Source organism: Protopterus annectens, chromosome 10.part0, assembly GCF_019279795.1.
Source record: "Protopterus annectens isolate FY-2018-M chromosome 10.part0, PAN1.0, whole genome shotgun sequence".
Classification (NCBI taxonomy): domain Eukaryota; kingdom Metazoa; phylum Chordata; order Ceratodontiformes; family Protopteridae; genus Protopterus; species Protopterus annectens.
Genome location: NC_056744.1, coordinates 738219732 through 738291820, shown reverse-complemented (window position 1 = coordinate 738291820; position 72089 = coordinate 738219732).

Genomic DNA, 72089 nt, shown 5'->3' with positions numbered 1-72089 from the left:
CAAATAATATAGTATACTGAAACATGAGTGGATGCCCCACCTACCAGTTAGGTTAGGTACGGCGTGTTCACAGGATTGTATGAAGTTGTATGCAGGAGGGCGTCTACAGATTGTTTATATGAGTGGGTGATGTTGTTAGTGGGCTCACAGTATTAAGCATCCCATGGTCTGTAACAAAAGCAACAAGATAAGCTGTTATCAGTTTATCAACTTAGCACAGATATTTGGACCATTGACATGCTGTTATACAATACTTCTAAAATGGCCCCCAAAATGGATGATTTGATTGGCTGGACAGATTCTTTTTAGAGGTGGCAAGCTGCATATACAATTGTAAAATGATTTATTCAGCCAAAACAAAAAATAAATAAATAGAAACTTACTGCCATTTCAATTTGAGTGACAGGGTCTAAATACTATATGAGAATATTTTTAGTGCCTCTACTTTTGGTTATCAGAGTGGCCACATCCAGTATTTTTGCCATGATTCTGCCCTTTAAAAATAATTTAAAAAGCGTGCATGTCCTCAGCAGTAACCTAATCCATCTCTATAGCTGTAGTGAATATGGTGAATATGTATGTAAACACATTTCAAAAAGTGCTCACATGCAATGCATGGGCCAGGATTTTCTGCTGAATCATTTCTACACAAGATGACTATTGCAAAAAAAAAATACTGTCATACAACAAATTTGCTTAAAATTGTTAGAAATATCTTTTAAACACATTTTAAACACATTCATTGCAGAATATCAATAGGATCTGTAGGTCGTGATGGTTCATCAATGCTTTCCTGTAAACTTTTGCTCATTTGGACTTTGCGGTCATGAGAAGCCCCCACCACTTTTGGATAAAAGTCACCAGTCATGAGTAAACCAGTTGGACCTAACAGTGATTATTAGTAAAGTTACTATTAAAGCACACACGCACACACACACACGCACACGCACACACACACACACACACACACACACACACACACACACACACACACACGTGCACACACACACACACACACACACACACACACACACACGCACACACACACACACACACACACACACACACACACACACACACACACACACACACACACACACACACACACACACACACACACACACACACACATCAATGAACACCAAAGAAAAGTCAATAGAATTGTACTTCTAACCTCCCTAAGACCAATTATTTTTAGGTTCAAAGGTAGATGATAGGCATTAGGTCCAGGGGACCACTGAGGTGTCTATCCGTTTCCCCAGAGCAATTTCTGGTTAAATGAGTTGCTCAGGTTCACAGAGTAGGTAAATGGATGCTAAAGGAATCAAACCTTGGACTACAGAAAAAACAGCTTGTTAACAGCTTATTGTTGTAATCCACTGTGCGAACAGTTATTCATCCATCCCAAACCCAGGGAAGATTGTAATTAATTGTATTACTTTCTTCCCAACAGCAAAGCTGAACCTAAGTTTTAAACTTTATTAAATATTATTTACAGCCTTGCAGTTCCTCATCTTATGTGAATTCACTTTAGCTAAAAAAAAAAAAAACAACAAAAAGATAATGAAATCAACAGACATGTCCCCAAAGATCTAAAGATATATAAATTCTGTGTATGATTTGCCTTAAAATACACAAAAGATCTTTAGTTTGTTGTAGATAATGGCTTATTCAGTTCAGTACATATATTTTTTAAGCAGGGGTTAAGAATGAGCAGTTTGAGCTATTCCTCATGGGTTTAACAATAATCTCCACTAATATTTGATTTGCTGTAGTTTTGTAAATATCATGTTGGACTGACCCTCCGCAGAGACAAAAAGATAAACTGTTAAAACAGTATGTGTGAAACTGCTGTCAGCAGGGACATTTTAAACAGTGGCATTTTCACAGTATGCTGCAATACAAATTAGTAACTCTGCACTTTCATTTGTTGAACTAAGATGGCAGCAGACTATATTTTGCTTAAGAAATCCAATATCTGGAACTTAAAAACATGTTTACTGGTAGATAAATCCTCGTATTTATTTATTTGCCTGAAAAAAAAAATGTTATAAACTGATGACATTCTGAAGCTTGTTATTGAAGGGTGAAAGTGCTAAAGAAAAAGAAATAGCAAAAAAAAAGTAGGGTACAAAATTACTGATAGATATATTCAAATAAATAATAACAATTAATTATTTATGTGTTCAAATAAAACTGGAAGTAGGTTGGAATATTGCAGTTTCAGTAGGTGTCCCTATTGTCTACTGTGAAATGGAAAAGATAGAACTATGCTGTTGAATGCCAGTAGGAGGCATAACCTTCGTAATGTAGACATATCCCAGACAAAAGTTCTCTCCTCAAGTTTACTTTGCATCTGAAATTCTCCTAAAGAGAGATCTTAAGGCTTGGGGTTTTGCACGGAGTATTAAGTCTATTGCTAATGAGGTTCCTCCTGTGTTTGATTTCCTCGGGTTTCATTTGCCTGTTTTGTGAATTTGAGCAAGGCACTTAACTAAACAGTACTTCATTGCTATTATCATTGAAATGACACATTTATGCTTAGTGAGTTTCTTTGGTTGATATAAATTAAAAAATAATCTTCATACTTTGTATACTATATGAATAAATGTGGAAAAAAGATGCATCGTTTTAACAGAGCCATAGAAATCAACAGATAGTGAGTATTTGTGTTAAATAATTAGTGCAAATCTACAGAAAAAATATAGGCAGCACACTAAGGTTACAAGAAAAAGCATTATTGAATAATTTATAAATAAAGAAACACTTCAAATTATTAGTCAGAAATTAAGAATATTTATCGGGAAACAAACAAATGCATGAGAGGGAACTGGAAACAAATGCAAGGAATAATAACAAAATGTTTATTAAAAACTTTAATCAGTGTCATGCTTCTAGATCAGGGAATATTGGATTGCACATTGACAATTCTGTTATGAATGATTCCCAAAGGTATTTATGCCATTTTTTTCAACTCCTTTTTTGGAAACTCTAGTACATTCAACCAACCATGGCATAGATTCTTGTTTTGAAAATGTCCATGCATCATTATGGTAGACATAAAATGCTGTAATCAGCAAGTTAAGAAATAATGCAGCAGTTGGTCATGATGGCCTGTTATTACCATAATTAGTTTAATGTCTGGCGTTTGTGTTTCAGTACACATTAAGCACTGGCTATGTACCTGGTATATGGAAGGAGCCTATTGTTGTTCCATTTTCCAATAGTGGTTATTTTATAGCAATGTCGGGCAGCCACGGTGGTGCAGCGGTTCGCGTTGTTGTCTCACAGCAAGAAGTTCTCTGGTTCGATCCTCGACTGGGGTGTCTTCTGTGCAGAGTCTTCATGTCCTCCCTGTGGTCATGTGGGTTTCCTCTGGGTGCTCCGGTTTTGTCCCACATCCCAAAGACATACTGTAGGTGGATTGGACATTCTAAATTGGCCCTAGGCATGACTGTGTGTGTGTGTGTGTGTGTGTGTGTGCTTTCCATGGAAGGTTAGGCACCGGGCTGGCAACTCGACACTGTAAAACTCTACGGCTAATCATGAGCTGACAGGTGATCTGCTGTGGTGACCCCTAACTGGGAAAAGAAGAAGAAGAAGAAGAGGTTATTACAGCAATGTCATGAATTATTGCTCCATTAGTTTAACAAGCTTGATTAAGAAAGTTTTAAAATTAACCTTACTATCTTTTTTTTTCAAATCCAACAAAACAGTTATTTGACATTAATTTATTTTGAGATGTTCTTGTTTAAGTGATCTACTGGAGTTTTATTCTAATGTGGTAGATTCAACAGAGCTATGGTTACCAATGGAATGTCATCTATTAGGAGCTATTGAAAGTTTTTCATACAGTTCTCTACAGCAAATTTTTGGAATTAATGAACTCATTAAGCAATAACGTATACAGTACAATTTGGGTTGAATGGTAACTTTCCAACAGAAAGTTTAGTGAAATGATTAAGGGCAAATATTCTCAAGAGAAGATTGTTAATGGTGAGGCTCCTCAGGGATCAGTGTTGGAACTGTTTTTGTTTACATTTCCCATAGTAGTGATGACTGGGTTAGTAAATAGCTGACAATAGAAAATTTGCATGGCTTTGAGAAACTTACCTGATCAAGGGACTTGAATTTCATCACTGGTTAAAATGCAATAAGGTATTTTTCAATACCAATAATAATAATAGTAGTAATGAAAGAAACACAAATGTAATGTCTTGCATTTTGGTCAGGAGAGCAAAAAGCACCCTTATGCCATTAATCAAGAAATTGTTTCTGAAACAACACCAGTTTAAAGATCTTGCTATGACAGTAAAATGTCACCTTCATTTTGTGGAAATACTTTGGGGTAATGAAGCATATTCTTCATTCAATTAGTAATAGTTATGAGAAGGTGTCAAATTATTTTATAAACTGCCAATATTAGGCCAGATATCAGCTTTATAGGACCTGCATGAATTACAATTTTACAGCTATTAAAATGTCAGAAAAGATGCAGAAAAACACACCAGGGAGACCATTTCAGTTCACCACTTTAGTTTAGATTAGTCAGGAGTGGTATCATCATGATTTATAAATGTTTAAAAAATGAAGTTGTGGTCTCTGCAAATTTGGAGGTTATATTTATTTCTAACTGTAGAAATATCAGGAATATGTATTAATTTGTGGCTTTGACATTTGCTTCCTACCAACTGTAGAACAGAAGTTTTGTACACAGACCTGGCAAATTGTGAAACTCTTTGCCAGTTTCAGTTAAACATGCACAACTACTTGTTTTGCTGAGGTATCACTTGGACAACTGGTTTGGGAAATCTGTGCACAAGATAGTCATTTGGATTGCAAACTATGTCATCCTTTTTACAGCTTTGAATTTCAGTTTTCTTCTCATGTTGAACTTTTCTCGGATGCTATTTAAAAATATCCTCCCACTCAGTTTCTGGCATGCATTTAATGTTAATCCTTATTTTTCACCTATACAGCATTCTTTTTAATGAACTCATAACTAAATATGAGTATTGTAGGAGATGATCTCTGACATAACTCAGCTCATTGCCAATTGTGTGACATTTTAACTGATATGGAGCACATCCAAGCTGATCCTTAACTTATTACTACATATAGGTCAATTGAGCAATTTTCTACCTTCATTTATATGCCATGGATAAAGAAAGGCAAGCCTCAATGTAAAAAAATGCATTGCAGTGCATTTGTTATTTTAACCTGTATCCAGTAACTGAAGGTCTTGCAAGTTATTGATACAAATAAAATATGTACTCTTGAATTCAATAGAATTTCACTAAGATATCAAGTTAATTTATTTTTAGATCTCAGTCAAAATATCTTAATGTTTATTGTAACTGGTTACTCATCAGCAATAGAAGCATTTGATCATGGAGATGATCTTTCTGTTTATTTAAAGATCCTTTTAAATTCATCATAGACTTTCTCATTCTACACCCTCACCATGGCCACCTGTGATATATATTCTTGGCACAATCTGGTGTACTTTGTTATCCACCCCCACCTTTGTCAGTGTTGCATTTTGATAACAAAACATAGTGGGTCTAGATTTCCATTTTTTTAAGTTTATTTCTTACAATTCCCAAGGTATTTAAAGATATTTCACTTAGATGTGACCTTATCTCAATTGATCTCCAACAATGTCACACATAAAGAAAATATGACATGTCTTTCTCCTTCTGTCTCCAACGTGTACCTGTTGCAACAGTTACACATATGCCCTTTTGAATTTCTATGAAGTTTTGAGGTATTTTTTGTCACCATATCTACTTCATCATACGGGCAGTTTTGATTGAGTTTGGAGGAGGGGCAGCTATACCTGAGACACAAACTTTAGAAAACAAATATTATGGATTCTAGCCACAAATGACTAGTAAACATCCTTACAAATGTGAATTGAAAGTCCCACGTAAATTGCTTTCCATCCATCCATCCATCCTCAACCCCTTTTTCCCATTTTTCACATGGGCTGAGGGTGTCACTTCAATAGTGACAGTCATCTGAAGCCAAGGTTTACACCACCAGGTGGCCAGCTTTGCCACAGTAGTTCATCTATACCACTCACTTGCACACACATACTGATACCTATGGTCATTTTAGAGGTCAATTTAAAATGTCCAGTCCACCTACTGCATGTCTTTGGAATGTGGGAGGAAACCAGAGCACCCAGAGGAAACCCACGCGACCACAGGGAGGACATGTAGACTCTGCACAGAAGGCACCCCAGCCTAGAATCAAACTGGAGAACCTCTTGTTGTGAGGTAACAATGCTACCTGTTGCACCACCGTGGTTACCCAATCCACATCAGCTAGGAAATGTGGTTTTAAAACTTCAGTTCTTAGGTTCAACAGAAAAAACACTTAAACATTATCAACTTTTTTACTTATACCATTCAATGTACCAGAAAAATATTGTAAAGAGAAGGATATGAGTGCAATCAAAAATCATAAATGAAACAAACTGAATGAGAATCTTTCCAAAAGCAGTCAGAATAGAAGGCCTGTATACCTCATACCGTAGAAAATGCTTTGCCATCCTGATGTAATATTATGGATACACAGAGTATTGAAATCATGTCAGTGTAACATCTCCCACTGGGTCATTTTAAGATATATCAAATTAGAAAACATACATTTGTCAATGCTGATTAATGATTGCCATGAATACTGATCTGTAGTACTGAAGTTTAAAGAAACATGGTCAGCCAAAGTAGGACATGTGGTATAATGCATTGAAGAAGTAGACATAAAAACTGCCATTGTTTGCTACATTTCAAATATATTGTTAGACTGTGTACGTGTGTGTGTGTGCGTGTGTGCACGTGTGTGTGTGTGTGTGTGTGTGTGTGTGTGTGTGTTTACCTGTATTTCAGTTTTATTTTCTTTATATGTACTAAAACCTTCTATTTTCCTATTAGAGCTAATGCTATTAGCCAACAGTTCAATAGCTAACGAAAGCAGGAGAGTAAATAATGAGCAACATTGTCTAGTGCCGTTATTAATATAAAATAATTATGAAATAAACACACCTACTTTAATGAATGCTTTAGAACCAAAATATAACTGTTTAATTAAATCAATGAAATTTTACAGAAAACTAAACACACAGAGTGTTTTGAATAAATATTCCCAATCTGCAGAATTTAATGCTTTCTCTATTTCTAAACTAATTAACACTAATTTTTTGTTTTTATTTTTGGCTGAGTCCAACACTGTTAATATTTTTCTAATATTGTCATATGCATATCTATTAATTAAGGAATCCTTTCTGGTCTTTATCAACAACACAATCAACAATTTCTCTAAGTCTTAAGGATAAAATAGCCATAAACGGTTTATAGCCTAAGTTTAATAATGGTATTTGTCTATAATATGATACTAGATTATTATTCAGTCTTAAAGTGTATAACTTTTTTGCAGTAACACTAACTTAACAGCTTACAAAGTCTCAAAAACCTCTAAACAAAGTACACTGGTAAAAGGAACAAGATAAAATAAAGCATAGGACTAGTCCCCATTTAAACTGCAAATAAAGAATTCATGATGCTGCCAAGAAAAGTGAACATAACAGAATTTAAAGATTTCATCTACAAATAAATGTGCCATAAACTGGCAGCAAAGGCAAAGATGAAAGTGCAGCACACCACAATCTGCATGAAAAAACATTGATGTGTGATACAACTTGATAATGGCATAGTCATCTGACTGAAGTCCATACACCAATATCCTTAGCATCCAGCCTGCTCTTTAGCCCTTCTCCTTCATACTCACTAATCAGAAATTGATGAGTGATGGAGCTAAAATGGTAAAAGTGAATTAATCAGTGTGCTCACACAAGATCTCTCTCAAAGTATTAAAGATTAGTAACTGATGGAACTGGAACAGTATTAAAGATAGAAAGTGGGGACTTAACTGATTATTATGAGATCAACAACATGCAACCATGAAATTAGCAATACATTTCCATCTACTATGTTCTAGAACCATACTAGTCACAAGAATAGTTCCTCTGAGAATGACTTCATAAACCAGCTTTATATTTACTACATTATCAACTTAATAAATATTACAAGTATACTTGTATGTTTCTTCTCTTACATATACGACTACTTCAAATCTCCTATGTGCAATCTCAGTTAAAATATATCATTTTATATCTATAACCATTTTAATAAGAAGAAAGATGTGATAAGCTATGAAAAATTTAACATGCTGTATGAGTTTTACTCTGAATAACAGTTCCAACATCTCAGTCAGTATGATACAGACTATAGATTTTACAGAACTGAGCAAAGGGCATCTCTACCATGCTGTACAATGACATGCACTGTCTAGATTTATTTTGTGAAATTCCAGTTTCTATTTCTTCTGTTTAGACTTACTACTATAAGCCACTATAATTTCTATTCTTTACTTATTTAACTGTTAATGAAGTTAATCTGTTATATATTTAGGCAACTTGTACACTGTCTACCTAGACACCCTGCTCAGAACAACACAGTGAACAAACAAGAGACTGCACAATCAGACTCAGCACCAGTTAATTATGATCTCTATTTGTATCTTATGATGTTTAACCTTCTACACCTGTTTGAAATATAATGCTTCTGCATAAGACTCTTACCCCTTCTTCTCCGTTTTTTTTTAAGAAATGGATAACATTTGTAGAAACACACTTTAAACTGGATTATTTTACCAACATTTGAAACTAGTATATTTAAATTATAAACATTTTAAAAGGAAAGTCTGTATATACATAATACTTCCTAAAGCAATTCCATTTGTTTACTTTGAGCATCCTTTATGATATCATAGTGTTTGAGATGTCTGAAGCTGTTTTCCTTTCTCCTCATTCTTAAAAGCCGCTTGTGTTGGTGGTAACAAAATACAAGTAAACTTCAATCTAGGTTTAAAAACAAGTGATTAAAGGTCTCAAGCTCAGTTTCAGTTGCTGAGCTTCAGACAGAAGATTTTACAAAAAAAGAATGAGTAAAGAATTACATCACTGACTACTGACTATCACACAGTATTCGTTGCACTTTAGAAACAACATAAATCAGATTAATCAGTGCTGTTAAAAAACAAATTAAAAACAGTATTAATTATATACCATCCTACTAACGCAAACATGGTGAGAGAGAAAAAATGAAGGGGGTACATAATAAAAACACACTTAAATTTGGTTTACTAATTATGATTGTTTCAGTTACTTAGAAATGAGACTTATGTTACACAACTATAATGCATATTACTAGTTCGGTAGACATATATTAAAAATTCAGTATTCATTACCAGATTCCATAAAGTTTGTGGAAGCTATTTGTGGACAGCGCAGCACGCCAAAGGAATACTTCAGCGCACCTACTACAGATGTGATTTCAGAAGACACACTGAAGGCAGCCCAAGTACTTAAGTATTCAGAGTACGATAATTAGGGACTTGCACATCAATATGATTCCAAAACACATTGTGCTCACACATTGCAACTTAAATGCAACAAACAGCCATGCTGAAGCTGTTTCTGAAATCCTCTACCTATGCTTTACAGACCCCAAGGAATTCAAGAGAATACTATAAAACAATATATAAAAATGCAACCTTCTGTTAATGAACTGCAACAGGCTATAATGATATAAGTCATAAATAAGGCTGTGCTAGAGTCAGAGCAAGGCTGCAACTAAACCAATTGTCAGTCCAGCAAATAAATGACAAATATCAACAAGACAGACAAATGGTTCCGTCTGTCTGCAACACGTTTGCTCCACACATGTCTGTGCAGACCCTGTGAGTAAATCTCATCCCCTTCATGAAACCAAAGTGTGACTCGACCTGTGTGTACTTTCATTTGGGACATTCCAGAGCCACATGGTGGGTGCTGTGGGAATATGATAGACAGCTGCCAGATGTAGCCTAGCAAAATTCCTGGAAGCAATGTGCAGCAAGGTTGATGACTACATGCACTTTCCATCCACCCCTTGGAGAGGAGAACTAAATTCACCAGTTTTACAGTATCATAAACTTCCCACCTGTACTCAATAGAATAGTTTGCACAGACACACATAACTATCAAGACACCAATACAGCCTGAAGCAGATCAATATATAAACTGAAAGGGCTGGCCATCCATCAACTGCCAAGTTATGTGCGCAGCAGATGGTAGCATAACAAATGCCATTGCAACATACCCTCAAAGTGTCCATGATGCTGCAATTTGGAGGTAAAGTGGACTGAGGGCTGCATTCCAGCAAGGTGAAATACTGAGAGACTGCTTCTGGGTAAGTACAGGAACACAACTAGGATAGAGATTAAGGCTATTCCTGACAATAATAAACATTCTGACTACATATGTTTCCATTCCCCACAACAGGTGACTGAGGTTATCCACTTGAGCAATGGCTAATGACCACGTACTGTGAACCATCCAACCCTGCACAGGAGGCCTACAACAGAGCACATGCAACACCCAGAAACACCATAGAGCATGTGTTTGGTGTATTGAAAGTTAGGCTCAGATTTCTGGACACATCTGGGGATGCACTGCAGTACACACCTGAAAAAGTAGCAAAGATGATAATGGTGTGGGCCATGCTGCACAACATGGTAACTAGAGCATATGTTGGTCTTCCACCTGCAGGTGTGGGTGAACTACCGCAAGAAACCCCAGATATTTCAAGAGAAAATCTCGCAGGTATTGGAGGAGGAGCAGGAGGACATACCGACAGAAGACACAAGCGTAGACAACATAGGGTACTACCACAAGTGAAGGCCCAGGTAACATGGCAGTTTCTGGCCCACAACTATGAGTCATGACAAGGCACACGTAAATAAGTACACAGACTGTACATTGATGTTCATGTGCTGCCTCACCACAGCAACACAGATTGCATCTAATGGCAAGTACTCACTAGATGTACACAATAAGGATCTGATATAACTCCTTAATCATAACATATTACAGTGTGAACATATGCAAATGTGTCACAATAGGGTTTATCAACTCAGGGACAACTGACACAGGTATGCATACACACTCAGATTGTTTTATCACTGTATGGAAAACAGTAAGGGGCACACATCAGTGCTACACATTCCTGTCTCTACAATATAATAACATGAAAAAAGAGAAACCACATAGGACATAATGCAGAAATGTTAATATCAAAAGACACATATCACAGTAAAGTGGTATTTCAATAATATGAGCCAGCTATGTGTAGTAGACTGTTGGACATACTCTAACACAGTCTAGAGCAACCTCACTGATGTCTCACACCATTCTCTGCTCTGCCCCAACCATGTACAGACACCTGTTGCACTGGTTGCTCCACAGAGGAGATGGATGGGCTGCCAACACCATGTTGAGATGAAGGAACATGACTGCAAGTTGAAGGCCTTGTGACTGATGGGACCACAGCAGATGGACCAGCAATTGAAGTCTGTGCATGATGGATCATAGACAGTGATTCTCAATGGCCAATCATGGTTTTGTGAACATGTGACCTGCCTTTCACAGGTTGCAATCTGCTGAGCACAGTGCTGCAGCTAGCAGACTCACATTCTGAGAGGCCAATGCAACCATAATCTCACTGTGTCTGTGTTCTTGTCCTTTATGTATGGCATGTAACTGATGTACCACACAATCTGTGGACCAGGCAAGTGGATGAACATCTGACCAATGCTGTTGCTGTGACCATTCATCTGCTTGCAGCAGCAGGCAGACACCCTTTGACATCTGGCCATGCACAACATCTGCTTACCTATGTCTACTGTGATGCTCTGTTTCTGGGTCAAACTGCCATGAGCAGATGTCTCAACTGGGGTCTGTTAGTCAATGGCCTCATTCTGTTCAACATCCACTGTACCAGCATCCTCCGAATGGCTAGACAAGTTGACCTCCACATCTGAGGCTACAGCTGCAGTAACATCACTGTCAACCTCATGGATGGACTCTCCAAACACCTCACGGTCCTGTGTGCCAGGGGCCATACTACCATGCTGAGACACATCTTGAACCCCATCAGAATCACTGGATGGGCTGCTGGATGATACAGACAGTTGATGCGCTACAAGATACAAACAAAGACACAGATCAGGACAATGTGCTTACATGATGGATATCATCAAAGACATATGATACACACACACACACACACACACACATATATATATATATATATATATATATATATATATATATATATATATATATGTATATATCACTTCAATATTATAAATAATAATGACTTTACATGAAGTCTACAGTATGAATGTTTCACAGAATCTATATACATGAAGTATATAATTTGGTTACAATGCCAACATACATGACCTATGTCAGGTGTCAGGAATACAAAAAAAAAAACACACCTGACAACAACTTATGGGAAGATGGCGCTGTTGAAGAGGGATGAACTTCAATTATTGTAGGAAGAAAAACAGCATAAGTGATCGCATCATTGACACCATTAACCAGGAGAACACAGTTAAAACATACAGAAGGTGTGACATGCACATACCACTCACATGTGCACTCAGTGATGTTGATGCACACTGGCCTAGGAATGGGTAGAAGGACACAGTATTAGTGGAGGACAACAACAGGAGTAACAGCAATGACATGCATGAAACATAGTTAATAGCACACCACTGACAGATTCCTGCTGTGGAGAGGTTGTGGGTTGTACTGCAGATCCTGCAGTGGGAAAGTAAAGAGAAAGACAACACAGTCATGTATTTAGCAAAAAGAATACTGACAGAATCACATATACAACACAGTAACATGTACTGCAAATACAACATGGACATTGCAACTGTACACCAGATGGGCCTGTGTTAACAAACATTGACATAAATGTTATGTATCACATGTGAGCCACACATTGGTACAAGCTATGACAATTTTGCTGTACCATATCTAGTCTGTCTGCACTTGAACCTGCATGGCTTGGGCCTCCCACTGGATGTACTTGTAGTGTACAATGTTAAGTAAGTAACAATATGACAGTAAACAGCAGTGCCATGAAGTGAGGCTGAGGCAATAACAAGGTAATGGTCACAGTAACAGTATGGAGACACTCACCTGATGATCCCTGGTTTAGTTCTGAAGTAGATGGATCTGTGAATATTAATGCAAACAGCATTACACATGTTGGTTAGACTGCTCTGTCTGCACTTCAGTTGTATCAATACATGTCTTTAGACTTATGTTCATCCTCACCATATGTGGATGTGTGTGCATGACTCAACTCTGCTGCTGTAAATCAAAAACTACAATACATGAATATGCATGTCACATCAATATGCTATGATTGTCTTAATACACGGCCATGTAATGGAAAGAAAGACATACATGTCCAGCCTGGAACTCTGGCTTCAATTCCAGCACAAGGGATGCCTCATTCCCCTCTTGCCATATGAAGTGAGGCCAGGAAATATTGTGATGTCATTGGGGGGTCAGTTGTGTCCCACCACTGATAGCATCCCTCAGTCTCACTATGTTGGCTGCACAAAGGATCATGTCTAAGCAGTGTCATCTACAGGCTTTACGGGATCAGTTTTGGCCTCTAACTGCATTGATCATATTGGTTGGATCGATCCAGATTTCATTTCTCCAAACCATATCACTTGAACAGCCTTGGAGTCTCTGCCCATGTTGCTGGACAGCATCAATTATGATGTCATTTTCCTGGGGGGAGAAGTTTCCACCACTGAGATGGCTGGCTATCTGAAAGACAGTGATATACACATGGAATATTCCTGTGTGAGTCCATTTATGGATTTGATTCTGTGAACAGTATAGGTCAACATAAACAGTATGCATTCCTGTGCAGTGCAAAGGTCTATATAACTCTGTTATAAATGCTGACATGACATATAAAAAGCAACAACAATGCCTTCATACATAACATTTATAAAATTAACATAACTTTCAATATCTTTACAGGCCATGAGTGGGATTAGAACCCCTGACACTACATATGTGTTTAATGGAGCTTGTATTTCATATTTAAATACTACAGCAAGTAACAATTGAACAGCCTTACAGAAAGCCTAAGAATACTTCAGGATCTGTAGGCAGGGGGCAGACAGTACAGATCCTTAGTATATTGAGCCAGTAGTGATAACACCTTTGTTAAGAAGCAGCATTGAGGAAACATCCATAACAGAAACAGCACATGTTTTTAATAGTTTTGTTAAGAAACATAAATTAAGGACTATCCATAATATCAACATCACATACTACATATGGATAATGTTGGAATCCATAGGTTTCCGTAGTGATACCACAGAGTGCAAGAAATAACCAGTATGAAGTGAGCATGATTCATAATTGGTCTTTATATACTGTTAACATTTGTAATATAAATCTGTCTATTCAACTGCATATAGGACTGAAATCACTTAGTTAAAATGGTAACACCTGTATTCATAAAGTTCAAAATAACATCACTACAGTAACTTATAACAACTTCTGTTAAAGATAACATTTTGAGTAACAATTTAAACAGGTACCTTTGCAAATGACTGACTTGAAGAGATTTACTAATCACCAAAACAGAAATGTTACCAGTCGCGAATGTACCTCACTCTGAATCACAGAATCAAAGTGCACCTAATGTGCACCCACTTTTAAGTACCACTTACGCCATACATAATTAATGAGGTACATTAAAATTCAAGTTTTTGGAATCCCATTCATGAAACTCCATGTAAATTGGCTTTATGCTCCATAGTACCCAGGTGTACTGGGTAAATACCCAGTAGCTATTGATAAATGGTACCATATGTGGCACGTGCCCATTATCTTCCAATGATTTCATAACATGACATCAGTGCCAGTTTCAAATAATGATTTGATACATTTAATGATCAGACCATTGTTAAGTGCAAACTGAGTGATACATCAGTGAGCATTTCTCTGTGTTTGTATTTTCCAGAGTTCTTCAACTTGAGGATCATGATGGCTACTTTAAGGAGGCTGAGACATGTCCATGTGCCCAACTGGACTGACAAGTAGATAACCCAGATGGTGACTGTGTACACCAGATTGGAGTAGAGAATGAGAGCCAGACCCAGGAACTTTGCATGATAGATGTATGGAACCAGACTGTGAGGGAGCACTGAAGGAGGACAGGGATCTACTGCAGTGGAGTGGTGGTTCATCACTGCTATGATGACCTGCATCAGAAGGATGTGGTGAAGCTTCAAAGAAAGGTGGCTGAGGTGTGGAGGCAGCCCATAGATCCCTACAGTAAGTGTCAATACTCTACACATAACTGAGCATTCCTATGGATTTTACAAATATTTCTCTGTCCCATATATATCATATAGATGTTTATCAAACCCTTTAGTAACTGCTGTGACAATCAGGTCATGGGAATAATTAAGTAGACTATATAATATCCATAATTATGACCTTTGTAGATGTACATATGTTTTACAACATATAATGACATAATTAAGTTATCCACCATACTTGTGCATCACTGACATATATAATGCCCAGGCCACGGATGACTGTGCACTTTGTAGTTTTCCATAATGGTGCCATCAGTATCGCCTACTGCACTGTTACGTGTTGGAATAAAAACACATACATAAGTTGATTAATGGGAATGCCTTCGTTGAAGGTTGGGCGTCAGGCTGGCACCTCGGCACCGTAAAAACCTACTGCCAATCATTAGCGGACTGGAGTTCCGCTGTGGCGTCCACTAACTGGGAAAAGCCGAAAGAAAACAACAACAACAACAACATAAGTTCATTAATTCATTCCTTCTAAGAAGGTATACAGACACATTTATTTAAGTTAAAAAGGAATGCCTGTCCAACTCTTTACATGTATGTTTTCAGTTGTGTGTTGATAGCTGCTATTTTTTTACAATAAAATGTCCAATAATTATTTGCAGTTTCCATATTCATCCATTCTGCACAAGACTTCTAATAAGCAACTGCAGTACCTGTATTCTAAAAAAGACCCCCCTGCTGATTGTTAGCTTGTCTTTTAAGGCAAATGGCCAGCACATCTAAATTTTAGTGTGCTTTGGGTTACAATCCACATAGGGGAAACATATATTTGTAACTGTTATCTTGGTTTAATTCACCTAAAGCATTTCTTTGGAGAAGCATACTACAAACCTTGATATTAATGTTTCTGTTGTGCATGTTTATGAATAAATGCATTAATTCTTGACGTCCTACGAATATACCTGTAATCCGTAATGCTCTGATAACATAATCTTTTTAACAACAGGGTTTGTAGAGCAGTACCTTTTGTTTAAGGACAATATGTGCTGGCTGTAAGCTTGGCCTGTAAGGAAACAGGCCAGCATGTCTACATTTTGGTATGCTGTGTGCTCAAATCCAAAGAGGGGACACATATCTGAAATGATTATCTTGCTTTAATCTACCTATAGCATTTATTTAGAGAAGCATATTCCACATATTGATATTAATTTTATATATTTTACATTTGTTGACTGGGCTAGTCTAGCTGGATATATGTCCATTTTCAGTAGAGGCCCGGGAAGATAAGCTTCAAACAGTTCAAAATAATTTCTTATCAAAAGTAATACATGTTTATAATGCAAATACATTCACTGTAAAGGAAATAAACAAACTTTAACTGGTCACATATTAATAATGTTTAAAAATGCAGAGTATTAGACTTGACTTAGTACAAATACAGTTACAAATAAGCATTCAGAAAGAATAATAGCATAATGTACAGTAAGTGTAGATAAAAAGAAAGTTAAGAGAAGTAGCAGTTATGTAATACATCTAGTAGTAAAACATGCCCAATAATTTTTTTTTTTTTTTTATGATACAGTAGTAAGTAATACTATGATGGAGAAGTGGATCAGTAGATGTTAAGATGAAGTAAAAGCAGGGTTGAGAAGGTAGGGTTGAATCAAGTATCAAGAGCTAGTTGGTCTGTCAGGGTTCGTACATGGGCACATCCAATGTGTTTTGAGGAAGAACTTTAGGTTCTTTTTAAAAAGAGTTATAGAGCGAAGTGTAGAAAGTTTGGAGGGAAGCAGGTTCCAAGTTTTTCTGACAGTATTAGAGAAAAGAGAGTCTCCGGCCTTATTGTTTGCTTTGTCGATATTTACAAGAAGATTTTGTGAGGATCTAAGAGACTTCAGGTTATGGTAGGGGTGAATAAGAGTAGATAGTATGGGTGTTTTGGCAGGTTGATAAAGTATCTTATAGGTAATGGCTAGTTGATTAAATTTCAGCTGCTGCTGTAATTCAAGCCACCCTAGTTGCTTTAGATTAATACAGTGATGGGTTCTGAAAGGGTTACCTGTGGTAAACCTGGCTATATTATTGTAGGAGAGTTCTATTTTCTTAAGGTTGTGAATATGGGTGAGGCATAGAGAAGGGTAGAGATTAGGTGGGAGTGGACAATAGTTATTCTAGTTGCAGGAGTGAGGAAGGGTTTGATTCTGTAAAGAGAGCCTATTTTTTTATTAATCGTTTTCAAAGTGTTGCTGATATGGGTTTTGAAGTTAAGGTTGTTGTCTATGGTGATACCTAGCAGTTTGGTAGTAAGATCTTGGGATATAGGCGTACCATTTTTAGATGATACAGTGAAGTCTATTTGGGGGGATTTACTAGTAGGTGTGAAAAGGAGGAGTTTAGTTTTTTTTGGGTTAAGTAAGAGACAGCATTGTGTAAACCATTGTTTTACAGAGTTAAATGTGTGATGTGTCAGGGAGTGAAGTTCAGACACAGATGTGGCTGAGCAAATAAGTGTGGAGTCATCTGCGTATTGTATGCATGTAGCTTGGGGAACTACTTGGTGAAGGTCATTGATGAATAAAGTAAACAGGGGGGGGCCCAGTATAGACCCTTGAGAGACACCAATGTTAACAGGTAGATGGGTAGAGAGAGTGGAGTTCCAGAGTACAGCTTGATGTCTGTTATTTAAGTAGGACTGGAACCATTTTATAGTTAGTGTGTCAAGTGACAGAGATTTAAGAATATGTATGAGTATTTGGTGATTAACCATGTCGAAAGCCTTGGATAGGTCTAAGAAAAGTGCAGAGGAAAGCATGTTAAGGTTACGGTTTTTGTTGATGGTGTCCGTAAAGGAAAGGAGGGCAGTGATAGTGCTATGGGAAGGTCTGAAACCAAGTTGGGTGTTGGTAAGCAAGTTATTATGGAGAAGGTAGTCAAGCAGTTGCTTGTGGATACACCTTTCCATAATCTTAGATAAGGGAAAGAGTAGGGCTATGGGACGATAGTTGGAGAGTTCAGTGGAATTTCCACCCTTATGAAGGGGAATAATATGGGAAACTTTCCAAAGTTTAGGGACATATCCTTCAGTGATGGTTCTATTGATTAGTATGGAGATAGGGTAAGCTATGGATTTGGCTGCTAGCTGTAAGTATTCTGGGGTAGTAAGTCAGCAGAGGGAGTGCATGGTTTGAGTTTTTGGATAAGGGAGAGAATATAAGCTGTTGAGACAGGTTGGAAGAGAAATGGAGGTGGTGGGTTTGAATTAGAATTGGATATAGTTGTGTTATGACTAGAGAGCTGACTGGCAAGAGTTTGAATTGCTTCGGTGAAAAAGGTATTAAAGGTATTTGCTGTTTGCTTGGGATTCTCCTAGTCAGTGCCTTGAGGGTTGGGTGTGATAGATTGACGGGGCTGTAGTAATTGCTTAATACTTGCCCAGAACATTTGTGGATTATTATGATGGGTTTGCTGAGATTGTAGGTAATAGTTTTGTTTATCGGACAATATTGCTTTTTTAGTCACATTTCTCAGTTGCTTGTAGTGTTGGTGATCAATATGGTTTTTAGGTAAGCGTGATTTATTCCAGATTTTGTTTCTGAGACTGATTTTTTGCTTAGTTTCTTTAGAGAGCGAAGGAGCAGATTTAGTTCTAATCCTAATAGAGTGGGTAGGAACATGGTGGTTGAGTATGGCTAGAAACTTAGCATTAAAGTAATCAACAGCTTCATCAAGAGAAAGGTGTTTTAAGGGGAACCAATTACATGCTTTCAGTTCACTCTGGAATAGATCCAATTTGAAGTTTTTCTTGGTTCTAATTGTTCTAGTAATGGGTTGAAAGGGTGGATTGGCTTGAGCCTGATAATGTAGGTTAGTGAGTGGTCACTTACATCATCAGGGAGGGTTCCAGCTTCATAAGTGTGGGGTTGGTAATTAATGAGTATCCAATCTAAGGTGCTTTCTTTTTTATTTGTCTTGTTTATTCTAGTAGGGGAGGTAATAGTTTGAGTAAACCCATAGAGATTAATATGGCTAGTAGGGTATTTGTTGCTGCAAGACTTCCAATCTATGTTAAAATCCCCTAGGATTATGGTTTCTTGGGGTAGGTTTTGAGATAACCAACACAGGATGTTTTCGATGGTAGTAATGCTATATCCTGGAGGAACATAGATGCAGATAATATAGATAGATTTGACTAAGTTTAACTGAAGTTTGGTAATAAGAATCTCAGCATTAGAGTCCTGAGGTGGTTTCTGGTTTAAGGTGGTTATTTGAAAGACAGATTTGAATAAGACAGCTACTCCACCACCTTTCTTGGCTACTCGGTCAAGACGTAAGATATTGTAACCAAGTGGGATAACTTCGTTGTCTTTAGTTGAAGGTTTTAGCCAAGTCTCTGTTAGACAAATAATATCAAATGAGTCGAGCTCCAAGAGATCATGGAGTTGTGTTATTTTGTTATTAATGCTATGTGTGTTAAGGTGAACTATTAAGAGTGAGTTGGTTGTTTTTTTAAGTAGGGGGATGGCAGAGGGGTTTGGGTTGAAGAGTTGAGTGATAGTGGAGGTGTTTGGGCCTGGGTTTGGGTGAATATCTCCATCCTTTAGAGAGAGGAGTAGTATTAGATATCTAGTGTTAGTATATTTACTTAGAAGAAATGGATGTCTTCTGGAATTGGGGAAGTCATATCTAATGTGGGCTATCCTATGGTATTTAGGTAGAAGATAGCTAGGTGAGGAAGCAATGTTGACATGGTCAGTGTGAGAGGCTAGAATTGAAGAGGTAGATTGTTTAGTAGGGTAGAGAAGATGTGAATATACTGGATGTTCATACAAGGTTAACAGGTATGCTAGTATTAAAGGAGGAAGAAGTGAGAGCATGAGTAAGGTATGTAGGAGGACTAGGGTGGGTAGTTTGTTCATTACAATGGTGGATATTAAGGTCTTGCTATAGGCACAGAGGTAAAGGAGGTGTGGTGATGTAAGGCAAAAGGGAGTGGTGGGAGAGATAGGGAGTGGTAGAAAAAATGGAGGGAAAATATGGAAGATTAGTTAATGGTAATGTGGTTGTGACAGGTGGAATGGAGAAGGGGTGTGGTTTGGTAGGTATAACTGTAGGACCTCTGGGGGTGGGTGAGATTTGGGGGTAGGGTAGGGGAGTGGAGTGAGCCCGCAGGGCGAACGGTGTGGGTAGAGACAAAAGGAATAGTGGGTAGAGACAAAAGGAATAGATTAAATTAATGTATATTTTGAGCATGGTTGCGAGGAATTGGTTATTCGTTGAATTACTGCAATCATTTTTGTATTCCGTAACATTCCATTAACATCAGCTATTTAACAGCAGGGTGAGTAAAGCTTGCTAAAAACTGTTACATGTCTGAACAATTCTTTGGTTAATATTGTGTACTTTGTAAAAGTGCTATCAAAGTCTGTTTTATCATGAAATATTATAACCAGTTCTGGAACAACATCATCCTCAAGTTTAGAGCAAGAGGGATGAGCAGACTAACAGTCGAAATAAAGAACAGGGAAGATGTATGCATTTTCCTAGTAATGTGCACTTTGGCAAGGAATGCCATGGTCCTCACACTTACCTTACTGTGTCCCTTCTGTATAGCAACATGCATTGTTCTTTTCACAGAAGCTCAATGCTACATGACACTGTCCCACTCTCTGAGAAATGGATGGTCTCCATTACTGTTAATGTTTCTGAACACAGTGCTGACATGAATGTAATTTTCAAACTGTTTACCTACATAACCAGCACATGTTCTTACTTTGAAATCCTAGGACAAGATCCTTGTTAGTAGACCAATTCCCATCCAGATGATGTCATAAAATAAAGTTTTTTCATTGCATTCAAAACATGCTTTTGCAGTCAAGATGTATTAACTAGGAAGGTAACTATCAAGGTTAGATTTTGGATATAGATTGTGGTTGCAAGTTTGAATCTATGTCCTCTGATCTGTATTCAATGATATTGACACCTGTATATAAAAATGTCAAATGTACATTGTGATTAACTAATGTTCTTCAGAAATAAATGTCTAGAAACTGTGCTGAGAAATGTATATCACTGTTTTTTGAGGAATACATCATTCATCCATTCTCTTTCCTGATTTTAGGTGAGGAGGATCACAGCAGGAGCAAAGCCATGTGCATCGAGTGGATGCACAGGCTTCATGATCAGTGGAGGGAGAGAGGTATGTTGATAATTTTTCCTGTTTTATGAAATGAAATGCATCTTCCCATTTAAAAGCCTGTATTTTTCACACTAAAATGTATATTGATTAGAATGCAGGAATACCCATCATGCATCAGTAAGGTAAGTGAAATCATCACATGATAGCTGTATATACTACTGTGATTGAAATCTAAAAATGTTGAACTTTCATGTAGTATTGAGCCATTGTTTCAGCACACAGTTTTTGAATTGTACTCCACATACTAAATAATAGTTGGGTTGGTATATCTACCACACATATTTCAATGTAGATGGTCTGTTTACAAGGCTAAATTCTTTTATTGTTGCTGTGTGTGATTCACATTTTGGCATGCTTGTATGTATGGCTGTGGTTTTCTAATGATATGTTGTGCATGGCCTACCTATTCACAAAGTGAATGGTATCTGCTCTGTTAGTGTTTGCTCTGGTATTTGCAGGTTTTGAGAGTGCCCTTCAGTTCAATATTGGTATTGCATCTGTATAAACACTTTGGGTGTTTTTATAGTAAAAGAACTATAGCCTAGGTTTACTATAGCAATAACCCACACCTGAGTGTGGGTAATGCTGGATTTACCCACAGTTGGTGTGGTTTGGTCACGAGGGCGAAGCCCGAGTGGCCATACAAAGACAACCGTGGGTAAATCCAGCATTACCCACACCCAGAAGTGGGTTATTGCTATTATACAATGACATTATTTAAGAAAAAAAAAAAACTTTTCTTAAATAATGGCATTGTATAATGCCTCCTTGCTGCCCTTCCGCAGCTGTCTGGTATTCTGCGGCAGCTCTGATGTACTGCGTATGCTTACGCAGTACATCAGAGCTGTGGGTGGAAGCAAAGGAAAAAGCAAGATCTCTGTTGCTTTTTTTAAAGCTGTCTCGCTATGTTAAACCCATTTAACATAGCGAGACAGTTTTGAAAAAAGCAACGGAGAAAGCAAGATTTCCGTTGCTTTTTACACACTGTCTCACTATGTTAAAGGAGTTTAACATAGTGAGACAGCTTTAAAAAAAGCAGCGGAGAATCTCCGTTGCTTTTCTTAAAGCTGTCTCGCTATGTTAAACTCATTTAACATAGCGAGACACCTTTAAAAAAAGGAACGGAGATAGGAAGATCTCCATTACTTTTTTTAAAGCTGTCTTGCTATGTTAAACTCATTTAACATAGTGAGACAGTGTGTAAAAATCAACTGAGATCTTATGTTCTCCGTTGCTGTAAAAAAAAGAGTTATACTAATGGAAAAGGTCCAGGTGACCAGACCTTTTTCCATTACTATAACTCTGATTTACAACATGCATGCTGACCAATCAGCGTGCACGTTTTGGAATATTAATGGGGGGTCATTGTATAATGACACTTAAACAGATATACATTTGATTGCAGCAGATCATAGTCAGCACAACCCTGCAAGTCAACATTGATATTATATCTGCCTCCAACTCCTTGGGTGCTTTTGTAGAAACACAGTTATAGCCTAGGTTGTCTGTCATTTGTGTAGGCAAACATTTGTGTGCAGCATTTATTATCGGCAAGCATATTCACAATGTTTTGATTTTTCAGGCTACTGATTGCTAATACTTTCTGGTAGATAATGTATACAGTTTTACAAGTACAATACTGTTAGTAACAGATATTTTAGATAGTCACCAGCTGTAGAAACTGAAAATATAACATTGTTTTTATTGTTGTAGTCATTATATTGAAGTGTGTTCAGCCAGTTATCATGCTGCCTGTCTCAGATGTTTGTCATATTGTCTGTGTTTGTCTATTGTCCACAATATTGTCATATCACTTTCTGCTCATTTTAGCAATGACACTTTGTGGTGTTCATATAAATCATTGAATGCAGATGGTATAATCTCTTGATTTGAGCATTCATACATGCATACATTACAAAGCTAATAGGTTCATAGCTTCATAGGAGGTTACTAGGTTAACAGCCATAGAGCCCTTACAAGCCTAGCTGTATTTATCCCAAGTTGCCCCAATTGATGGTGTTTAGGTGAGTGACATTTGCAGAGGTAAGGATCTATGGTAGTTAATACCAACTACCTCGCTCCAGGAGGGACATGGGCACCACCTCAGGAGTGAATTTGTGGTCACCCATACATTGACCTAGGTTGCGTTGAAGAGGGTCAGGGAGGGGCTCTGTTTCACATTAATTGGAAGCTTGTTCCACAGAAGTGGCAGTCACTGGGAGATGTATCTACTTCTCCAGCATAACCTGTTCATGTCAGAGGCTAGGTTAAGATCCGTGGAGCAAGTGGCCCTCCTTCAGTTTGATTTATGAATATGTAACATTTCGACCAGGGCTGGATCAGAGACTGCCCTGTAAGCCAAGCACGGGTCATTACTTAGCAACCTGTAGGAGACAGAATATGGTGACAGGACTTTCAGTCTTTCCATGTAAATGTCTTTCCAAATAAACCTACTCATGGTCTACATACCCCCAGGTGACAACCTGCCACACTAGAGTCAATACTTCACTGGGCTTCTGAGTCCCTTCCTCAAGAAACATTATTACTAGATGATGTTAACATTGACTGGAACTCAATCACCTCTCCAATGCCCACCAACCATATCAATCTATATAACTTCACCCAACTCATTCAATCACCCACACAAATCAATAAATTCACAGAAAGGGAATCCATATTAGACTGGATCCCCACTAACAAGCCCAATACCATCCAACAATGCGGAACACTACCCAACTCTCTCAGTGACCACAATCCCACCTTTATCCTTAGACATAAAATCAAACCTAGCAACCCTTCCACCCTGCTACAAACCAGCTCCCAAAAAAACTTCCTCACAGAACAATTCTTGGAAGCCTTAAAATACTGCAACTGGTCACCCATCAAAATGCTCCCTCTAGTCAAAGCAGTTGAATACTTCAGTACTACATTTTTAAATATCCTCAACCACTTAGCCCCAATCAGAACAATTAGAATTCATAACAACTTTGTCCCCTGGCTACAGAAAACCACAAGGACCTTACTAAAGACAGGGATAAAGTTTGGAGAACCTGGTGCCAATACAAAACACCCACAACTAGACAAGCCTTTCTTGAACTGAGGAACAAAGCAAAAAAAACAAATTAAGTTAGACAAACAGAACCACTACATCTCCCTACAAAAGTAACATAATAACAACCCTCAAAAGTTCTGGGCAGCAGTAAACAATATCCTCCAGCCCGGAAAAAACACTACACCCCCACCAAATATAGAAGGTACAAACTTAGACATAGCCACCAGTTTCAACAATTGTTTTACATCCTCTGTACTTAAACTCATACATGAGGCAAGTCCCACCCCCCCACAATCCCCTAAAGCCCAAACAAACTCCATCCCCTTCTCACTCAAACCAGTACCAGTATCAATAATCCAGAAACTCTTAGCTAATTTCAAACTGACCACCCTCGCTGCAGACAACCTTCCCGTCGAATACCTAGAGCTAGCATCCAAGGCCATAGCTTACTCTATCTCATTGCTAATAAATAGATCCATGACGGAAAGCACCATCCCATCCTTATGGAAAATCTCATTCATCATTCCCCTTCACAAAGGCAGACCCTCCTCTGACCTCTCTAACTACCGACCCATCACAATCCTCTCACTTCTATCAAAGATCCTGGAAAGATGTATTCATCACCAACTCCTCACCTACCTCCTCTCTAACAACCTACTATCTGAAACCCAGCACAGCTTCCATCCATCACATAGCACCACCACTGTCATAATTAACTTCACCAGCACCATTAACTCATACAGGAATGAAGGCAAACTAGTGTCTGCTACCTTTCCAGACTTATTGAAAGCATTCAATACTGTCTCCCACGATAAACTTTTAACCTGCCTCTCAGAATTCAACATCAACAGCACCACCCTACTCTGGTTCAATAGTTACCTAAACAACCAGCTTCAGTCTGTCAAATGGCTCAACTCCCAATCCCCCCTCTCCCTATCACACTTGGAGTACCCCAAGGCTCATTTCTCTGTCCCCTCCTTTTTAACATCTTTACAAATCAAATTCACCTAGCAACCACAAAAACTGAAATAGTCCAATACGCTGATGACACAACCCTGATCTGCTCAGCACCCAACCTACAACTCCTCCAACAAAAAGTTCAAGAAGGCTTTACAGAAATAGATAATTGGCTAAATAATGCATAATTAATACTAAACCCAAAGAAAACACAACCTATGCTGTTCCTCCCAACAAAGTCTAGTGACCTTACCTTCTCCATAGTCTCAACCAACAAGTCCCTCATCCCTCCAGTCCCAGAGGCCAAATAACTAGGACTTATTATTGACCAACAATTGAAATTCAACAAACATATATCTCTATCTCTAAAGTCCAGAAAAAAACTAGGCACCCTCTACCGCAGCAAAAGGTACCTAACCTCTAAGTCTAGGATTGCCATAGCCAGAACCCCCTCTCTTATCTACATTACTCTATACATCCTCAGTGCTAACATACCTAAATAAAACTGACCTGAACAAACTTTCCACCTGTTGCAACAAAATTGTCAGATTTGCAACCAATGCAAAATCCCAGTCTCACCACTGCCAGTCCCTACATACTTTACACTGGCTGAAATTTCCTAACTTATTACAATACCACCAACTCAATCTAGTTCACCAAATTTTATACTATCCTGAGAAAACCCCTGCCCTATCTGTCTTTTTAAATTTTTACAACTCGAATAGACAACTGCAATCCAGTAACAAAGCTCTGATTGCAAATATCCCATGTAAAAACAGCTATGGGGAATCCCTCTTCCCCATTGAAGTTGCAAAGACATGGAATACCCTGCCTCCTAACCTCAGACTACAGAACCGTTCCTCAACTTTCAAAAACCTCCTTAAATCATACCTCTTTTCCAAGCCTTTATGCAACCGCAATGCACCCACCTGAAGCCTAACCCCAACACAGGAGCCTACCTCCCTATGCCTCTGCAGAAAACGTATATTGATCTACAGTTGCCTTGTGTATAAATTGTATATATTGTAAATATGTTCTACTATGAAAATGCCTTGCACATATATTTTACCTATGCTATTCCATGAAACTATTATACTCATAAATTGTTCTCCAACTTTGTATCTTTTATACTTACTAGCTATCCTGCAGCATGTTTCTTAACTGTCTCTTCCATGTTACTCTGTAACCTACTACTTAATCCATGTACAGCTGAATTAGTTTTTTATTGTATGGAGCTTTTCTCCCCAGGACTCTACCGAAAACGGACACTAGTGGTCCAGCCAGACTATCCTGGTAAACAAATGTTAAGTAAATAAATGTAAGACTTGTTTTGTGTACCCTGTAATTTCTTGGTGAGAAACTTCTGTGGTCTCTCTAGTTGTTGCAGGTGTCTGGTGAGGCACATGCAAAAGAAGCATTGTACTCAATTATTGGTGTGATGAGGGAGGAGTATAATGGAATTATAATATCCTTAGATCTAGATGCTATGCTTTAACTTATAAGATGTGCCAAATAGAAGGACTTGCTTACTACTGTGGATACGTGGTGATCAAAGTTCAGATTGCTATCAATCTGAGTACCCAGATCACGTACAACTGGGTCTACCCTTGGGGGGGGGGTGGTGCTATATATAATGTTATTAGCAGGGATGTCAGCTTTCCCAAAGGAAATAATAATGCTTTTATTTTTGCATTTAGCTTTAATCTGTGGCTTTGGTACCAGTCATTTGTCTGTGTTAACCCTGTCTGCAGTATATTAACATTGTTGGGGGACTCAATGATTGCACCGAATTTGCATTCATCAGCAAACTTGGTTAGACACAAGCTGTCCACGTTTGCCTGCACTTCTGAGAAATAAATTTCAAGCAGTAAGGGTCCCAGTACAGAACTCTGTGGTATGCCATTGGTGACCGATCTTTTGCTAGAGGTGAAGTCATCCACTTTGACAGTATGTGTTCTGTCGATTAGACAGTTGGCTATCCATCTGGTAATGTAGGGGTTAATTCCCAATTAGGACAGTTTCTGTATAATACCTAAGTGGGGGATTGTGTCAAATGCCTTGGCTAGGTCAAGGTAGGTGGTATGCATTGTCTTTCCAACATCCAAGGCCTTGGTGACTTTTTCAAAGAAGTCAACCAAGTTTAACAGGCATGATCTACCTTTAACAAATCCAAACTGGGTTGGGACCAGAGTTTAAATATTACCTGTGTCCTTATTAATAAGGTCCATAATGATTCTTTCTATGGTCTTGCAAATTAAGCTAGTCAAGCGTATGGGCATATAATTCCCAGGGTCAGTTGTTACTCCCCTTTGTGCAGAGGGATTACTATTGTTGTTCTCCATTCTGCTGGAATATAGCTAGTTCTCAGGCTATAGTTAAACAAGGATCCAAATGGATCTGCTAGGTCATGTTTTAAGTTGTTTAAAAGGCAACCTGGGATGTTGTCTGATCCCATTGATGCTGTATTTTTGGCCTTGGAAAGCACCCAGATGACCTGCTCTCTTAAGATAATAGGCTGAGGAATGGTAGGAGGTATGCTTTGGAGGATGACTGGAGGGGACAGGGGGATGAAGTTTTCTCCAAATCTGTCAGCTAGCAGTTTGGCTATTACCTCCAGTTGAGTATGGGTGGCACCATTCACAACCAGTTCAATGCATAGCTGGGTATTCCCTTTCAGATTTCAGATGTAGATAAAGAATGCCTTTTGATTACCTTTAGCTAGGGAGGCTATTTTTGCTTCGTAATTAGCTTTGAAGGACTTGACAAGATCTCTAATTTAGGAAAAATGTGTTTGTTTAAGCGAGAGAAGGATTTCTTCTTCTGGTGAGCCAGTTCTCTCTTGTACTTGGACATTAGTTTCTTTCTCTTGTTGTATAGCCTGTTTATACTGGTGTCCACCAGGGTGGCTTGTTTATTCGGCAAGACCTGGTTTTAATCTGGTCAGGTACAGCCGATTCTATACAACTGCTTAAGTGGTTATACAGGGCATTGGTGCACACCTCTGCGTAGGAGTCCATGTTATCTGTATTCAAGGGGGCTTTGAAACTTCTTATACCATCACTTAGTAGGAGGTACTTTGTCTTAGAAAAATTCTTAAGCATTTTTGAGTTTGATGAGGTATCTGGTCTTATAATTGCATCGAACAAAAGTGATTTATGGACCGATCTTACTAGGGTGGACATCACACAGGGCGGTGCAATGCTCTCCCATGTTAGTGAGTACTATGCCAGGACATTTAAGCCTCTTATAGGTGTGCTGACTAGCTGTTCCAGAGCATTTTCACTGACAAAGTCCAATATTCTCTGAGACAGCATGTTTGTGGTCATGTATGTTTCCCAGTCCATGATAGGATAATTAAAATCACCCTTGAGTAAGGTGTTGGGCTGTATGGCAAGTAACTCCAGTAAGTCCATGTATGTGGTATGCTTTTTATTGTTTCACGGTGGAGTACCTATAGCTAGCTATGATGTGGTAGGAGGCTTTGACTATAATTAATTAGACATGGAGTAGCTCAAGAGAGTCATACTGTTTGACCAGTCTCGAGGTGTACTTATCCTTAATGAAGATGGATACACCTCCTGCTTTGGATCTTTCATGCTCAGTTTGTGGTCTGAATGTATGGAAGGCATTGTAGCCCTGCATAGCTGGGGTGCTTTCTATGCATTTGAACCATGTCTCTGTGACTGCACAACCATCAGCATGTTTCAAAGTAAGTAGTGATGCAGGGAGTGCAGTTTCTTGTTTAGACTCCTAGCATTAAGCAGCTGTACCTTGAGTTTATCTAGAGAGGATTTTGTTATGTTGGGAAGGTGGTTATTTTGACACTACCTAAGAAGGTACAATAAGGGTGGCTAATGCCTTTGCCAGTATCCAAAAGCCCAGAGGAGATAGGTACAGACCATCTCTGGCAAAGTAGTGTGGCCTGTCAACCATATCTTCCCAGGCTGACAGATATTGGATCCCCTTAGACTGACACCAAAAGCTAAACCAATTGCTAAAGTCAATCATTTTTTGTTTGTATTGTGGCATTATTCTTGGAGAACGTAGAATGCTGCTTAAGGCTAGGTTTATACCTGCCTGTGACACATATTCTGAGAGCTCAGTCATGTCTCTCTTCATATAGTCGAGTGAGGTATGTCTGAAGTCATTCACCCCCACATGGACTATGACTGAGTCATTCCAGTACTTGTGGTTGAGTGACATGAGTGCTTGAGTGACTTGATGGATCCTGGCACCTGACAGGCAGCTAACCATAACCCGCTCCTTATCCAGCCTAGTGAGTGGACTATCTGTGTGCATCACAATGAAGTCACCTATGACCAATATATCATGTTTTGTGGTATTATGCCTTTTGGGCTTATTTGTTGAGACATTGGTGTGTGTGTGTGTGTGTGTGTGTGTGTGTGTGTGTGTGTGTGTGTGTGTGTGTGTGTGTGTGTGTGTGTGTGTTATTATGTGCTGTGGTTATTTTTTGCATTGTTATGTGTGTAAGTGGCTTCCTTTTGGGAGGCTTCTGATCTTTTGGTAAGTTACTATTGAGTACCTCTGCATATGTGGGTTTATGTGTCATGTCCTTATTTAGTGTGGGAAGTGTTTGTGTGCTGACAAGCTTTTTGGCATTCAATTTGTCCTTATTTGAGAGTCTTGCCTCTTATTTCATAGTGTAACCACATCTCTCACATAAAGTATTTGTTTGTTTCAGGAGTAAGTGGTTGTCAGTATAAATTAGACAATTGCTACTTTTCCTCAGGATGCCCATGTCTATCAGGCTGGCCAGACAGAAAATGGGAAACTGCCCATCCATGATAGCAGGCTCATACTGTATGTTTTATTAGGCAATGGAATGGGTTAATTTGACAGGACTGTGCTGATAGCACTGGTGGGTGTATCCAAGCCATCAGAATTGTCAATAAAGAATACTGGTGTCCTGCTTACAAATAGGACATATAGGGGAATGCATTTATCAGCTAACTCTGTCCATAGTGGACGTGTGTCAGTCTCTATGCAATTTGCCATCATAATCATATTCTGTTGTACTACGATATTCGTGGGACTGTTCTGTATGATAGACATTTGCTTTTCTTTTCTGTTGTTTTGTAATTAATCTTGATGTGTGTTTTGCAATTAATATTGACAAAGCATGAGATCTGTGGATTTTATTTAATCAGAAGATGATAAAGAGCACATGTCAGGTCACTGGCAGAGTCTTCTCAGGATGATGATGATGCTGATGATGACCGGGAACCTGGACCCACCCCTGCCTGAGCCATCATTTCTATAGTCCAGAGGAGACAATGACATAACGAGTTGAGACAGTTATTGGGAGGATGTCTAGGAGGTCATGACAAATGTATTCTGAACTCAGATGAGGGACATGATGGGGTCTTTCTTCAAGGATATAGCACGGGCTATGCAGGATTCATTCAGGGCAATAGCTCATGTGGCCATTGGGGAGTTTGAGCCCCTTCAGACTTGTCCCTCTTGTCTGTGTGCTCCACTTGTGTTATGCTGCTAACATGGTGATTGCAATTTCATTGATTGGCCTGTATATGTACTCTTGGGCATGCATCTCATGTATCTGACATGCTTATGTGTTATTGTCATGTGACCTTTACTTCTGTTTCAGTGTGTGCATGACACACATTAATACATTACACTTTCCACCCACATTCAACTGACAGTGCATTGTGGCAGTTAACCTTCAGTTAGTGCTGCAAGAGGTAGCCTGTAAACGTGTTTTACTGGGGCAACTGACAGACAACATATGTTGTCCATACTCCATCACTAACAGTGTGATATGCCTAGGAATTGTGTTTTACCATATCAGGTGTGTGCAACAACCAGACATGTCATTCCATATATGTTCTGGATGACAATTGGCATGATGTCTCACTGGCATGATGTGGTGTTGGTGTGTCATGGGTTAGCAATACTGATGCCATGTGGGATCATATGCAGGTATATCCTGTCTATGTACAGTCCTCCTTTTCTGACCGCATCAAATAGCCACGTAGCATTATACTATATATAGTGTTACAGATAACAGATTCTTTAACAGTACATTATACCATGTTTGTTGTATGTAGCATTTCCACATCCGTTATGTACTGACATCAGTTTTCACCTTCTGCAAATAGTTGTGCACATTAACTGAATGTACAAGTGTGGGAGCCTAGTCAGATACATAATGTACCTTTGACATGTGAGCATTCACAGAGTTACTGCTGGTGTACTGTAATGATGCTCACAGGAGTGTCCTCTGCTCCATAATGAGCAGGGTGGTTGACATACACCTGCATTTCTTACATTTGCATAACAGTATATGTGCATATGCTTGTAATTTTTAGCTTGCTTACCTATGCATGTTGATGTGATATGATTGCACATTACTGTGTTATGTGTGTTTTATACATGTTCAGTTCTGTGGACATCAGCAATTAATCTGGCCATTTGACATGCATTTTCCAGTTGGTTAAATGCATTTCTGTTTCTGCAGCATCCTGTGTGCTGTACATATGCATTTGCATTATGTCAAATTACCTTGTCCTGCTTTACTCAGATGTGGGTCCAGGTTGTACACCACCCTCCCACCTTCATATTTTGCTTTTTTTTGCAGCTATACTCGTCTTTGTTGTAGCTATTGACTATTACCATGTATTAATTTGACACAGTGGACATCTCCCACATATATGGCCATTTTACAATGTGGGACGTGCACACATGTTTATTTTTATTTTTATTTTACATTTGTTTACTGGGAAAGTCTGACTGGACAGAGGTCCTTTTTCAGCAGAGGCCCAGGGAGAAAAGCTCCTGCAAAAATTTACAAAATTATAAAAAGTAGAAGGAACAACTTACAATACTATAAAAATAAAATAAAATGCAAAAATACAGAATTAAAAAATTTCAAAAAGTATACGATGGTAAGGCAGAAACAGAGATGATAAAAGTTGACAAGAGTATAAGAAGAAATTTAAGTTAGTGATTGTTGAGTGACTGACATGAATTAATACAGTTAAACATACTGGAAAGCACAAGTTAGACATATTGTTGAAATTAGCAATTGTTCTGTGGGTAGGAAGATTGTGAACAAAACAATCAGCTGAGTAAGCAGGAAGATCAGAATGCTATTAATTTGGACATAATATGATTGGAAGTAGTTGTCAGGTAAGCTAGTGTTAACGTTAGCCAGAGCAGGCACAGGAGCAGAGCCAGGAGTGAGTTAGGTGAGATTTAAGAGTTTTTTTGAATGGAGTTATAGAGCAGTTGGAAGTTATTGTGGCTGGTAGTTTGTTCCAGGTTTTGGGTATGGTGTTAGTTCCAGGTTTTGGGTATGGTATTTGTTCCAGGTTTTGGGTATGGTGCTTGAGAAGAGCGAGTCTCCAGCTGAGTTATTTCCTTTGGAAGTATGAAGAAGAGGTTTGTTGCTAGAACAGATGGAACAACTGTTAGTATGCAGTTGTATGAGATTATGGGGAGCAGGGATTTTTTCTTGGTAGGGGAGGATTTTGTGGGCAAAGGTTAGTTGGTTAAAGAGAAGTAGTTGGGGTAGTTCTAACCATTGTAGTTGCTTAAGGGGTGTTCAGTGATGTGTTATATAGGGGGAGTCTGTGGCGAATCTGGCAATTTTATTATAGCAGGCTTCTAGTTTAGCTAGGTCAGTTTTTTTTGAGGTTTGTAAATATTGGAGAGGCATATAGGAGTATTGCTAACAGGTGGGTGCGAGCAATGGTGGCTCTTATATTTGGGGTTAGAAATTGTTTATTTCTGTTGAGAAGTCCTAGTTTCTTATGGACTTTCTTTATGGTATTGTCGATTTCTACACCTAGCAGTTTGGCATGGGTTACTGGTGAGACGATGGTATTGGCTAATGCTTGCAATACGTCCTTGTTCTCATTATACTTGTGTGCTGCCCAGTGTAGTTTGTTCACATCCATGTGCACAACCTGCTATATTTATTATGATGCATTGTTACATTTTTGAACATATTATTACATGTCATTGGTGTGTGTATGTATATCGACCTTGCTTTCATGTACATTCAAGTTACGCCACTGACAGACATACTTACACATCTATACCTGTATGTTGCCTTTGACATGGCATATGTGTGTAAAATATATATATTCCATTACATGTTTGTTTGGGTTGTGTACAGTTACTTGTGTATGTAACAGCATCTATTGCTTTTCTGCAGTATTTCTGTTTGGCACTTGGTTGTTTGCTTTTCACATGCATAGTCGTAAGTTTGGTTCTGTCCTCTTCTTGGGTTATCTACCATCATTAGACCTGCATTTGCTCATCTATGATGTTGCTTGGCTTACATGTGCACTGTTGACAGACTAATTGGATATGTGTATATTAATCCAATGTGTACTGTGATCCTACTTTATTACCCTAGAACACATCTACCACTGGTTATACACATCCGGGTATGACTGCCACAGTCTGTGAAATTTTGTAACATGATAGTACATAGGTAGATGTGTTTTATGCATTTTACCATGGCTGTTCTGTATTCCCACCCTGTTTGTCAACTTTCCATTGTCCATGTTGTGCAGAGTGCCATCTGTGTAACTTACCTGTCCTTATTGTCTTTTTTCCCACCCTTTGTCTGTCTTGTCTTGTGTTGTGCTATTTTTTCTCTGGGTATACCTGCTGTGATGTCCTTCTCCTCCTCTTTCTCTATGTTTAGTTTTCCTTCTATGCTAAAAAAAAAAAAAAAAAAGAAAAAGCAAATAAGGCCTATTCCCACCAAAAAAAAATAAAAAATATTACCCATACCCATTTGACATTTCTTCAGATTTTCCTATTCTAACATCCATCTTGTGTGTCTCTCTTCTTCACCGTCACGCCACATCTTCTCTTCTATCTTCCACTTTCCTTGGTTGTGTAAGTTACTTGTGTTCTCCACACAATTCCCGAACCCACTATTAGCAAATTTTAGCTATGGTGATATGGCCGTGATTGTCCTTCGCATTTAATATTTTTATTAGAAAATTTACAGATTCCACTGGAATCTGGAATCCAAGCCACCATATTTTATTAATATATGTGCTACAGAGATATTTGTAGCTTGCCTCAGAGCTTGTTGGAAAGAGTGCTGTCAATATGTTTGTGTGTGTGTGTGTGTGTGTGTGTGTGTGTGTGTGTGTGTGTGTGTGTGTGTGTGTGTGTGTGTGTGTGTGTATATATATATATATATATATATATATATATATATAGGTCTACCTGAAAACACCGACACGCAAAAACACTGACAATAAGATAACCGACACCACAAAACCGAAAGTTCAAAAACACGAAACTTCACATGCCCGACAAACCACAATCCCGACAATCAACAAAACAAAACAAATACCTTTTCCGTAAAACACACACACAACACAAGCACACCAAAAACCTTACAAACCTACACTAAACCTTACATACACAACTATCTATGCACTAACCTTAACCCAAACCCTAACCCTAAGGTCCGTCACTATTGCACACTTACCTTACCCGCACCCTAACCCTAACTCACTTAACCCGCCCCTAACCTTAAAGTCTGTCACTATCGCACACTTACCTTACCCGCACCCTGACCCTAACGTCCGTCACTATCACACACTTACCTTAACATGTCGGTGTTCTCAGCATCGGATTTTCAATCGTTGGCCATCTCCGTTGTCAATCTTCCGGTGTCGGTTATCTCATTGTCGGCATTGTCAGCGTTCGGTGTTTTCAGGTAGACCCATATATATATATAATATATATATATATATATATATATATATATATATATATATATATATATATATATACACATATATATATATATGGTATTGCAGCTTTGAAGCACGTATTATATGTTAGTGGATGAATAACAGAAATATCCATAGTTGTCTGTGATGTTTCTGGGTCTATTCCTAAAAATGTATGCTATGAATGCTTACATTGTGATAGTGACCTGGATGCTTGAATTGTGATCATTTTTCTGTAACTTTGTTACTGTACAACATGATTGGATAACCATTTCTCATTACTTGTGGATTATTTGCGGATTTGTTTAATGCGATGTTCATACTGTGATATTCCATTGAGCACTAAGCTATTCTAAGTTTTTTATCATACATTTACATATTATAATGTTATCTGCAAGTTTTGTGCTGATACTGGCATAATGCACTGGATTCTGCAAGCTTTATGGAATCCGGCCTTATACATTCTACATTTTTGTTCCTATAACATATTACCTATTTTAACTTAGCTACTTTTTACTTGTAATCTAAGAATAATTGTTTAAATGTCTAATTTATTCTAAAAATATATGTATTATAAGTAGAGAAAAATGATTTTAACCTGTTATTTTACATTATTTATTAGAAAAGCAATTATCCTGTAAAAATTACAGTTCATACTTTGTTTCTTTCCCTCTCAAGGCTTAATAAATAAACATAGCCTATTATGATTTAAGAAACTGATTTTATAATACAGGCAATAGGAAGTTTTATCCAGATTTCCTTTACTAATTTAAAATAGATAATCCCCCGGGTCTATGAAGCCCTTTATTGCATGCAGGATTAGTCTAAGAGTTATTTTCAGCAATATGGCCAACGTGCGATCCAGGAACGAGCTCCGGGGATGTGCACGTGAACTCGTAGGCTAATCCTGCACAAACCGAGCTCCTGTGTGCAAATTACCCTAATTTGCAGGTGAAAACCATGCTGATAAGGGTAATTTGTGATCCAGGAAGCTGTCAGCTGTCAGTGCAGGATGAGTGTATTCTGCAGAAATGTACTCTGTTAGTAACCGAGTACATTTCTGCAAACTACAAAACAGAGCTATGACAGCTCCAATTAAAGACTGCATATCACTGAGGAAGCATGCCAATGGCCAAGTAGAAGGCCATTGGCATTGCAAACTGTTTGAAAAATAAAAAAATTAACTTTTATGTTTTTTTCACAGATCTCTGATGTTTAAGCATAGGGCAGCGGCACGCAAACGGGATCGGGGGGGGGGGATAAAAAAATAAACTTAAAATGAGCATTTTAACTAAAAGCAGTATTCTGCCATGTAAGTTAATGGCAGGCATAAGACAACCTGGCCAGTGAGTAATGGTTGCTAAGGGGGTAGGCTCAGTGTGGGACATGTAACTATGCATTAGCAGGCAATCCTATGCAAATGAGGGGAAGGATAGTGAATCCCAGATTTCCCCAGGGTGTGAGGCAGGTCCCAAGAGTGTAAGAGTATAAATAGTTGGGTGCAAGACTAGGATATAGTTGACATCATGGAGGTGTGTGTCAGGCATACTGTAAGTGGACTGGAGCCCTGTGGCTCGGGACTGCTCCTAGCCTAGCACAGCTAAGCTAGAGGTGTGTCCAAACTGCCTAGCACTCTTTACAAAGTGTAACCGGGTGTGCACGCCGTGCACTGGGTTTTACAGGAAGAAAAAGGAAGTTAAACCGGAAAGTAGCAGCTCTGCGCACATTTGAGCACTCAGTTTGCGTGGCGCGCACACAGGCTTAAACAAGGAGGCAATGGGAAGGGAAAACAGCAGTAGGAAGGTAATCAAGGAGAACTAGCTTAGCTGACAGGTGAAATGTATCAGAAACAGCCATTACACAGGCAGCAGCCCAGCACACCACTATAAACTATGCAAACACCTTCCCCCTTGTTTTTCCCAAAATCTCTGCACCACCGGTGTATACAGATGGGGAAATTTTACAAAATGAAAGCAAGAGAAAAAATGTTAGGGGTTGCTTTTGCTATCATAAACTAGCATGTGGAAGAGGCTGAGGGTGGTGAGGATGTGAATGCTGCTGAGCAACCCACAGTGAGGACACGGAGAAGAGTGTACAGACCCAGGGTAACCTACCAAGGGCTACATGAGCTGGAGATAGTGGAGCGATATAGAGAGGACAGGGACCTCCTACAGCAAATTGTTGAGCTGTGCCGGCCACGCCTCACACACAGAACTAACAGAGGGGAACCCATCCCAGTGGATACCAAGGTATGTGTAGGCCTAAGAATACTAGCTACAGGTACCTTCCAAAGGCCAACTGGGGATATGATGGGGAATTTCACAGGCATCAGCATCCAGAGTACTCCACCAGTTCCTGGATGCCATGTCAGCACATGTCGATGAGCACGTATATTTCCCCATCACCCGTGAGGCGTTGGCCAGCAATATGCATCTCTTCCACCAAATAGCAGAATACCCTGAGGTAGTGGGTGCAATAGACTGCACATGCATACACATTAAGGCACCACCTGGTGAGCGGGATAGGGTCTACATCAACCGCAAGGGCTTCCCCTCCAACTGCCTGGTCGTGTGCGATGCCCAGGGCATAATAATGAATGTGTGTGTTGGCTGCCCTGGAAGCTACCATGATTCCAACATCTTGCATCTGATACAGCTATACCAGACATTTGCCAGTGAGGACATCCCACACGGTCACCTAGTGGGGGATGCTGGATACACACTGGAGCCATGGCTAATGACACCCATCAGAAATGCACACACACCCGAACAAGAACTCCATAATGAGGCACATGCACAAACACGAATCATAATAGAGCATGTGTTTGGGATGCTCACATCACAGTTCCGGTGCCTGGACACATCTGGTGGAGCCTTGCAGTACTCACTAACTACATGTACCCAAATTATCCTTGCATGTGCCATGCTACACAATATGATCCTGCGGAAACTGCTGCAGCAGAAACAGCATGGGGCAGGGCCACACAGCCCCCCACCAATGCAAAGGCCTGCACAGGCACAGAGTGACTTGGAGGAGGAACAACCTGAGCCTGCCCCAGTAGGCAGAAGGAGGCATGCCCAGTATGCCCTGGCCTTGGCAAAGAGGCAACGCATAGCACATGCACTGACACAGCAGGGACCCAGGGAATGACACCTCTCTCCAACTCGCACATACAGTAAAAGGGATGCCAAACATGACACTACCTGTGCTCAACCATGTATAGGGAGTGTACTATGTGCATCTGACATAGGCAGCCCTGCAGCACTACCCTCAATACTGGGACATCCACAAGGTAAGTGACTCACACATGCCAGTTGGGGGGGGGTCACATAACCAACAACAGTTACAGCCAGCAGGATAGGTGTAGACAAACACAAACAAATGCTGTACTATAGCCTCTGAATGAACCCTATGGGTAACCCCTCCCCAGGCCTACACAGATAGACTACAGCAGGCCAGGCAGTTGGCTGTAAGTTCTGAAGGCTAGGAAGTCAGAAACTAATATGTAGGTAGTTAAAGCTAAGATCTGTAGTACACTGGTATGCCTCTAGCCAGCATGATAAGTAAGACTACAGACTGAAATGGAGTACCCAACATACCAGTACAGTCCTAGCAAATGTGTAAAAGTGTCAGGTGTGCCCCCCATCCTACGTACACTTATAGTAACAGTCAGGTGTGCCTCCCCCAATCCTGTGTAGAAATGTAGAAACAGTGAAGTGCCCCCCCGCTATGCAAAAATATAGCAACAGTCAATGCCAAATGACCAGTGTATACCCTGCAGACACAGCATGCTACCTGTTGGTGCACAACACAAAGGTCAGCACCGCAGTACAAACTACGTGGACTTGATCCAAACATGCAATATAGATGGCCATACTCGGCATGCTCACACACTTAAACACATGAAGGCCATGTCTGCAAACACTAGTGGACCAGACTTATCTGGCAGTCGCAGTTCTCAGTGATGACACATGTCAGTATGCACCACTCCTGCCTTGCACACACAGTGGATAGGAATACAGACATATATGTAAGGACAACACACTATAATAAGCCAAAGGTAGACGGACATAGATGTGTGGAAGAGGGTGACCATGACAAGGAGCCATCCAGGCCTGTCCCATCCAGCACACAGCCAAAGTGCCCCAAACACATGAGGTGCAGATGTCACTCACTGCAGATACAAGCCACCATTATCTGTCAGCATGAAAGACTATGTGGTGCACGTGCCAGCTGTGCAACATGACTGTACAAGGAAGTAGTCACCTAGTAGCTGTATACACGTACCTGTGACATATAACCCCGTGTGTGCCTGCATGTGGCATGTCAACCCCTACATGAATGGGTTATGGCCCATGCACACACTGCCCTCCCGATAGCAGTATTATGTCAAGCCTGCTGAGGTCATCCAATGTGAAATACACCTTTGGGAGAGCTGGAGCTCAGAAATCCCCATGGTGTATCCCATAACTGCATACTGCTGTAATGAAAAAACAGTTAGGTAGTAGTTCTAACCCCAGACTTGGCAACTGTTTGAGTGTGTGTTTGTGTGTGTGTGTCTCCCTGTCTCTGACTGCGTAGAGAGAAATGCCTTTTTAGGCTACTCACACTCTGTACAATTCATATACTCAACTTTGGCAAGGTTGCTGATGTCACGCACCTAGAAATACATGTCTGGGAAAATCATAGCCCAGTAATCTCTGTAGTGTGTTATGTAACTGCGTATTGCTGTAGTATGATAAAGTAGTTAAGTAGGTGTTCTAACCTCAGGCCTGGCAACTGTGTGTGTGTGTGTGTGTGTCTGAGTGAGTAGAGAGCAATGCTTTTTAGGCTACTCACACTCTGTACAATTCATATAGTAAACTTTGGCAAGGCTGCTGATATCACTCACCTAGCAATACACCTCTGGGAAAATCATAGCCCAGTAATCTCCATAGTGTGTCCTGTAACTGTGAACTGCTGTAGAGTGATAAAGTAGTTATATAGGTGTTCTAACCCCAGACCTGCCAACTGTGTGTGTTTGTGTACAAATCTGTGTGTGTGTCTGGCTGAGTAGAGAGCAATGCTTTTTACACTACTCACACTCCATACAAATCATATACTCAACTTTGGCAAGGCTGCTGATGTCACTCACCTAGAAATATAACTCTGGGAAAGTAAGAGCCCAGTAATCTTTGTAGTGTGTCCTGTAACTGCTGTAGTGTGATAAAGTAGTTAGGTAGGTGTTCTAACCCCAGACTTGGCAATTGTGTGTGTGTGTCTTTGTGTCTCTGACTGAGTAATGAACAATGCTTTTTAGGTTACTCACACTCCTTAGAATTCATATACTCAACGTTGGCAAGGCTGCTGATGTCACTCATCTAGAAATACACCTCTGGTAAAGTAAGAGCCCAGTAATCTCTGTAGTGTGTCCTGTAACAGTGTACTGCTGTAGTGTGATTTAGAACTGTGGTAGGGTTCCATCTCCACCCATGGCAGTTCTGGATGTTTTGTGTGTGTTTCAATGTCTGTGTATCAAAGGCTACTCACTCTCAGTACATTTCAAATGCCCTACTTTGCCAATCCTGCTGACATCATTCATTGTGAAATACAACTTTGGGGAAAAAGCTCTTTAGTAATCCCTGTGGTGTGACCTATAACTGCTCCATGCTGTAGTGTAATATAGACCTTGGTCAGGGGTACTATACCCACACATGTCAGTGGTGGATATTTTGTGTGTGTGTCTCACTGTCTGTGTAGGGAGCAATGCATTTTTGGCTAGTCACTCACAATACAGTTGAAATGCCCTACTTTGGTAATCCTGCTGATGTCATTCAGTGTGAAATATACCTTTGGGGAAGGATGTCTCTAGTAACTCCTGTGGTGCGTCCTATAACAGCTCCATGCTATAGTGTGATATAGACCTCAGTCAGGGGTTCTATACCGACACATGTCAGTTGTGGATGTTTTGTGTGTGTCTCACTGTCTGTCTAAGGAGCAATGCATTTTAGGATAGTCACTCACAGTACAGTTGAAATGCCCTACTTTGGTAATCCTGCTGATGTCATTCAGTGTGAAATACACCTTTGGGGAAGCAATACCCCAGTAATGTCCATGGCGCTTACTATAACTGTGTAGTGTAATGAGCTGGTTAGGTAGGGGTTCTACTCCCAGACATGACAGGAGTGTGTGTAACTCATATCCTGTGTAGAGGTGACTGTGTGACACCTGTGGGCAATGTTGAGGGGGTTTTGCTTATTTCTTTTCTGGTGGCCCTACTATAGATCACAATGTCAAACATACAGGGATAACAGATGTAAATTAGCTGGGAGGCTGGAGTGCAAAGTTATACCCATACATGTGACATCAAGGCCCACCAATCCAAGTTAGCAAGCCCACTATTACCCAGAACACCCACTCAACTCATGTGTCATAAGCACACACATGCCTAGACAACAGCCAATATGTGAGTAGTACACTGCATATTGGCCACTGATAGTAATTATGCAGTGATAGCAGTGGGCTACAGAGAGCATGTCACCCTGCCTATCTGTCCAATATGCACGTACATGTACACAGTGCACCTTCACCATGCTCCCCAAATGGACACCTACACCACCTGTGGAGCCTTCACATGTGACTCACAACGGACATACCATGCCTGACAACATGCCCTGTATGGACAGATGACACTGACATCAGGGAATGCTGTTAGCATGCTATCAATGTAGGTGCAGGGTAAACCTGCTGCCAATTACCAGTTCCTGCCACAGGTGGGCAAGACTGGCACATCTGATGATACTCTGTGTTCACAACATGGGCCAAACAACCCAGGTACAGTTCCACATGTCAATGTACATGCATGTGGGAGGTGTGTACATTATATCCCAGACACCATCCATGTCATGGACTAAGGAACCCATACATGGCATGTGATGTACAGCATTGGCCACACACAATAGTCACCCAGGTGACTGGATAGAGGATGCAATACCCACCTGTGTGGGCAAATACAGTAACTACAGGCTTGACCCACAATGCAGACCATTGTCACGTGGCCTGATGCCAAGGTATACCCATCGCCTACCCTTGTACAGCCTGCTGGCACAGTTGACCACCACACACCCATGCAGACATGCACCCATGCATGTCAGAACTGGCACCCTGTGTGTTCGTGTGTGTGTTGTATAGTGCGTATGTCCACATCCACACTCACTACAACCCCCCGAGGGCATACTGAAGCATGCTGTCTGATGTCTGATACCTCCTCATACTCTTTGCCCATACGGCCTCCGTATGGTGCATGTGATACCTGCACATTGATGTGTTGTAGCAATCCCACTAGTAATGAGTTGCACTCCTGGCCTTGTCAAATGTGTCAATGTGTGTGCGTCCCTGTGTAAGTGTGCCTGTGTTGACGCTGGCACCTGTTCATGCAGACAGGCACGTGTATGACACCTACCATATATCTACCGTATCCCTGTTACAGAAGTCACTCACAGTCACATATATGTTCCGAGTACTCCATATCAGGTAACCCATGTGGTGCATCCAATAACTGCATCGAACTGTGATAGCACTACATAGTTGTTGGAGGTTTGATACCATGTGCTGGTAGGTGTGTGACACAAACATGCTTCAGTTTTACTCTCCCACCCCTCCCTGACATGTATTTGCCTCTGTCTGCCTCCCCCACTCCCTCTCTGGTGTATGTGGAGACCCACACCTGCCTTGTTTAGGCAGAAGCATGTGTATTTTACGTGATGCTCATGATCAGCTGATGGCCTCTGCACAAATTGCAGTCCTCCCCTAGCTGATTGCATGTGGAACAGCTGTGGTAACATTCCCATAGCCAATTGAATGGAAACACACTCCAGTACCTAGGAACATCATGGTGATGTTGGCCCTTTTCAGTCACTGTGAACAGGAACTAGATCTGTTGTTTGGCAAACAGCATCTCAGATGGGGGATTTACCTCTAACAATATACACTGTGGAAAGAGGGCAACAAACAGGAGGAGGATGTGCCTGACCTGACTACAGACTGTGAGTGCTGGTATACTACATTTGTAGTAATGTTGGTTTAACAGTGTTTGTCTGGATATGCCTGTTGTACATGTCGCAATACCTGCCATGTCAGTTCCATGTATATGAGGAATCCCCATCTGCAGGGTCATCTGCAGACTGAGCAGTGTTGTGCCTTTGGTTTCATGTGTTAGCCACAGTGCATCTATCTGTAGAATGCAGAAGGTAGTGTGAGGATTGCAGTCTGTAGATGGTGAAGGCCCTGACAGTTACTGACTTCATATCCTTCATAGGACATATGTGGCAACAAACCCCGTTACAATGGAAAATATATGAAGTTATCACAGCAACATGTCTATACTGGCCCTATGTATGTGCTGTCAGCCACACCTCTGTCAACCTTTGTACATATGGCATGCATGAAGTGGTGCATATGTGCTGTACACCATAAATACTGTCATTATATCTGATAACAAGCCAGTGATATATCAGATTGCTACACATGTCATGTACAGTAGGGGTTATATTTCATGACATAAGCTGGACAGTCTATGGATGTTTGTACAGTACTGAGATCTGTGTAGTGATGGTGAATGTCGGCAGTGTGTGTATTGTTAATATGTACTTTAGCCTGTGTACAGATTGTGGTAGATGTCATTGTTCTAGCTCCCCTTCTATGAGATGTTACATGCTGCCCCACTGTATGGTACCGTTTTGCTGTACATGTTTATAGGGCAATACACACACATGTCCCATACCACAGACAGCCATCAGACCAAACTGTGTAGCAGCCCAGTATATGTAGGGTCATTCTGTGAGTGGCACATATGAGGATGGTGTAGAACAGATAGTCCATATACTGTAATATTATGGTAGCTTACCATATGTGGCTGTGGCTGTGTTCACATTGGTTGTGGTTATGTACTGTCACACAGGTGTATCTTACCCTGTGCTGTGACATGGTTGTTGAGCCTGCTATATATGTAGGTACATGTGCATTCCCCCGTACGAGATGTAGGCCAGTGTTGAGCCAGTCTGCCTGTAGCCTGCACAGTGCATTGTTACATGCCTAGCAGCTTAGTGTATTTAACCAGTGGGATGTCATGTGCAGATACTTGCCAGATGGACTGCTGTCGGGCCTCCCTTAAAAGTCATGTATGTCAGACAGAGCAGTGGGATGCTGTACAGGTGTATGTCAATATTTAGTGGGTAGTATGTGTCCATGGCACCCCTGTACCAGCTGTCATTATGTGTCAGGCCAGACAGGAGTTTGTGAATCCAACACCTATGGTGCCAAATGTATACCAGTCATTATGTGTTATACCCATCTACATGGCTGTCTACATCCATATTGTCAGGCCTAGTACACATGTTGTGCACTAAGGGATTATGTGTATACCTCTGGACTGTGCAGGGTGTGTCTGAGGTTCCACATATAGTGGCCAATATCTCTGCTGCACTCCACAGAGGCATTACATGCTAGCAGCGGTAATTTACAATGATTTCCTTAGGATGTCTGTCATTAGCCAATGGCACACATGTTATAAGCAGATGTCAGCATTCACACACAACATGTCTGTGAAGACAATCCCAATGACAGTAGCAACAGTCTAGTAATATAGACATACCTGACATCCCCTTGCACTACGACTTTGGGACTGTAGGGGCTGGGGTACAGCTACACTCCATGTGCAGGACATATGGTGGAAATATATGTACATATACTTACCCAGATAGCTATATATATATATATATATCTATATATCTATATATATATATATATATATATATATATATATATATATATATAGATATATATATAGATATATATACATATATATATAATTACACATGTGTACTACATTCAGTTACCACTGTCATGGCAACCACCCACTATAAATCCCTACAGCATGTGGGCGTGGTCCCTTTACATTTCCTGTGTGATGGACATCCTTCCTGTGTGTGGGCATCAGTGATACAGACATCAGGTAGCAATACTTCTTACAGGAGAACCTGCACACTCAGAGCAGCCACGTATTTGTAGGAGGATCAGGAACTACAGACAGACTGTGAGTAGAGTTGTGTTATGCTTTGCATAGTACTGCTGTTACAGGGTGTGTGTGTGTGTGTGTGTATGTGTGTGTGTGTGTGTGTGTGTGTGTGTGTGTGTGTGTACATACTAGTGTACCTTGGAATGCAGTCTGTCTACATAATGCACTACTGTGGGCCTATCCTCTTGCTGGACAGAGGTATGCCTATCATGTGTTGTCTGTCCACCACACAGGTCCTGTGTCAGATAATACACTGACAGTGTGTGTGTTGCATGCTATCAGTACATGGCTACATCCATTTCTATTTCTAACTTCAATTCCATGACTAAGGGTATGTTGCAGACTATCCTGTAACACCAGCACCTTACACAGTGTATGGCAACAGTGTTCCACATATGTGCCTGTGTTCCAGCCTCTGTCCTCCATCTTCATACCAAGCTTTGCACATATGTTATGCTGTTGGGGTTGTTCTGTAGTGGGCTGTGAGTATATCATACTGCCGTTGCTGCCATTAGTCCACTGCTGTTGTATCCCCCACACATACAGTGGGGCTGGGGCCATATATGTGTGGGCATCACGTACACAACACATGTGCGCCCTTGTGCACTGCCGAGGCCAGTGTATGTAACAGTGGTATATGGGCCTGTATTATTGAGTCTAGGTGGGGAGCACCATAAATGACCTAGGCTGTTACAAAATGTGGGGTATCAGGGGTGAGCTGCCACAAGGTATCTGGATGTACAGTACCGTATACTTCACCTATATTGACATTACTTACATGACTTGGGGTACTGCAAGCCTACTGTCGCCTGCCATACAGACTATTCTGTTTGTTATGCCTTGTTATGTACCGGTTACAACCCATTTGATCACAAAACATCTTTATCTCCTACGGAGTTTGTATAGAGTGTAGATAGAGGCTGCTGAACTACACACCTGCAGTACATACTGTTGATTGTGTGGTACTCTGTGACCCAGTCTATCTTCACTATTGTACATTCTGAAGAGCTTGGCCTGGACAGCAACAGTTGTGAACCTTTCCACACCACTGTATTAGTGTAACTGTTTCACAGTTGCAGTACTCTGTTTATATGATTGTCAGTATCTGAACAGCTATATGACATGGCACATAGAACTGTTATAGTACACAATTAAAGGATTCCCATTTCTGCAAACCTGTGTGTGTGGTGTCTTTCCTATGACCTTTCTATGGGTATATGTTGCAGGCAACGATTGACATTAGTATGTGTGGGCCATACAGTGTCCAGTTGTTCTGGTGTTAACTGTAGGCATAGTGGCTGTACCATATTGTGTGCGCCTTCTACATATGTATCTTACTGTACATCTATATGTATGTGTATGTGTAGTCACATGTAGATGTATTTGTGTGTGTATATATATATATTCATCTTTAAATGGTTATAACATATCTATATCTATATATGTATATATAGCTATAGAAATACATATATATATATATATATATATATATATATATATGCCAATAAATACATATATACATAGATACGAATACATCTATAGATATATATGTATACATCCTTATGTCCGCATATATACAGCACTAGGAATGCATATATGTAAGCATATATATGGTTCACCTTTCAAAGGGAGAAATCCATGTCTCTGAAAGCTGGAGGGCCGAAAGTATGTTCTCAACATTGCACGATCTTGCAATAAATGCATCGAATGTGCAATGAGCGAATGTCACTATGCATTCGCTCATTGCAGATTTGGCAATTTGGGTGCAGATGGCACTATAGTGGGGATGGGGACTATATGCCTATCCCCACTGTAGTGTGAACTCAGAGTTAGTATATCACAGTAGGGGGGTTGTGGGGGGCCCAGCCCGCCAGATGGGGGGGTGGAGGGGGGCATTACAATATGTATTCCAACTTACAGTTCGAGAGTCAGAGAAGGTGCCTTTAGAACTGCAGTGTTTTGAACGGTGGTGCAGTAAAAAATGACGGATTGGTCCTTTTCGTTTGCAGAAAGGGACGTTCAAAGAAAAGATTGTCTCCCTTTCAAAGGTGAACACATAAATATATATATATATATATATATATATATATATATGTATATATGGACATACATCTGTAGATGAAAGTGGGAACATATCCACAACATATATGCCCACATGCACCCTTGATGGGTTTGAGAGACCCAAAAAACATACATCTGGCACGGATAGGTATCCCCCCCCCCAGCCAAACAGTTCTGGCCTGCAATACACTACCAACCTTAGCAGATCCCATAACCAGGACCCTACACGACAAGTGCAGTACATGTTAACAGTACTCCATCCCACCTGTTGGATGTCAGGCTGGCATTACTAACATATCATACAGTACAGTCAAGTGAAGTGTCATGCTTGGGGGAACCCCTTGGGCAGGCACAGTAGGTAGCTGGGATCCCTCATACGATCCAATAGGCCTACACCTGACAATGGATTCACCAATGTTGGCAAAGACAACCACAAATCCACCATGTCAGCTGGGAACTACCACCCAGTAACCTGATGACCCTGGTCTGCAGGGACATGGAACATATCAACAATGAACCCATGGCCAATGTCACTGGTAATCTTAACACATGGGACCCCGCCAATGTTGGACTTGTCAAAGGCAGAGAATATAACTTGAACCTGGTATACCTCCTTGACCCAATCATAACAGGTTTAGATGAGGGTTAGGAGGTGCACAATGCCTATGTAGATCATAGCAGGCTTTTGTACACCATCCCACATGTAGGAATGTGTGTAGTTGTTAAGGGATCTACCTCCGTTCACAGAATATGTTTCCACCAGGACTGCTTGGCAAATGCCAACATTCCACAGGTGCCATCCCATGGACATAGAGTCTTTCACAGGTCATAGATGTGTTAATGCCCTCCTCCACACTGTAGAGGTGTGCAGCACTACTGGGGTTGCTATAACTCACTGGGTGTGGCTTTTGTGGACACATCCGTCATTATTGCAGTTACTGTTGTGTCTATCCCCCCAGATAGCTGTCTGTAATACTGTACAGTGTATGTAATCAGGTTGTTAGTTGTTGTTTACACCATTCACAGTAGTTGAGTGCCTCACACCTCTTAAGGGTAAGGCTATGCCACCGGCATTGGCACATGCATGTTACTGAAGTGAGGATCACAGTAGAGTGGGGAGAGGGACATACACCCTGCTGTTAACATGTTCATTATCATCCACATTGCAGACTGCATATATAGCAATGTGTAGTTGTGCCTATCCTGTCTTGGTGGGATTACATGTGCAACAGATGTGTTACCTGCATGGGGACATACCTCCATGTGTACTGCCTTGTACCTGTACTGCATCCAAACCAAAGGCTCTGTGTGTTGTACCCAGCCATGTCATGTGTACCACCCACTATACTTACTGGTGTCCACTGTAGAAGGCCTGCTGACACCACTACATCCATCAGCCATGTGGCACATGGACAAACACAACACAATCAGAATAGATAATGGTGACAACAATAGAACATTGTTAATTACAGCTATGATGCATCATGGCTACACAGCTACACCTTCCAAGATATTAGCATTTCACTTTACTGCTGACAACATGCTATACATCATTCCATTGCTACACTGTTGTACAGTCACCCTGTGCATCAGCACCATGTTCGACTATCACTGCATCGATGTTACGGATGTCAGGGAGTGGCACAGGTATCATCATATGCACAAGGTGTGTTGTTGGTTTGCCAGAGGCCTAGGCTGAGCCATACAATTGACAACAATTGACAACAATTGACAACATCTGTGTGTGTGTGTGTGTGTGTGTGTGTGTGTGTGTGTGTGTGTGTGTGTGTGTGTGTGTGTGTGTGTGCATGTGTGTGTGTGTTTTTGTGGGGGCTGAGTACTGTTATGGGCCACTGGTGATGTTGTGTGTGCAGGTATGTGGTTGCCCTAGGTTTGTTGTTATGTGTGAGTGTTTGCATGCACACAGTTCCACCATGTGGCTGCCCTATACAGGCAATTGTGAGACAGCTGCAGACTGTACCTGGCAGGGTTTGCAGTTCACTGTCTCCATCCACAGACACAGGACCTGTGTCTGGCAGGGGTGCTACAGGCAGTATCAGGTACAAATCCAGATTGAGTACTGTCTCCCGAGGTTGACAGATGTCCACTGGATCCAGATCCCTCCTGGGACTGTCCAGGGCCATGTGCATGTGGTCTGCTATGACGGTCTGTGGACAGCACCCCCCACAGTGCTGGAGCTGGGGCTGGAACTGCCACTATGGCTGTGACTGGTGTGACATCCACAGTGATCTCCAGCTGCTGGTGTTGCTGGCATACATCCACGTGGCCGTCGCAACCATCCCACCCTGTTCAGACGCATGGACATGACATTGTGGATGAGATCCAGTGTCTCACCCCACTGTCTGTCCATGACTTCGGTGTAATTATGGATGGCACCTGTTAGGTCATGGATGCTGTCAGTTACAGAGGTGTGATGAGCCCTCTGCACCTTAAGACCCTGCCTGGTGTACCGTTCCATTCGTACCTGTGCCTCCATGACAGCCTGGAACATGTGTGTGGTTGATATAGATGTGGCACATTTGCCAGGGGCATGATGACCAGCAATGCTCCGACGAGCACCCCTGCACATCTGCCTATGTGATACCCTGCCAGACATCTGGCTATGGCTGCTGTGTTCTAACACATGTGAGATAGATATCACACTGTCCAGGCCAATGCCAACCGTAGACTGCCCCTCAGCTAAGGCCAACGGTGATGAGGTATGTAGAGGTAGCATGACTGGGTGCATGGCTGGGGTGGATATGTGTTGGATGTCAATTGGTGGCCCAGCGGTAGCCCCTGATAACCCTGCCTGTGCATCAACACACCTCTCCTCATGGTCACTGTCTGTATCAGACCCAGCCCCACCTCGCCACCTGTGAGGGGAAAACAGGGAACAGACTGTAAGACCTGTACATCACTGATAAACAGTACACACACACACACACACACACAAACACACACACACACACACACACACACACACACACACACACACACACACACACACATACACACACGTGTGTGCAGACATGGCCACACACACAGACATACACACATGCAGTCGACATACATGGCAACCCATACACTTCACCAAACAGCACCTACAGACAGCTCCCCCACCCCCATAACACACACAATAGCAGGTGATGGTGCAGTACAGTATCACACACAAACCCGTAATTACATACATGTCAGCATGCAGGACATGTGGTGCTCAACAGCATGCAGTGCTTCTGTAGTCAATCCCCATTTCCAACATTATACATGGCTGTGATGCATGGCTTCTGTTAGTAGGTGATGGCCCTCGCCCTGGAACTCACTGCACCCATGTCCACAACATTGCTGTGCATCTGTTCAGCACTCTGGCATGTACTGTGCACCATACCTCACAGGTGTACACACCATTGCAGGATGTGTATCTGTGTGTCAGTTGTGTTTCCGCTGCTGCTCACAGCCTCTGTGTGCTTCTGGATTACATGAAGACACGTGTTTAGTGAATGCTTGATGTGTATTCACAGATGTCATCATCAGTGGTGCATGTTTGTGTGATAGACTAACATTAAACCGACCACAGACACAATGTACTGTACCTATGGTGAGTGTAGAGACTATTATTGACCATTATTGAGCCCTGGCTGATGTTGCCTGCGGTACACATAGGTTCATAGGTGAGTACTGGTCTATTGGTCCTGGGGCCTACATAAGCCTAGCCACAGGGGTTCCTAGCCATGCACCACCCACTAATGTTATTCCCCTGTGCCCCTGTCAGGCTGTGGCACAGACGTACTACCCAGGGTGAATTCCCCATTTCCCATCCAGTTGTCAAGTGTTTTTGTAAAGAGGGCCAATGAGCAGCATTGCCTGACATGTACGGGTAGTCCGTTCCAGAGTGTGGGAATTCCCCAAGACAGGGCCCTATCCCTCCAGTATGTTCTGTGTAATATGTTGATGAAGTTTAGAACCCTGGAGCATGGGTTTGCAGAGGGAGTGGGATGTCTGTATGTGTAGCATGTTCAACTGCTCTGTGTATGACATAGCTGTATATGTTAGGCAGATGTCAGCTGTGCCTGGGCAATGTGCACTGGAGTGTAGCCACAGTTGTCTGAGATGGTCTGTGTATTGCATGTGTTTGAGGCTGGTAATCCCATTAGTGAGGTGTGTGCTCTGTCAGTGAACATGTACAGCATGCATTATGGGTAGGTGTGTTAGATGTGTACATGGCCTACACCTTAGCTATGACATGCACAGTGAATTGACAAGCATAACCTTAAACCATACTCACCGGCATCCCGGCGCTGCCTTGCTGGTATCCCAGAGGTACCTACATTGAGATAAGATAGAGTTGATGTCAGTGGCTACAGCTGTGTCATTGCTACAGGATGGCTGCAATATTACAGTACCACAGCCGAAGTCCACAGTACTACAGATTATGCATTACTGCTTATCAGTACTACATGGCAACAGACTCCACATCTCACATATGCATGATCTACCTGTACAGATGCATACACTACAGTAGTCTACTGATATGCCCTGGAACCTTACCTGCATGCTCCAGGTCTGGTGTGTGTGTGTAGCACCCACCTCCATGGCGGGCAGGTGCTACAAGTCTCATGAGCAGCTTCTCCACTCTAGTGAGGGGGGATGGATGTTATGGCCCCCCCCTGTTTCAAGGTGGTCACCCCGCATGGCAGTGGCATGGCGATGTAAATGGCGGAGCAGGTCACTACAATAGTGGCGGACCTGCTCATACGTATGGCTGTGCATCCCCACCTCATTCACCCTACGGACCACATCGTTCCACATGGCTGTTTGCTCATGCTGTTCCTAGCTTGTCAGTGAGAACAGCAGCTGGTAGTTCTGGATGATGCTGGTGATTATAATGTCATCCTCAGAGGCACTGTAGGCAGGATTCCTCGGGTGTGCCATACTCCCTGAAAGACATAATGATGGAAATATGTCTGAGCAACTCATATGGCAAGTTTACCATAATACAGTACACATATCAGTCTTCCGTTGCCATATCAGCTCCAACTTAATGTTCACACAACGCTAGTGGTATTTCTCCGGTATATGTACCATTGGGTCATATATTGTATTGTACAACACTTTCTGCTATGTGTTTATAGACATGCTCCCTGTGGGGGCACTAGAGTTATTGGGCTGTTACAGAGTATTTCACCTGCATGTCATTGTCACTGCCACTATGTTTCCACATATGCATGTGGTATGCCTGCTATGTGATTGCTACACATCTGCCATTCTGTGATATTGGGGATATCTATGCATGTTGTTGGACATGTCCTGAGGTTGTGTGGACTATTACAACCCACCTATGTTCCATGACAGTTGCACACCAGTATGTGTGGTGGTTATTTGCCAGCAGGAACAGTACTCCCACCTAATGTGCACATGTTACCAATCCACATCACATCCGTGACCCACCATGGAACCTCATTATCTACTGTTCCGGTATTACCTTCATGTGGAACCACCTCAGGAGATGGTTCCCCCCCCCCCCCCCATGGAGCACACACAGACATATGTCTGTCACCCAGTTAGGTCCAGGGTCTTGTGCACAGGGAGCTCCACAGAGATAAGGGGTATGTGCTACATCACCTGGAGGCATGCAGTACACATACACAAGGTTCAACATGCATGTTCTCCTGCTCAGCCCACAGCCCAGGCACCTTTATGACCATGTAGATAATGTCATAACTGTCCATGGGTGGGCACCATGTTCCCTTTGTTCCCATGTGGGGGATCAATGGCCTTCACATTCTAAATGTAACTACCCATCCACAGTGTTAAACCACCACATGTGTCATATACCAGCCCTGTATGCTGTCTTGTTTGTCACCCAACCAGACCTACATACAAATATGTGCCTAATACCCTTCACCAACATATAAATCCCACCTTCTCAAACAATTGTGATGTGTTCCCAACATGGGTTACACACCAAACTCCACACTCCATCTTGCAGCCATGTACTGGTGTGTAGGTAAGTTGTGTATTGATGTGTGATGTTCTCTCACACATGTCATGGTAGGGGACATTTATTGACATATATATATATATATATATATATATATATATATATATATATATATATATATATATATATATAAACACACACACACACATATATATATGTATATATGCGTGTATGTATACACACACACACACATATATATATATATATATATATATATATATATATATATATATATATATATATATATATATATATATCTGTATGCATACACACACACACATTCACACATACACACACACACACACACACACACACACACACACACATATATATATATACGTGTGTGTGTATATATATATATGCATATGTGCATATATGTGTAGATATCATTATGTTTTGTTTATATACCTATATATATGTATAACTGTCCGAGGTTCTGTAGACATACACATAAGTATCACACATATATGTATCTGTATGTGGGGTGCATACGAACATCTGGTCCACACTCATGTAACTCTGTTTACCTCACAGCTGAACTGTTCTGCCTTGCTGCAACAAAGACAGGTGTCACATGTGAACACAGACTAACATTAGGGGAGTATATATGGTGACAGACTTTAGATAAGCATATTATACTGCATTGACAGTTGAGCATGCTATGCTACACTTTAACATGATTGTCCTGCAGGTAGTGTGGTCTCTCACCCATGTGTCTATCATGGCAGTATTAATACCTCCACCAGCCATTGGCCACAGTAATTTACAGAACACAGATATCATGGGTCACATCTTTGCCATTCACTGCTGATCTGCACATTTGACAGGTATGTCCCACTGCCCACAGGGACTGACACTATTGTCCAGTGCAGTTGTTGAGCAGAAAATCATGACAGGAACAAGTACTGATGGCACATATACATCCTTTCACATTATACATCCTATTATTCTATGCCATATACTACATGCAAGTAAATGCATATCTGTTTCACATACCTGTTATGTTTTTTCTGCTGTAACACAACCATGAGGTTTGTGACTTTTATTGAAGTTTTCTTTCTCTCTCTCTCTCTCTCTCTCTCTCTCTCTCAGTCTCTCCAGTAATTGAGCTGGTTTGAATGGATTGCAGCATGCTTTTGTTGGTATTGCACATGATCAGGTGGTGGCCTCTGCACCAGTCAGTGTCCACCAGTTGCTAATTGCATACAGCCTGCTGTATAGTACTTCAGATAACCACTGTCATGGCAACCCTGTACTTTAAATTGCTGCCTTCTGTGGGCGTTGCCCCTTCACCTTTGCAGTTATGGATGCCATCCTTCCTGTGTTTGGACATCGGTGTTACAGACAGCAGGTAGCAATACCTCTTACAGCAGAACCTGCAGACACAGGCCAAATTCACATTTGGGTAAGGTTCCAGACCTACAGACAGCATGAGTAGTGTTGTTGTGTGCATTGTATCTTGCTGTTCTTACAGGGTTTCTGTGTTCATGGTATTTTTTCATGGAATGTTGTCTGTCGGCATATCAATATGATACCAGGGGATTGGCTGTTAGGTTTTGTCTGTGCACCACACAGGTATTGTCCCAAACATATCTGTGGCATTCTGTCTGTTGAGTGCTATCAGTACATGGCTACATCCATTTGTATTTCAATGTTGTATTCCTGCATAAGGGTATGCTGCAATGAATCCTGTAATGCCAGCAATTTCCAGGGTGTGTAACAGCAATATTGCAAATATGGCCCTATGTTCCTGCCTCTGTCCTCCACATATATGCCAGTCTTTGTCCTGCTGTGATTCAGAAAGGATTGTTAGGTAATGGCCTATCATTATTTACCGCTAGCATTACTTCTATTATCCCAGTCATGTCATGGACTCCCACACCAACAGTTGGGCCAAGTCCATATATATGGGGGCAACAGCTGGAGAACACATATGTGCCCTTGTACATTGCAGAGATACGTGTGTGGTACACAGTGTTCTTTGTTCCCTGCCCTTGTACAGCCTTATATGGGGGGGTTCAATGCCATTAACCTAGGCTATGACACCTTTTCAGAGATTTAACTGTTAAGGCGAGGGTCATTCAGTGTGATAGTGAGATGTTAGGTTAAGCAATGTTATGTACAAGATACTGTGACATTAACACACGTGCTACTTTTCCCCCCTAGGGCTTGACTACAGGGTGTAATTGGAGGCTGCTGAACTACATCTGTAATTGTTGATTGTTACATATCCTGAAGGCAAATCCTGTTTCTACTGTTGTACTAAATGAAGGCCTTGGCCTGGACAGCGTAGTATGGTATATATACACATTGCTTGCATCTACTGTTTTGTGTGGGCTTTGCATTCATCACTGATTACATATTTCAAACCTTATGTGGTGTAAGTAGTGGCATACATTATTGTATAGTACACGAATAAAGGTTATCTGTGTATGCATACCTGTGTGTCGTGTCATGTCCTTTGAATTGTGGGTGGGTATATGTTTAATGTCAATATTCTCATTTGTAGGAATGGTTGCCACACTACACATTTCACAGGTGGCAGTTACAGGGCTTGTGGCTGAAGGATATACTTTGCACCCGGTACTTCCACACTACTTCTACATATGTATAGCTACTGATACCTTTTGTGTGTGTATATGTGTATGTACCTATATATATCTCATATGGCTATATCTATATGCATGTATATATATATATATATATATATATATATATATATATATATATATATATATATACACACACACACATATATATATATATATATACATACATATATATGAACATATGTATGTATCTATATACAATTGATTTTATATGATTATTTGTGAGTCATACATTAATATATATATATATATATATATATATATATATATATATATATATATATATATATACATATAGCTGTCTGTCTGTCTACATTTACAGATATATATCTGTCCATATGACCATGCATGTTCAGCTCATATTTTGGCCTGTTCCTCATTCACTTGGCAATTGTCATGGATGATCGCAGAGGTGAAGTCAGCACTTTTGTGTTTCAGACTTCATCTCCTTCTACATATGTGTTCTAATACATATTACTGTGTAACTAGCAACATTTTAAGTGTATTAGAGCATTAGTTGACATATATCCCTATTTGTAACCACAGTGTGACATACTTTGTCCAGACTTCTTGCATTAACAGGTTGTGTGGTATGATATTAATACATTTCCTGTGCTGTTGACTGATTGTGCTGGATGATATGTTTGTGAAAACTTTGCATTATGTATAGCTGCCATGGTTTAGTGGTAAATCACTTTGTGTATAGAATGCAGGGTCTTGGGATCAAGCCTTGGAGAGGCAGTTTATTTTGTTGCTGGGCAGAACAAGGGAAGTTGGCTACAGACTGATTAAGGCACTTTTGAGCAGTTGTAAGCGGGTTTGTGCGAGTTTACCCACCGGCAAGCACTGCCAACCTCTGCTTAGGTTTTCTTACAGTCAGTTAGCTTCGAATTTCTCAACCTGTGCAGGCATAGCTTACCCCCACGCAAACCCACGCAAACCTGCTTATCGCTGCTTAACAGTGCTTACTACTGCTTACCTCCATTCTAATTTCTTTAAAAGAAAAGAAAAAGGGGTTGATAGGAAAGTGGTGAAAATGGGGCACAAAGAGGGAAAGACAGTAGGGAAAATAGCTAGGCATGTGCAGGAAGGGTATGGGAAAGGTCCATAGCTGCTATTTCTTCTACAGCAACAGCTGTGCATATACACTATATTTGCAGGTACATTTGGACCCTTAAACCCCTGTGAGTGGGGTGAGGACAACATATATTCATTGTGATGCCAATTAGACCAGATTGCATGTGTCCAGTGGACATGTGTGTGAAATGGACAGCTATGTATGGGGTGAGATTTTTTTTGTGGGAACAGATTGCCCTTTTTTTTCAGGTGAAAGTGGGATGTTGGGGAGGGGTAGTAGGTATATTTGGGGAGGTAGGTTGGGTAGGTTAACAGACAAGACACACAAGATGCATACAGGGCTGGTATATGACACGTGGGGGGTAAACACCTTGGGTGGGGAGGGGTGTTTGGAAGTCACAAGCCCGTGAGCCCCCAACTGGAAACAGTGGCACTGAGGTCCCCACCCATGGGCAGTCACCACTGCACCTTCACAGCCCCGAAGGTGGCTATGCTGGGGGCTGTGTAGGAGGGGCAGGCTCACCCTCTAATAGTGCCACTCGGCCCTCAAGCTGCCATAGCCACTCTTGATACTCCAGATCAAGCTCCCTACACACCATGGCCCGGACCTGTTGATGGGTGACAGGTTCCCCTCCTCTCCCTCTCCGAGGGGGGGTGAGCCCCATCCCCTGCAGTGGTTCCACCCGAAGGTGGAGCTGGACCCACAGAGGAGGAGGTCCTAGGCTGGGTGCCAGATGTGCTGGTGCCTGGTGCCACGGCCAGCTGAGGTGGGACAGGTGGGTCCGCTGGGACCGGCCTTCCCATACGAGCTGTGTTGTTGCAGGTTTATGACAGATATGGGTTAGTAATAGTCAACAGCATTCAGGATTAGTTATAACAGCATGCATAGGTATTTCCATTAACCCAACACACCAGATTTAACACAGTTACAGAGCAAGCCGAACACATGCATATATTGGAACAACAGTGGCCATTACAACAGCATGCAGGTTTCATTGATGGAAACAGGCCACTAATATGGGTTTATTTTAACATGGCACATGCATAGAAACAAATGTGAATATTTATAAACCATTAGGACATATGTCCCAACAAAAGTTTGGAGTGTACACATACCAGTTGAGGAGTGTCATTGGGTTGTTATGCACATATGGTAGGGGTGAGAGAGGGATTTCAATTAACAACTAATATATCCTTGTAGTTTTCACAACATTCTTAGTCACTGCGGTGATCTTTCCCTTACATGTATTATTACACTACACAATGGCCTTATATTGTACACTGGAATGTTTATAGATTATTACATACGTGACCTGTGTCTTACATACAGGCATGACAGGCTGCAGGTATTAATGCAACATATGTTGAGAATTGCTGTCATACACTTTGGGTTAGGTGCTAGAATGACAGGTTTGTTTTCATATACATTCTCTGACTATGTACACATTTGACTATTAGTTATATGTCAATGACAGTTGTCTACATTTCTTGGATCATCACACTGGATTTTCAGGGGAACAGGGTACCAAGCTGGTGATATGGGCAATTTATCTGGACATGCTGGACAGACTGGAACAGTTGTGGGGTATGAATATGCATACAACTTACAATTTGAACATTCTAGTAAATTCTGTACTGTTGTTGGGTGCAATTATGCATACAGCATTCTATCTGAACATTGTATCAAAATCTGTACAGTTGTGGGGTATGACTATGCATACAACTTAGTAACACTTCCAGGATTCAAGCCCCTGCTGTGTGTGACAAAAAAATTATAGCTAACATCACAGTACACTGTGTTATCAGGGAACTGACGTAAAGTTTTTGACTGTTTTCTATCTAAGTCTCCCTAACTTGTACGATATGACTGACCTCTTGGCACTTCCAACATTGTTATGCAGGACTTCATACCCATTTTATCTGCATACCACAGGTTGGGTGACACTGCTTAAGATACAACAGTACTATTTATAGTATAGAACAGATCACCAACATGTGAGAGAAGAGTAAACAGAAGCACTCCAGGGGTTATACCTTTATTCACAGACTATTACACATTTATTTCTACTGGTACAACACTTTCTAAGGCTCTTATATTTATTTGTTATAACAGTACATGCAGACTGATTACTAACCTGCCTTACAATGCAGCCTTTGCAGCCTAGCATCATGGGCTTGCTGGTTCGCAGTCTGCTCATCTGCAGCTGTCAGAGAAATGCAGTGATATTTAGCCATACCTATCCATAGTATACACAAGCTAGGCAATTATTTACTACTTAGTAGAATGAGTACTTACTCAGTACTGGGGCATTGGGCATCTGCCGAGACTCCTGGATCCACTGTTCCAGTGCATTCCCCTCCGCCACTTCAGGTCAGCAAGGTGGTGCCTGACCTGCTCACCAGTCCAGGGGATACCTGTGGCAGTGGTGAGGTCACGGGCGAGACTGTCTCAGGCCTCCATTTTATACTGTGAGCCCTGGTACTAGCCCTGCAGTAGTCTCTGCTCATGGTGTTTTACCAAGAGCTATACCATGATTTTTTACTCCTGGATGCCCCGGCACTGTGCTCTAAATTGAGTGTCTTCACCCACACCAGCCATTCTGCCTGCAGTAGGAAATTACAAGCAGTTATGAGAAGTATTCCCGCCTGTGGGATTTAAATACGGACATTTTCCCACACTTTCCCATGATTGGCCAGTTTTGAAAAGGCTAAGCTATGTGCACACCTGCTTACATAAGGTTGGCATTGCTTAAAGAGGTATAACACTAGGCAGATTGAATTGGCTCCCCTAAGCATTGCTTACACTTACTAACTTGGGCTGTGCTGCGGTTAGCATTGCTTAATAGGTAATTATCACTATATTTGCCATTTGGCAATGATTTATTCTTCATTACAGGTTATATATGTGTCTGGTATCCATGATTCATGTGTACATACACTGTATGGGGACCTGGGGACTTCTATATTTTATTACATTCACACCTCAGATCTATGCTTACTGCAGTGCTCCAGTTCACATATTTATGTTATGTAGAAGGTTATACCACTTCACACTGTACTTAGATTCAGTTCACATGTTTGGTTTGGTTTTCCTGTGGTGAGGATTAGTTTGCTGATACCTTATTCATGTCTATTGTTATGATGGCTTAGTGGTTAACTACTGTGACTATAGTGTACAGGGTCCTGAGTTTGTGCCTTACAGAGGCAGTTTATTTTGTTGTTGGGCAGAACATAGGCCATTGGATACAGAGTGATTAAGGCACTTTAAAGCAGTTGTAAGTGGGTTTGTGTGGGTTTGTGCGATGGTAAGCACTGCTAACCTCTGGTTACAGTTTCTTGCACTGAGTTAGCTTCTACTGTGTAGGCAATGCTTATGCTCACGCATACGCACTTAAACACGCTTACTACTGCTTATTTTTGCTTAAACCTGCTTACTAGTGCCTTATTCATTATGACAGTGACACTTCACATGTGCATTTAATGCATTACTCCAGTTCACATTTAAATGCTATTATGTAGGTTATACAGTAAAAAGATGGGAGGATATGTTCATATACAGATTTCACATGGAAAATGATATATGCTGCAGTGGTACTCGAACCAGGAATGCCTGTTCATTAGGCAGATGCGCTAACCACTACACTATTGCTGTGCTGCTTCATTTGCATATATATTCCTTGTTATCCTCTTCAGTCTTTTCAGCTGCTTTAACCGTAGGTAAGCGATGGGCAAACCCACACACCTATGGTTAGCTGTACTCGGGGTTTTAAAAAAAATAACTACAAGGGTTTCTTCATTTTATTTAAGTGTATTGTTGCTGTTGAACACATGGGGACTGTTGGGGATATGTGGACACTTATGAGCGGTCTTGCTCATTTATTTACACATTCTTTTGTTCTACTTTGCAGGGGCATGTTTATTCTGAGAGCTCTGCTTTCAGACATGCCCCCTGCACTTGTCCACACTCCATGTAGTATTAGGAGTTCAGGCAGCACGCCTTCATTAATATGCATGGTGCGCTGCCGTCCTTCTCTTAAACTGTCGCTTTCTTGTAGGACTAGATTAGTCCTACACGGAAGTTAGTAAATCCGGGGAAATGTCACTTAATTTTTACTTTTTTTATTTTGAGATAGATTTCCATGAATTAACATCAATTTGTCATTTGAGAGTAGTAGCGTTCCACTCCATATCTTCTGAAGGAACAATTATTTTGTTTTTAGCAGTAATCAGAGGCTTCTTCTGGAGTATAAGAGGTCATGGCACCAACATACAGACTGACTTTTATTCTTGCTGGAAAAACAATACTTGTTTGAGTTCTTTCTTCTTCAGCTACTTAACTAGAGGAAGCAAGTTTCCTTGTATTCATAGCTTTTGCAGAGTAGTCATTATCAAAATGAATAATGTTTTCTCCTATTTTAATGGGATGATTGGACCATGCAGTTTTTAAAATTAAGTCCTTTTCAATACTTGACATAAATCTTATGATAATTGAATGTGGAGGAGCATTTTCTTTCCTTGTAGAAAAGACTGATGATTTACATGCTCTTTCTATTCCAAAAGATAAGGCTCAGGAGATTTATGCAACTACATAGCAAGAAAATTAGCTATGTTGTCTCCTTCATATTTTTCCAGCATACCACAAATGATTTTGTTATTCCTTCTGTTTTCTAAATCATAATTTTTGAACAAGCCAAGTATTCTGTTTTAGAACAAATTCAGTTTGTAGCTCACCTTTCAAAATTCTCCCTTTTTGTTCATTTAAAGCATCTTCCATAGTGGTAAACTGCTTGCTTTGCATTTTTTATCAGAACCTCCATATGTGCCATTTGGTTCTTATATTCTTCTTTAAAATTATCAGTCTTGGAGTTTAATTTGCCTATTTTCAAAGATATACATTGCATGTTCTGGAACAAGGATAATATGTCTTTCTTGAAATAGGAGCCCTTTGCCTTCAGTTTGAGTAACTCATTTTCAGATCTCTTTGCTGGTAAATCTTAACCGATTCTTCTGAATGAATTTTATTAAAATCCGAGATATAAACTTTTATTGTTTAGTTATGCTTAACTCTTAGACTATATGACTTCCTAAAATATCTAAGATATATTACTTTTCCTGCAAAATTAGTGAGATATGAAGTTACAGAGCTTCTTTCAGTTGCTGCTTTTACTTTGTCATCTTGGCCACACCCCCTTTATGGGATATATATTCTGTAGGTTTAAAGGCTTTGGAATGCATGTATAGGAAAAAATAAACACATTTTTGGAATCAAAGAAGATAAAAAAAAGCCAGCATATTATCTCCTTGTATTTATCCAGGTATTCCAGGAATTGTTAGGTTATTACAACAGCTCTGTTCTCTTTTAATTTTTATAATAAATAATTATTTTGTTAAAGGAGAAAATGTCTGCATTTTTTAATTCAAGACTATAATTTTTGTCAGTCAGCGCCACTTGTATTTTTATTTTTCTTGTTAAGAAATTATGTGCAGAAGAGGCAGCTTGAAGATCTTTGATTTCTGTCATGAATTGTATCACAGTAGCCACAATCTTTTCTGTATCCCTTTTCAAAGAATAATTATTTGGAAGTCTTGGCAGCCATGTTAGGCCCACTTGTACTAATATCTTCTAAGAACAACATGAACAAAGAACTTTACATATAGAAGAATGTCACTTTTTCTTTAAAAAAGAATCGAGATCCCTTACATTTGGAAAGTTTTGGAAAAAATTGCCATACCATTTCAAGTCAAAAGAATTTTATTGTGCACTGCAGAAGTAAGAACAGCCTTCATTTGGCTTGAAGGGTTGTTTAGACTGTTGTTATCTTTTATACAGTCCAACGTTTAGCAAAATGGGTAATAATTTAGATTTACAGAAAATGCTAAATAAAAAAATGATGTGCCAGAAGAGGAACTTTCTTTATATAGAAAATCAGGATTTATTTGTGTGATAATAGCTTTCTGAATTTTCAGGATGGACTTCAAAAGATTATTATTAGTTGAGAAACAGTGAGTGGTTGGATCCTAAGCATTATAGATAACCATTGGGACCTACTACCCTGTGTGTATGCAGCACTTGGAGCATGACACTAAATTTATCTTGGTTTATATATAATACATAGGCCATCTAGGTTGAGGAAATGACTGGTGAAAATAGAAAATGGCCAAGGAAATATTTAATATTGTCCCATAAAATGGTGATAAAAATCATGAACTCATTGTAAGAATTAAAAACAGAGTAACACATTTCAGCAAGTGGAAAATTCAGTTTTATTTTTAGCAGTTTGATGTTACATGTAACAGAAGACACCATTTATATAACAGTATCTTAGTGCAAAGCACTTTCTATAGGTCAGACTTTAAGAGTACTTATGAAAAGTATAACTAAACACGTTTGCTTGCATGTGTGATGTGCATATAAAAATAAAGCAATTGCTTTGTGCAAGAATGCAATAATACACATCTTAGCTAAATTTGTCTTTCACAGCATTGAGAAATATAGGTCAGTGGCAGAAGAAGAAAAAAGCACATATTATGTGTGATGATGTGAGGTAGTGCCAGCTGTGCCAAGAAGAGCAGGGCCGTGCATGTGTAACATATGGCAGCATAGCTAGATAGAGTTTTGTAAAGAATTATATGTCATTGAATATAAAAACAAATTTGTACAGATGCTTTTGTTAAAAATGTATTTGTAAAGTTGCTTGAGTTAAAAATGTATCAACCATGGGTCTTGCTGAACAGAAAAGAAATATACATGTATGTCAGGCTGTACTGTTGTAACTGATGAAATTTATATATTTTAACAGAGGATACTGGAAGGGAAGGAGCTAAGCTCAGCCCAGCTAACCTTAAGAAAAATAATCTAAAATTAAATGACTTGGTTTAGGTTATAACGATTTTATCTCACAGAGATGAATTAATTTGGAGATGCAATGTCTGTGAAAAGCCCGGACTGGAATCCTGCTCTGTTGTCCTTAGTGGTGAACTAATTGCTACCCTGGGGTGCCAGAGAATAGCTTTTTAGTTTCTGCAGGAAGGGGGGGAAGTGTTGGAATTGTTTTACAGTTTCCAGATGCTGTAATAAACCATAGCTAAAGTTCTGTGTTTGTATTGTGACACATCAGTATCAGATTCTGGCTCAGTTTCTAGTGAGAGGGTAGTGTGGGAAGCACAGTGAGACAAACAGATATGATGTCATTCTGTAGCCAGCACCAACATTGTTTTTCAATACTAGTGACAGATATGAGGGGTGCACTCTGTTTTTTTTGGACCTGACAAGACACTCATCCATGTTAATCTTGCCTTGTTTTAGTAAGTAACTAGGGAACAATAGCTCTTCAGTCAGTTAAAATATAGTGAAACTATCTAAATGTATTTTTTCTGTATCTGTTTGATCTTTCCATCTGTGTTTTTTTTTCTTCCTGTGAGTGAAACTCTGGTGTTTATTGTAAATAGATATTAGGAATGTTCATGTTCTTTTTTTATTATTTATTATTAAATATATCTAAACCTTTTAATGTGGCTGGTCTTTTAGAAAATATTTAACCTTTGGGAGTACTTGCATTTATTTAGTGGCACTGTGGCTCCACATTTCTGAGCATCGTGCTGCTTGGTTAAACACTACAATTTGTATAAGTATTAATTTTAATAAGTTTAATTGAGTACCCTGGTAAGAGCCTTGCAGTAGCTGGCTTCAGATGTTCTGGTGGCAGCAGAGCTACCTCATAGTCTGGCTGGAGGTGGCAGAGCAGGTAAGCTGTGCCAGTCTTTCCCAGGTGTGTGTGTGTGTGTGTGTGTGTGTGTGTGTGTGTGTGTGTGTACATGTGTGTACATGTGTGTGTGTATGTGTGTGTGTGTGTATGTGTGTGTGCGTGTGTGTGCGTGTGTGTGAAAATCAAACCTCAAAGACAGTGTGTGTGACAGCTACTTTGAACAGGGACTCTGAGAGCACTGATTTCATAGAGAGGGTGGTGGAGGACTTGGCTTGAAACACCCGTCTAAGGACTCAACTCTATAGTGGTCAGTGTGGAGTCTTCTTTAGGGACTGGAGAGAAAGCCCAGCCCCAAGACTGGGGTGTGCATTCCCTGTGTGCTCTTAAGGGAAATTGTACATGGTACAGAGAGCTGCATATGAAAATACTGTGTGTGTCTATTTTCCCCATAGAGAATGTTTCCCAGTGGTGTCAGTCGTAAAGATTCAGGCTCCTTGATTACTGGTCAGAGGAGGGACGTCACACTATGCATGTGCAATCAGTACATAATGTAGAGGTGTAGCTGGTATATACTGTCATGCTTAACATCTTAGACAAGAAATCTGGACAAAGGAAAAATAATGGGGGACAAAGGTCTATAAACAGGGACAAATTTTAAATATTGCTCTTATAAACTTAGAAAGTTGTAAGAATAATAGGTTTTGCTTTGGCATGCCTTTTCTGAAGGATATGAAGTCTGAAACTCCACTTTCTTGATTATATAGTGACTTTAATCCTCAATGATTTAAAAAAAAACAAAACAAAAAACACACACATTTATGAGGAACAGACCAAATATATGAGACAAAAATCTGGACATTTTGTGAAACTCTAGACAGTTGACAGGTATGTCTACTGTGCAAGTGCAGTCAGTCCATATCATGCAGGTGCAGCTAGTACATACTGTGTAAGTGTGTTATTTATTTATTTTACATTTGTTGACCGGGATAGCCCGACTGGATATATGTCCATTTTCAGTGGAGGCCCGGGGAGAAAAGCTCAAAGACAATAATACACATTGAACATTTAGTAAATGCTAGTTTCAAGCAAATTACAGTCATAAGCAATACCAGCATTTAGCACATATAGTACTAACTTATTATAAAACACTTTACAAAACATAACATTATTTTCAAAGTTATATATACATAGCATTGCATTCAGGTTTAAGACACATTTAGCAGTAGTTATACAATTGACCCTTCCTGAAATGGTGTGGTAGAAAAAAGTTAGAAGTAGTTGAAGGTAAGTGATAGAGAGGTCACTAGTCGGGGTTAGTGCAAGGACATAACCAATGAGTTTTGAAGTATTTTTTTAGTTTGTTTTTGAATTGAGTTAGTGAGGGTTCTAGGGTCAAGCCAGCTGGGAGTCTGTTCCATGTTTTTCCAACAGAGTTGGCAAACAGAGAGTCCCCAGCTGAGTAGTTGGATTTGTATGTTTGAACTAGGAGTCTAGTGGATGATCGCAGTGGCCAGGTGCTGGTGTAAGGACTGATAATATTTTGTAGTGCAGGTGTATTTTCTGGTTGGTAAAGGACTTTATGTGCCACTATTTGGTGGAACTGCAGTAGGCTAGGCAGTTCAAGCCATCCTAGGTGATTTAGGTTGTGACAGTGGTGTGTCCGGTAAGCTGTGCCAGTAGCAAATCTGGCAATGTGGTTATAGCAGGATGATAGTTTATTAAGATCGGTTTTGTTTAAGTTGGAGAATAGAGGTGAGGTGTAGAGAAGAGTTGATAATAGATGGGAACAGGCAATTGCAGTTCTAGCAAGTGGGGTAAGGAAAGGTTTGATTCTGTAAAGAGAGCCAGGTTTTTTATTAATGTTTTTTATAGTTTAATTGATATGCTCATCAAACTTCAGGTTATCAACTATGACACCCAGTAGTTTAGTTTGGGCTTCTGGGGAGATGATAATGCCATTGTTAGCGGTTATGTTGAAGGATGGCAGGGGGTCCTGCATGCGAGGGAGAAGAAGAGCAGCTTAGTTTTGTTGGGGTTTAGGATTAGATGTTGATTGGAGAGCCATTTTTCCACTGTATTGAAGGCATTTTGGGTTAATGTGAATAAAGTAGCTGGTGAGGTGTCAGAACAAATCAAGGTGGAGTCATCCGCATATTGAATGCAGCTAGCATCTGGGATGACTGAATGAAGGTTGTTGATAAAGATGGAGAAAAGAAGGGGTCCTAGTATCAAGCCCTGGGGGACTCCTAATGTGATGGGTAGGCAAGATGATAGCTTGTCCTGCCATAGGACTTCCTGTTGCCTGCCCTGCAGGTAGGATTGAAACCATTGGAGAGCATGGTTGTTTAAGGAGAAGGCCTTCAAGGTATTTATTAGCATTTTGTGGTCAACCATGTCAAAAGCCTTGGATAGATCAAGAAAGAGTGCTGAGGATAGTTTGTTATCATTACGGTTGTGGTTAATGATGTTAGAGAAAGAGAGTAGGGCAGAGGTAGTACTGTGGTGTGGCTTAAAGCCATGCTGAAAGTTGGACAACAGCTTGTTCTCTGTGAGGTAGTGCATGAGCTGTATGTGTACACACTTCTCCATAATTTTAGCTAGAGGTGACGGAATAGCTATGGGTCTAAAGTTTGACAGTTCAGTGGAACTGCCTTCTTTATGGAGAGGTATGACATGGGAGATTTTCCATATATTGAGTACAGTAGCTTCAGATATAGCTCTGTTGATCAAGACTGAGATGGGGTATGCTATGGTGTCAGCAGCCTTTTGCAGATAGCCTGCTGGGAGGAGGTCGGCAACCAGGGTGGTGGGTCTTAGTTTCTTAAGTAGGGCATGAATAAGTTGAGTAGGAACAGGTTGGAAGGTAAAGTATGTTTGGGTATTGGGTGTGGCTGCATCAGAATTAGAGCCATTGGGAGAGAGTTGGCTGGCTAGAGACTGGATAGTTTCTGTGAAGAAGCTATTGAAGTTATTAGCAATGTCTACTGGGGATTTTTCTTGGGAAGCTGAAGGGGGTAGAGTGGCGGTTTGGCCTGGGTGGAGTAGTTTGTTTATTCCTGCCCAGAATTTTTGAGGTTTGTATTGGTGTTTTTGCAGTAGATGGTAGTAGTGGTTCTTTTTGTCTGAGGTTATGGATTTTTTGGTGTCATTCCTTAGCTGTCTGGATCTTAGTTGATCAAGCGAGGCTTTTGTTTTTTGGTAGGTGGCCCATGCTTTGTTTCTGAGTGAAATTTTGGCTTTGGTATTTTTAGAAAGCCATGGTGCAATATTAACTTTGGTTCTAATAGAGCGGCTGGGAGCATGGGAGTTAAGAATTGCAAGGAATATGGTGTTAAAGTATGCCACAGCTTCATCTAGGGGGAGACTTTTTAGTGCTGACCAGTTGCATGCCTTAAGTTCATTTTAAAACTTGGTGAGAATAAAATTCTTGTTGTTTCTTAATGTTCTATAGGTGGGTTGGTATGAGCAGTCTACTTTAAGCTTGATTACACAGGTGAGACAGTGGTCACTTAGGTCATCAGGCAAAGTGCCTGATTTATAGGATTGAAGATGGGTATTGACGAGTATCCAGTCTAGGGTACTTTCCTTGTTACTGGGTTTTCCTGTCCTGGTGGGTGAGGTTATGATTTGAGTAAATCCATAGAGGTGTATGTGGGTTGTGGGGGTTTCACAAAAGCAAGTGTTCCAGTCAATGTTGATATCCCCAAGAACAATTGTTTCTTGGGAGTAGTTATTGGATAACCAATATAAGAAGTCTTCTAAGGTTTCTGTGTTCCTCCCTGGGAGAATGTAGACACAGGCAATGTTTACATTTTTGTTTTTATTCATTTGTAGTTTTGAGATAAGAATTTCAGCATTATTGAACTGGGGTGGTTGTTGGGTGTCTATGCTGACAGATAGGGTAGACTTGTAAAGTATGGCTACTCCACCACCCTTTCTGGTGGTACGGTCTAGTCTAACATATTGTGCCCTGGTGGCAGAATCTCATGGTCCTTGGTGACAGGCTTAAGCCACGTTTCTGTTAGGCATAATATATCTGGGGAATGAACAGCTAAGAGGGCATGCAGGTGCTGAGTTTTGTTATTTATGCTCCTAATGTTTAGATGGCAGGACAGCAATGAGTTAGGAGGTCTATTTGTTGGAGCTATGGTGGTAGGTAATATAGTAAGGGGATTAGGGTCAACAGGTGTGGATGGACCCGGGTCTGGGAGGATGTCACCATCCTTTGTGAGGTTGCAGTGTATCCTGAGTATGAGTTTTAAGATTTTGAATAAAGTTTTGTAATAGTGTCTAGTTTTATGAGTACTGTAACTAGTTCTAGTAAGATGGTAGTATTTAGGGGTTAAGGAGGTAAGCATGAGGAAGGTGAGTAGGGGTGCATTATTATCTGTTGTAGATGGGATGGATGTTTGGAATTTAGGGTAGTGGAAACCTGGGTGACCCTGACATTTGTAGGCAGTTAGGAGATATGAGATGAGTAAAAGGGGTAGACATAGAGTTAATAAGACTATTTTGGGTGATAGCATACCTACTGAATGAGACTTGAAACTTGTAGCCAGTACATATCATGCATGAGCATCTGGCTCATACTATACAGGTGCAGCCAGTGTGTACTATGCAGACACAATCAGAACATGCTTTGAGGTAGAGCCAGTGCATGCTGTACAGGAACAGTCAGTGGATATCATGGAGCTGCAACCAATGTATATGTGCAATAGCAGCCAGTACATACTATGTAGGTGCAGCCAATGTATACTGTGTAGGTGCTTACTGTGCATACTTTGCAGCACAATGCCCACAAATTCATTAACTAAGTACAAGGGGCAGGGGGAAGTTGAGTGTTTTGTGCTTGATGTATAGTACATGTTTTTGTAACTATGTGCACAAGTGTGCTACAGCATGGAAGAAGTCTTATATTCTGCTGTAGTCATACTTATGTAAAAGTATATGATTTAGGCCATACTCCATAGACACTGTGAAGGGGGTAATGGATCACACACTATAATAAAGACATTTTCCATTTTATACTACACTTTTACTGCCACTGACATGCTCATTGGGTATCCTGCTGCTGATGTGTGTTATACTGCTTGCCTTCTCTAAGTGTCTTGGGGACAATAGACTGTATTTCCCTCCTGTGCACTTGGTTATTGAAGTTGTGTGCATGGTAGTGCATACTTTTCTGTGCCCATAGTGAATTTGTGATAACCATACATCTCTGCAGCTGAATTTTACTTCAGCCATGTGTCCCTAACCAAATTACCAATGGAATGTCTTGCTGCCTTGCAGCCTGAACCACTGTGGAATATAAGTAACAGTGACCATACAAGCACTTCAGTAAGATCTCAAGTTCTAAGAGCCTGATGCTTTTGCAAGATTAAGGCTGACTAACAACATTTATCTGTGGCAGCTAGGATGTCTTTAACTACTCTGATTAGAGAAGTCTTAGTAGTGTGTCATTTTCTGAAGCCAGTTTTGCAAACATCTAAGAAGTTACACATGATTCAGTTAAATATGACTCAGGTTTGGTTGCAGCCACTTCAACCATTACTTTTCCAAAATATGAAGAGTAACAAATATGGGAGTAGTTCATAAGAACTAGACAGATTCAAAACTGATTTCTTAAGAAAGGGAACAATTTTTTTAAGCTGTGGAATAAGCTTCTATTCCTACTGAGGACCTAATACTCTTGAGAATAAATGGACAGAACATTCTGGCAAGATGAAGTCAGCCTGGTTGGATGAGATCCCAGCACAAAAATACCTAAATTCATTCAATCTCAGTGCAGGGAACAGAAGAGATTCATACTATTTGAAATCTAGAGTTAAATAATCTAACCATACAGTATCCCATGAAAGTATTATGAAGGATTTCTGTCTGGAAAACGTCAGATATAGCCACAAGCTGTTTGGAGCTGCCTCACATTCCAAGGCTAAAATAATTTCCAATTGACTGAACAGGCTGGACAGCATAGTCCGACAACAACAACATCATGAAAAATGTAGCCAGCCAGTATGAATCATATGACTTCTCCTTAGACAAGAACATCAATTTCTTATGGAAGGTACCAGTTTGACAAATAGGATAATATTCATTAAGTCTAAAATTGCTCCCTAACAAAAGAACCTACTTCTATTGGAACTCCAGCTTTTGCCTCTCCCTTCTCATTGACTGAGGCATATGGCCAAAATATGGCTCAAGAACTCTATTTAAGACAGTATGCATGTGGAATGGTGGAATTTATTTAAGAACATCTGTGCAAAGTTATCACAGGAAAAGTAATGGACTGGGGCCATTACAAGTGATCTGACTTTAATTTCTATTCCTGACCAGAGCATGACAGAGAAACGTATTGAGAAGAAGCACTACAAAGGAATAGATGAACTGGTGGTCTGACCAAGAGACTGGTTCTACATAATCAAAATGACCATACCTACCTGAACTGGTATGTTGATATAATGGATTTTGGTAAGGATAATAACTGTAATAATCTAAACAAAACCCAGAACTCTCATAATACTGTGAAAGCCCTTAGTAAAGGCCACTAGGTTTGTCAACACAGATGCTGGAATTATTCAAAATTAATCAGTTTGGGTATTCCAAGAGTGAGTCGATGAGGAAGTCAGCAAAGTGTTGAAATCTTAGGACCTGATGGATGGATGGTATACTAAGAGAAATCTGGATTTGTTCCTGCACCACCTGCTAGGAACTTTAACCACTTGTAGTACAGATCTAAAACGGGAGGCTACACCCCTCTCACCATGTCCAAGTACTGTATATTTTATATGCGCTGTAGTATGGCTGCCACCAAAGAGGGGACAAATTTGGAATTGAAAACCAACTATGTTTATGCTATAAATACAAGGCAGGCATCATACAACAATCTAAGATTATAACTGGCTTATTGCAGATGGACTCTGCATTGGTATTCACGGCACTATATGGCTCTGAAGAACTGTAAGTCCTATCAGCACAATTGTGATGAATGACAGGCATGTTAAACATCTTACAAAGGCAAGGAAAACCCCTGGCCTTATAAAATTTCACACAAGATGGCACTGGGCAACCTCAACAGGTGACAACTGTTCCTACTCAAATCTGCGTCATAGTGGGGCTCTCACATAGGTGCCCATACTACCTGTCTGCACGGTGTCATGCCCTCTATGTTTTTAAAATGCCATGACTGGAATGTTGGAGGCAAAAACAGGTGAATGGTCAAAAAGAGGTCTCAATCACTCAGCATTGCATGCCGAAACAGTGACAAACTAATTATGTTTTGAAGGTTCTGCTAGTGTGAACAAATTGTTCAACAATAATTTTTCAGAATAATACTCTAAAGAGCAGTAATCAGATCAACAAAAGTATT